Below are 72,089 nucleotides of genomic sequence, written 5' to 3' on the forward strand. Positions count from 1 at the left end.
TACATTCAATATAAAATCATAACTGAGGCTTGTGTGGATGGGATCAGATGATTTGTGGGGACCGAGCTCGCGGAGATGGGGCGGAAATGGGGTTTTAAAATTTTAGTCCTAGTAGTTTACCGGTCCACAAAATAATTCTTTTATTTCTGCTGGTCCACGGGTGTAAAAAGGTTGAAAAACACTAATCTACACCATCCCAGCCACTGAAGCCCTCCCCAGCCCATCCTCCACCAAACAACCATACACAGAAACAGACCGTGCAAGTCTGCCTAGTACTGGCCTTAGTTCTTCAATATTTACTATTATTTTCTGATTCTAGATCCTCTGTGTTCATCCCACGCTTTTTTGAACTCCTTCACCGTCTTCATCTCCACCACCTCTCTCGGGAGCACATTCCAGACATCCACCACCTTCTCCATAAAGAAGAATTTCCTTACATTGCTCTTGAGTCTACCACCCCTCAGCCTCAAATTATGTCCTATGGTTTTACCATTTTCCTTTCTCTGGAAAAGATTATGTTCTATGTTAATACCTTTCAAGTATTTGAATGTCTGAATCATATCTCCCCTGTACCTCCTTTCCTCTAAGGTATACATATTCAGGGCTTCAAGTGTCTCCTCGTACGTCTTTTGTCGCAAACCTCCTATCGTTTTTGTCACCCTCCTCTGGACCGCTTCAAGCCTTTTTGTGTCCTTCGCCAGATACGGTCTCCAAAACTGAACACAATACTCCAAGTGGGGCCTCACCATCGACCTGTTCCTTCTACTGGTTACGCCTCTCTTTATATAGCCCAGCATCCTTCTAGCAGCAGCCACTGCCTTGTCACACAATTTTTTTGCCTTTAGATCTTCGTACACTATCACTCCAAGGCCCCTCTCCCCCTCCGTGCATATCAGCTTCTCCCTTCCCAGCATATACGGCTCCTTCCGATTGTTAATCCCCCGATTAATTACTCTGCATTTCTTTGCATTGAATTTTAGATACCAGATATTAGACCATTCCTTTAACTTTTGTAGATCATTTTTCATGTTTTCCACTTCCTCCCCAGTGTCTACTCTATTACAAATTTTGGTATCATCAGCAAAAAGGCAAACCTTTCCTTCTAACCCTTCAGCAATGTCACTCACAAAGAAATTGAACAGGATAGGCCCCAGCACCGAACCCTGATGGACTCCACTACTCACCTTTCCTTCCTCCGAGCGATTTCCATTAACCACCACCCTCTGGCATCTGTCCGTCAACCAGTTTCTAATTCAGTTCTCCATTTTGCTTCCTAACTTCAGCCCTTCGAGTTTGTTCAAGAGCCTCCTTTGAGGAACTGTGTCAAAAGCTTTGCTGAAATCTAAGTAAATTACATCTAGCATATGTTCTCGATCCAGCTCTCTGGTCACCCAATCAAAAAATTAAATCAGGTTCGTATGACAAGATTTACCTTTAGTAAAGCCATGTTGCCTCGGATCCTGTAACCCATTAGATTCTAGGAAGTTCACTATCCTTTCTTTCAGCAACACTTCCATTATTTTTCCAACAACCGAAGTGAGGCTTACCAGCCTGTAGTTTCCCGCTTCATCCCTGTGACCACTTTTGTGAATAGGGACCACATCCATTCTTTTCCAGTCCCCAGGAACCACTCCCAGCTCCAGAGATTTGTTGAACAAGTCTTTAATAGGACCCGCCAGAACCTCTCTGAGATCCCTCATTAGATCTAAGCATTCTAGTGGGGGCATAAGGAATAATAAGTCAATCAATGAAGGCTGGGGCCTTAAAAAGAAGTGTCTTAAGAGTTAGTAAGCAGATTTTGTAAGTTATTCGATGAGAAATCGGAAGCCAATGGGACATGGTTATCCACTCCTATCCTAGCTAAGATAAATTTCAAGCCCCATTCTGACCTCATGTATAACTTTCTTTAAATTAGTCCCCTTAGATAAGATAGGGTAACAGGAGTAAAAATAAAACAAAAAATATCTATTTTCTCCATCTTTGCTTACACCCTATGCTGTCTGTTAAAGAGTATTATCACGTATTGTGTTGACATTGTAATGTAACATACTATGGGGTTCATTTTCAAAAGAGAAAATGTCCAACTTTCGGTTTCACATCTGCTGTGAATGCCGTGATCCAACTGCACTAAGTATCCTCTAAGGAAGGTGTACCTTATCCTTGTTGGGACCACTGCTTTGAATAAAGACTGATCATTGGTTGAAAAGACACCTCCCTTGCCTTTTTTTGCAAGATTGTTCATACTTTAAGGTGAGGTGTTCTTCTGTCTGCATGAAGCAGCATTTGGACATTTTTTTCTTGCTTAAAACATCCAAATGACTATTTTCAAAACCCTTATTTTAGGCATTTTTCTATGGTGTTCGTCTCCTGTTCATTTAAACTCCAAGGGGCGTGTTGAAGGCATGTTTTGGGTGGATTTAAGGGGGACTTATGACTTGGACATTTTGCAGTAATAATCGAACATTTAACAAAACATCCAAGGCACCATTTAGACATTTTGAGCTAGACTTGTTTTAAAAAATGAATAATGACCAAAAAGGTGCTCAAACTGACCAGGTGACTACTGGAGGGATCAAGGCATCGAGGGCTATATACTTAATCCAGAAATTTTCCACCTTTTTTGCTCCGTATTTTTCTTACACAACAAAAAAAGTGGGAAATCACTGGACTAAGTGGCTCATAATCGAAACTTAATATGTCTAGAAACCTACCCAAGTCGGCACTTGGACGACCTAAAAGACTGGTCATCCAAGTGCTGATAATCAAACTGATTTTTTGATTTATCCAGGGACCTTTTAGGCCTCTGAATGTCAATGTGAGCCCAGAGCTAAAAGGGGCGTATCTGGAGGAGTGGTTAGGGTGGGATGTGGGCGGGATGAGGGCCGACCTAGACTTAGTCGTTCTGCAGGGATAATCAAAGGTTTTATGAGACTTCCTGGATGGAACTCATACGTTGTGATTTAGACGATGTAAAAACAGGTATAAGTGCCCAAAAGGTATCCAAAGTGATCAGATAACCACTGCAGAGATAAAGTAAAGACACCCACACTGACCCCCTCATCCCCCCCCCCCCGCAAAGATCGGAATAAAAACGTACATATCTGTCTCCAGAACATCAGCACCTGCTATAGGAAAGCCTACTATATCTGCACAGAGGTCTCTTAAGTAGCCTGGGGGTTGGGCTAGTGAACCATAGAGAGGAGGACTCAGGCCCATAAGCCACCCTAATCACTACATTAATGGTAGAAAATGTGAGCCCACCAGCCCTACTGTACTTCCATATAGGTGCTACCTGCAGCCATAAGGGCTATTGGGGTTGTAGACAGATGGGTATAGTGGGTTTTGGGGGGGCTCACCATATCCTATAAGGGAGTTCTGGTGAGATGTTTATATGGCACCCTTTTTGTGAAGTTCACCGCAGTGCCGTGAAAGGTGCCCCACTGCTCTGTTGCCATGTCTTGGCGACCAGTCCATCACAATGCTGGCTCCTCCCATGTCCAAATGATCTTGTTCTGGACATTTAGGACTTAGACAAATTTTTGGTCGAAAATGTGGTATAAAGATAGACGTACTGGCAGGCTAGATGATCAATGGCCTGGATGTCCAGATAGATGATTTTCAGGAAAAAAATATTCTAGACGTATTTTTCAAAAATGGACATTTTATCACTACCGACTTTGGGCGTCTAGCATCATACATCCAATTCGGACTTACATGTTTCTTTTGATTATGCCCCTCTAAGGGTATAGCCCTCAATAGAGACTGTTTCAACTTTGTTGGTTGGACTGAGAATTTTTCAGCGGTCCCCCTCATATTCAATGTGCTTTGGGTGAATCTCTTCATGAAAGGGCAGTTAATAAATGGTATTATTCTACAAGTCATTCATGTGCACTTGGCACCCAGCATTAGACGCCCAGTTATGAAATCGCTCTTTTAGCTCATCAGACTTCATAAAGGTTAAAAATGATGCATCCATTTAAGAAGAAAACATTAACTGAAAAAGGAAGAAAAAAAAGACACACAGCAGACAGGGTTCCCCCCCCCCCTCTTAAGACTCTTTCCTTTATATTATCAGCGCTCTAGTGCATCTGTTCAGGTTTAACTTCACTCTGCATAATGGAATCAGGATTTTGGTACATTTGTTTTCCGGTGCATTGATTCTATTGTGCTCTGTCAAGGAAAAGAAGCCAGACCCTTTTTTTTTTTTTTTTTACAACGGGTTGAGTCTGTGTGGTCCTCTCTTCACTTTAGTTAGGATATCAGCCTCTCCTGTGCCCGTTTCATTTTTATTTCACTGTTTTGTTTTGTTTTTTGTCACAAAGCTTGATGGCTTGAATCTTTCCCGCTGGCTGCATTATCCATGCTTACTTTAGGTCATCGGAAAGAGTTTTATTGAGCTCTCAACCATTGTAAAATTACCTCCCACTCATCTCTAAATTTTACCCTGATACTTACAATGTACTGGATAGTAAATAACCCCCACCCACCTCTTTTTTTATTTTTTACAAAACCATAGTACGGATTTTAGCGTCAGCCACGGCAGTAACAGCTCTGATGCTCAGAGCGTCGGAGTTGTTACCGCCACGGCCAGTGCTAAAAACCATGCAACGGTTTTGTAAAAATGATGGGGGGGGGGGTTAAATATTTTCTTTCTCCATTCCTTTCTAACCATGAGGTAACCCCAGTAGAAAGAGTCCTAGTACAGTGAAATGATTTTAATGAATGCACTGTGGACTATTGCTTCCAAGGGAGATTTTATATTCAGACATTGTGCGTTTGCCAACTAATAATTTATTGATATGAGCATGTGCCACCACCTTGGAGGCTGTGTCTTTTAATCCCCAGAGAGGAAGCTTATTTAAGGTGCCACTCAGCAGTGCTGATTGAATATCTCGAGGAAAGCCAGTAGAAAACTGGCTCTCAGAAGCAAAACATTCCCCCGGTGATTTTCTGCAGGTCTTGCAAATGCCAGCATTTGGGATACAAAGCAACATATCTGCTTCCCCATGCATTCGTTTGCACAACTACGAGGAAGCTGGCTTGATTTGTACATTCTCTCTCCCCCCCCCCCCCCCCCCTTCTCAATATAGAATTGTTCCGAGGCTCTGTCAAGGATCACACAGAGTAATATTTCCCATCAATCTCTGCTGTGCAACCATGCACAGATGCAGTGGGGAGGGAGGGAAGGAAAGAAAGGAGGGGAGGGGGTGGGGAGGCCAGAAATCAAATCACTTAATTGCAGCATTTTTCATCTGCATCTTTTGTTTTATGGTGGTAAAGGCCCTGGAGTAGCCCACCATGATTCATGGCTGTCACTGCCGCCGTTAGCAGTTCAATCTTTCATTCCAGGCATTTTGGTACCAAAAGTACCTACGCAATTACTTTGATGAATATGACTTGTTTGTTTTCCGCCCTCCCTCCCAGTTCTAGCAGAGGGAGGTTGTGTTTAATACAGACATTTAAATAAGCTAATACTCAGGCCCACCAGTTTTCTGCTATATCCAAAAAGTAATGTGTGCATTGTCTTGAGCAGATACGTCAATTTTTAGCACTTACTTTAAGATATTATGTCATACTTTTATCTATCTATAGCAATTTTTTTTCCTTATACTTAAGTAATCCAAAGTGCACTAAAGATATACCTCACTTCACCTATTTAACCCCTCCCTCTTTTTACAAAACTGTAGCGTGGTTTTTTTTAGCACCAACCGTGGCAGAACAGCTCCGACGCTCATAGGAAATCTTTGAGTGTTGTAGCAGTTACCATTGTGGCCGGCGCTAAAAAACGCATCATGGTTTTGTAAAAGGAGGGAGGGGTATCCTTAACAATGTGGCAGCCTTTGTTTCTATTGTTTTATTTTAAATTTTATAGTTATGCGATTTTTAATCGACAGTAAAAGGAACAACTTATAATAAAGAAACAGGGATCATAGGAACAATCCAAATTAAACATGAAACATGTTCACATAAGGAAATTGGAATAAAAAAAAAAAATGAAATAAACCCAGGTAGTCCATAATTTTATCCCCTCTTTTACAAAGCCGCGTCAGTGGCTGCTGCTGCGGTAACTGCCCCGAAGCCCATTGGGATTTTAAGGGCTTTGGGGGCTTTTACCGTGCAGCAGCCACTAGTGCGACTTTGTAAAAAAAAACAGACTAGTGGGGGCAGAAATAAAAATAATAATAATAATAATCAGGAGAATGTAGTACCATGGTTAAACGCTAAAGCCTCGGTGCCCTGGGGTTGTGGGTTCAAAACCCACACTGCTCCTTGTGACCCTGGGTAAGTCATATAGGCCCAAATTCTGTAACCGGCGTCTAATGTTAGGCACCTATTTTGGAGGCGCCCAGCTAGATAAGCGCCTGTCTAAATTGAATAACAAGCTCAATTAAGCTTTTTAATCAGCAATAATTGAAACTTAGGCGTCTGTCAAGAAAGAGCGATTCTGCCAAGTATTATATGCAGCTGAATGTAATATTTGGTGGAATGCACTTTGTCTGGTAGCCAACTACGAACGCATTGCTGCGGATAGATCGCATGCTAGGCGCAGATTTGAAAGGATGTGGGCACCATTACTGTCTTATACTCAATCTCCAAAAACTGATTTAGGGATCAGAAGATAACAGCCAAAATATTCTCATGGACATTACAATGCGTTACACATTTCTGCTTGATCATATGCATGTATCTGCTGATCTAGACATCCAAGTGAACCTTTCTTCTCTTTATTTTTCATTCTATTTGGGTATTTTAATTATACTCCTTGATATTGTCTCACTCCTCTTACCCAATGTTTTACCTTGTTCTCTTTTTACTTTTTTTTTTTTTCTGTTCTTCTTAGAGTCACCTGATGCTTTTGTGTTATAATATTCTTTTCACTCACTCATATATAATAACTTAGAGGGGACATGATAGAAACTTACAAGAACATAAAGGGTAGAGAGAAGGTAGAGAGGGGCAGATTCTTCAGACTGGCGGGGGAAACAAAAACAAGAGGGCACTCAAGAAAATTGAAGGGAGACAGATTCAGAACGAATGCTAGGAAGCTCTTCTTCACTCAGAGGGTGGTGGATACCTGGAATGCGCTTCCAGAGGAGGTGGTAGAGCAGAGTACGATTTTGGGTTTCAAAAAGGGGTTGGACAAGTTCCTGAAGGAAAAGAGGATTGAGGGGTATAGTTAGAGGGGTACTATATAGGATAAAATGTCTTAAGTAAAGGATCATTTACAGGTCACTGACCTGTGGTTCTGCCGCGGGAACGGATTGTTGGGCACGATGGACCTATGGTCTGACTCGGCAGAGGCGATGCTTATGCTCTTATGTTCGTATGTTCATTGTATGGCATCTTGTGCTTATGATTCTCTGTACTAAGATGTTTTGCTTTTTGTACAGTTCTGATTATTTTGTTAAAACTTCAAGAAAACCTTATTGAACTTAAAAAAAAAAAAGAAAGCGATTGTGTAACAAGGCGCCTCTAAAAATCTAGGCGGCCTTCGAAAAAATAGGCGCTCTGACTGTTAGGCGCGGGCGTGGCTTTGTGATAGGCGCCTTGTTACAGAATCGCTGCTCTTATGCGTGCTTAAGCGCTCACAATGGGCGCCTATGTTTTAGTTGTGCCTAGAGCTGACCTATTTAATGGGCCGCTCTAAAATAGGTGCCGCTCAGCGTGATTCATTAAACAGCACCCAATTTTACCTGAATCGCGCTGAACGGTGCCTAATTCGGCACCTAACTTTTGGGCGCTTCTTGTAGAATTTGCCCTTTAATCCCCCCCATTGCCCCAGGTACATTAGACGGATTGTGAGCCCACGAAGACAGACAGGGAAAAATGCTGAAGTACCTGAATAAACTCATGTAAACCATTCTGAGCTCTTCTGGGTGAATGGTATAGAAAAATAAATAAATAATAAAATGGATAAAGGGAAAGAAGAAAAGGCATTAACACACTTCTTTTGCTCACGTTCTCAATACAATCAGCTTGAAACTTCTACCCATGGTTCAGGCATATTGATTCTCTTTTTGGATCACAGAAAAACGTTTAAATGTTCAGGGTCAAAATATACATATTTAGTATTATGATAGGTAACAACGCATTTACAAGGATAAGGAAGAAGAAAAGGCGCACTTAGAGAACAAACATCCTGGTGCGTACTCAAAAACAATGTTCTGCGCAACTGAAGTTTGTCTGGTCATATCAGGAAAAATCCAGATCTTATGGCCCCTGAACAAAACTTGTGAATATTGAGGGAACTGCTTCATGATCAAATACACCTCTTGATGGGACACCAGAGTCAGTCAAAGTTGCTCTTTGTGACTCAGCAACATCTGAGTCCTCCGGCAAAGCAGTTACATCCAAATTATCATGTGTTGTCACTTCTGCACCTTCACATTCTCTCCTATCATCTAACAGGCAAATAAAATGCCTTACAAATTGAAGAATGCCCCCTTTCAGGTAGCTAGAAAACCTCATTCATATTTCTTTAATAGTTACCTAGATGGCATACCAAAAACTTGAGGAAAGTTCAAGAAGCACATATTCAAACCTCTACAACTGTTCCAATTGATGATGTACCACAGTCTTATCCTTAAATCAATTCTACATGAATCGTTTATAACTTCTAAACCACTCCATGGTTCTTAACTTTCCTCTGACATCAGTCAATGAATTATCAAAGTTCTGGGTCAGTTGCCCCATAGTAACTTTTACAGAAGCAATCTCTTTTACAGAGGTTTTAAGCAAATCATTAATCCTCACAAGAGCCGACCATATGGCATCCAGAGATTACTGGCGGTGTAGACAAAGCTGGAACAGATACCAATGGAGTTACTAGCTCTCGGGAGTTAACTGAATCCAGCATGCTCACAGCCACTTCCCCTTTAGCACTCCCATGCTGATCCAAAGCACTTAAAACTTCTACAGTGCTTCCCCGAGCTCCATAATGTCTGGTCTCCACACCCTCTGACACATGACTTCTCTCAGTTTTGGCAGTTTGGCTGGCACTACTCCCACTCCTCTCTTACAAGGGCTTTCCAACTACCAGGTCTGAAGCTCTTTGGGGGGGGGGGGATAAGGAAATCCCTTCTCCACAGGAGTCTGAGTCTCCACCCAAAAGACTCTGAGCTGGAGTCTCACCCAAACTCAGCTTAGTGGAAGTTCCCTGTAGGTAAGTAGAATGCTGGTCTAGTCTTTGGTATTGAGCCAGCTGGATTACTGTAATGTATATTTGGTCTCATCTTTGGATTGAAGAAATTCGACTGTGTCCCCTTATTATCGGGAACTTCAAGTTTCAAGTTTATTAGTGTTTTTGATTAATCGCTTAATCATAATTCAAAGCGATGGACATAATAATAAAATTACAGTATTTAGGGAATAATAAAATACTTAACATAAACTTAAGTCCGAACAGGATTATTGACAAACTTAACAAACAAGAAAAGAGGGGAAAAAAGGAAGTGAACTACACAATATTAAAAGTAGAACAATCAAGGAAAAAAACATAAGGTAGAGGATATAAAATTCCATAATCATAATCAACAAGATAAATAAAACAAAGAGAGATAATTAATTATCAAAAGCGTCTTTAAAAAGAAAAGTTTTTAAATTAATCTTAAATTTATCAAGGTTGCGTTCTTCTCTCAAATAGATAGGAAGAGAGTTCCAGACTTGAGGGGCCGTAACAGAAAAAATAAATTATCATCTTGTATTAATGATCTTAAGAGAAGGAATTGTCAATAGATGTTGTTCATTTGATCATAATGTTCTATTAGAGGAATAAGGAATTAATAGTTTGAAAATAAATGCAGGAGTTTTATGAAGTAGGGATTTGAAAGTAAGTAAGCATAATTTATAAGTTATTCTGTGAGATACCGGTAGCCAGTGTGCATTCTTAAGGAGTGGAGTTACCTGTTGATGCCCGTGTTAAATTTAACTTTGGTTGTCTCTGTTATAAGGTTTTGTTTGGTCTATCTCCTAGCTACTTGGTGGATTAATTCTCTATTGCTCATTCAACTCGTATGCGAAAATCTCATGCTCTCTTTAACTTCCCTTCGATGAAGGGTTGTCATTATAAAAAGTTCCATCAACATCTTTCTTTTCAGGCAGCACTTTTGGATAAAGACTTGAAGTCTTTATTATTGAGTTCTGAATCCTACCACCATAAGAACATAAGCCGTGCCTCTGCTGGGTCAGACCTGAGGTCCATCATGCCCAGCAGTCCGCTCACGTGGCGGCCCATCAGGTCCTGGACCTGTATACTAGCCCTCTATCTCCGAATCATACAAAATTCAGCAGTACAACTGATTTTTGGCATAAAAAAATGGGATCACATAACCCCCTACTATCAAAAACTTCATTGGCTGCCTCTAGAAGCAAGAGTGCTATTCAAACTTGCCTGCCTTTGTTTCAAATCTATTCTCGGTATGGCCCCCCTATACCCAGTCTCCCATTTTAAATTGGATAGCTCTACCATGCAGAATTCATATGTTCAGCCACCCTATATTAAAAACCTGCCGATACACAAGATTCCTTGACAGAACACTAGCCTTCCAAGCAAGTCAACAAAACGGCTGGCTAGGCATCATCATCAAGCACTCCTCATCCTATCTTAACTTCAAAAAACAAGTTAAAACCAACCTGTTTAACCAATTCGTAACCAAGAACTCTTAAACCTTCTCCTGAACTCTTATTCACATATACTCGATATCCCCACATTGGGACTTTATGTAGCCAAAGGCACTGTAACTTGTTCGACTTTATGTTGTAACTACTTTGATCACTTTGTATTGTAACCTACTTCGCTGATTGTCCAGGGCCTCTTGTTGTAAACCGCCTCGAACTTTCATGGCTTTGGCGGTATATAAAAATAAAATTATTATTATTATTATTATTATCTATACCCTTCTATCCCCTTTTCCTTCAGAAAATTGTCCAGTCCCTTCTTGAACTCCAATACCGTACCCTGTCCTATCACTCCCATTTTCGAAAACAATTGAAGACATATATGTTTCCTAAATAATGATTACCCTTAATGATTATATGGTTTTTAAATTTTGTACACTGCATAGAACTTACAAGGTTATGCGGTATAGAAGTTATTTGTTATGTTATGTTAAGGAAGAAGCTGTGGAGGAGCTTCAAACAAACACCTTCATCTTATGGGGCATAATTCAAAGTAAAAACTGCAATGAAGAAACAACAATCGAGCCATTCAGATATGTGTCGCCATCTTGTTCCGTCCCCTCCATTTAGTCTGATGGGTTGTTGCTGTTAGAAACAATATTGGTGACTGACAAGCTCACTAGCATACCGGTATTGGAGCATTCATTTGTTTGGAAATCTATATGTATATTTAGAAAAAAAAATATGTCTAAGAATCTTTGCAGGCTGAGGGAATATATCTAGGATGCAGGAACTAAGGGAACCTTTTACTTCAACGTATCGTGCTTTATAGAATAGGTACCAAATATACCTGGTTAATGCACTTTTTGAGGTGCATATTTTAAAGTCAAGTATATTTATGTTTATTAAAATTTTTAACCACACTTTGGTTTGTCAACAGCATGGTGTACAAAATATATAAAAACAAGAAACGAGAAGAACGCCACATATAATAGGAAACCAAAGAAAAAAAACAATAGAGAAAGAACAGAAATAAAATTAATTTAAAAATTAATTAAATCTAAATAATCTAGAAAGAAAATTATTTTGTTTAAACCTTGTTTAAATAGTTGCCAAAAATAAACAGGATCCCAATTTACCAAACTTCTCATAAAAATGCTAATCCAAAAAGATGTGTTTATTTATTTATTAATTAGGATTTATTAAACACTTTTTTGAAATTTGCCCAAGGTAGTGTACAGAAAAACACACACAAAACAACAGCAAAAAAAAAACAACAAATCAGCGGAGTTGATGAGCTGGGACGGACCAAGTATGTACTGATAAAAATATCAGGCAGTAACATTGGTGCAGCTAAAAAGCTGTAAAGCGATAAATGCAATCTTTGTATAAATATAATGAACTGGGTATTTATGTTCAATATTTATTCCGAAGAATGAAAAACTGATACAATTCACAAGTAGCACAGTAAGAATTGCCATACTGGGACAGACCGAAGGTTCTTCAAGCCCAGTATCCTGTTTCTAACAGTGGCCAACCCAGGTCCCTAATACCTACCTCGATCCCATGTAATAAAACAGATTTTATGCTGCTTATCCTAGAAATAAGCAGTGGATTTCTCCAAGCCATCTCAATAATGGCCTATGATCTTCTCTTTTAGGAAATTATCCAGTACTTTTTTAAACCCCGCTAAGCTAACTGATTTCACCACATTCTCCGGCAATGAATTTCAGAGTTTAATTACACATTGTGTGAAGAAATATTTTCTCCAGTTTGTTTTCAATCTACTACTTAGTAGCTTCATCGCTTGCCCCGTAGGCCAAGTATTTTTTGAAAAGAGTGAACAAGCGTTTTACATCTACCCTTTCCAGTATAATATCATTGAACATCAGCAGAACATCCAATAGACAATGATGAAAGGACCCTACAATGTCATGCTTTGGCTAATGGACAAGCCTTCATCAGAAATCCAAAATGATGTACCATACAGCTGTACGGTAGTCAAAAGGATCAAGTAGTAGTATACAAATGCTGCAACAATAAATTGCTATAACGTTGTGTATGCAAAAGCGTCACAAAAAAACTCTTGCTGGAAAACCAGTGCTAAACAGAATGAACAACCTGGGAATAGACAATAGACAATTTCAGCAGAAAAAAAATATTCAAATAATAGTGCATATCATGGCATAGAACAGGGGTGGACTGGAATCCAGTCAGGTTTTCAGGATTTCCCCAATGAATATGCATTGAAAGCAGTGCATGCAAATAGATCTTATGCATATTCATTGGGGAAATCCTGAAAACCCGACTGGATTCTGGCCTTCGGGGACCGGAGATGCCCACCCCTGGCACAGAATGTACATACAATGTCAACACAATACATGAAGGGGCTGATATTCAGATCATAGGAGTTAGCCAAGATGGCTCCTCTGGTTAGTGCTGAGCCTGGATATTCAATGCTGGGTCATCAGAGCCATCTTCGGATGCATTCCCAAGATGCATTGGGAGTGGGAAGCCCCGTCATTGCAGCATGCGGCTCTATAGGCAGGAGGAAGTAAGCTTCCCTCCTGCCATTTGCTCTTCCAAAGGTACGGCGGGGGGAGGGGGGTCCGAGGATGTGGGAAGGGTGTCCAGGAATGTTGGTGGGATGTATGTGTGGGGGGACAGAGATGTCAGGGGGGGGGTACAGGATATCAGGGGGATGTCAACATGTGATGGGGGATGTGAGGGATGTCAGGATGTGAGGGGAGATGTGGGGGATGTCAGGGGGATGGGTGTAGGGCTCTGTAGCTGAGCTGATCCTGGTAGGGGGAATCCCCCAAACCGGCTCAGCTGATGGGAATTCCTTCTGCCGCAATCAGCTGACGGGAAGCGTACGGGGGGGGGGGGTTTCGCTCTTTGGGTGGTGGCAGGGGTCTTCTTGTCAGTTTGGGCACCTTTGTGGAACTTAGGCGCAACTCAAAACAGGTCTAACTGCCGGCATCTAAGTTCCCTTTAGGAAAGTTTTGATTATGGCTGGGTTACATCTAGATTGAAGTCCGCCCGATCTCATCCATAACACACCTCTCAACATGCCCCTTTGCTCTCTGGACACACAGCAGCTTAGAAGTGCTGCTGCACATTCAGAAAGTTGGTTTTGATTATCGATACTTGAATGTCCCTGCTATTAGGATGTCCAAGTGCCTACTTAGGCTGGTTTTTGGACATTTTAGACTTTTGATTATGAGCCCCATAATGTCCCTTTCATTGTGTTCCAAAGTCTTGGGCTCACCACTGATACAGCAGCTCCTTTCCTCAATCAGTCTCAAATTTGATTCCAATCATAAATTTTGATTCGGAGAGTATCTTTTCAAAATTTGAATCAGGTACCATGGTGCCGCACCATAAAGTCTTAATTGTCAACCATTATAGTTTTTTGTTTTGGTTTTTTTTACATTGGGGTGATATGATCATATTTTTGATGTCCCAGTAATCAGCCTGGCAGCTGTATTTTGTATAATCTGCAGGATTTGAATAATGCAAGATCTGAGAACCTGCGATTATTAAACTTTCCAATTACTCATTTGTTTTCCCTGGAAATTCTTTTGAGGAAATACCTCAAAGAAATAATAGGTTTACAAAATTCTGATTCAATGATAATTTCTAATTGTTATTATATTCCTTGAGGTAATAATTTTTTTTTTCCTATAGAACAAGGGGTGGATCAACTGATTACATCAGAATTTGACCTCACAGGTTTTTTAGGAGACTCTCAAGATGTAATTCAGAGTAGATCCACCCTGCTGATGGCATGCTCCACTAAATGTGATAAGGCTTTCATTATGAAAACTTACTTCAAGAATAAAAATGCTCTATTCCGTGAAGCAAAAATTGTCATGTTTTCAGATATGGGGATCCATTACAATTGGAGCAATTTCTTAATTTACATGAAGGAGGAAAAACTTGACTGGTTTTGATTTAGGAGGTTAATTAAGTTAAAGGCACATTATGGCCCTCTTTTACAAAGGTGTGCTAAGCGTTTTAGCGCGTGCGCTAATTACTAACACGTTCATAGGATAACATATACGTATTAGTGTTTAGCGTGTGATTAGCACATGCTAATATTTACCGCGTGCTAAAAAGCATAGCGCACCTTAGTAAAAGAGGGGGAATATTTTTTTTAATTGGAATTTAATTCCAGTGATTTTCCTGAACATATATGAAATACGTAGTATTATCTCTTTAGATGGGCTTGATGGAATATTGAATTATTTAGAGATGTTTTTCTAATTTTTTTTGTAATTATTTATTTTTGCATTTCCATGTCCTTTATTCTTTGTGGAATGTAATTATAAATATGCATATAAAAAAGGGCAGGGGCAAGATTCTACTGGGAAAGACAAGTGCCATGGAAGAACTGAAAGATGCATCTAGAGAGGTATTTGAAAACCAAAAAAGCACAGTTGCCACAGAATGTGGTAAAATCAGTTAGCTTAGCAGGTTTAAAAAAAGGTTTGGATAATTTCCTAAAAGAGAAATCTATAGGTCATTATTGAGATGGCCTGGGGAAATCCATTGCTTATTCCTAGGATAAGTAAGTAGCATAAAATCTGTTTTATGACTTGGGATCTAGCTGGGTACTTGGGACCTGGGTTGACCACTGTTAGAAACAGGATACTGGACTTGATGGCCTTCAGTCTGTCCTAGTTTGGCAATTCTTATGTTCTTATGTAGAGATATCCAGGGAGTGAAAGTGAGAGAAAAGAAGAGAATGGTGGACTATGTCAAAGGCAGATGAAAGATCCAGGGAAACAACAAAACAATTATGTACCATTTTTCTTATACCACCATCAAAAGGACACAGCATAAATTGGACTTTTGCTAATGTAAATTATGCAGCTTCATTGTGTGATTACCAAATGGAGCTGACATGGCTACAGCTACATAACATCATATGACACAATGTGGCATTTGTTGGAGGATGAAACCAAAGTCAAAATTGAATCTGGAAAAAAAGAAGAAGAAAAAAACCCAGACTGTGGTTACAGCATCTCTGAACATTTGAAAGCAGACTGTCAAGATCATGAACGGTGATGACATGCTTTTGCTGCATGCCAAAACAACGAGACCCACAAAAAGGCAAAAAGGTCAAAGGTTCACAAGAGTGGTAGTGAAACAGTGTCCCCAGCAGAGGTTAAATCAATAACCAACACAATAATGTGAATAAAGTAAATAACTATCAGAATTTTACAAGACTTAGGTACCATCAGTGCGAAGGGACAGTGACGGGAGCGTAGCTCCAACGCTTCACGCATCAAGGTGGCGCCGGGAAGGCGTACACCTACACACCATCATAGGGTACCAAAGTGTGTGTTTTTAAATCAAAATGACACTATCACCAACAAAAGCAGTGCAAAATAAACACAGGGCACAATTACCGTAAGGATGTGCTGAGACTGGAGTCGGTCCAGAGAATGGCCACCCGGATGGTCTCGGGACTCAAGGATCTCCCGTACGAGGAATGGCTGGATAAGTTGCAGCTGTACTCACTCGAGGAACGCAGAGAGAAGGGGGTGACATGATCAAGACATTCAAGTATCTCACGGGCCGTATCAAGGTGGAAGAAGATATCTTCTTTTTCAAGGGTCCCACGGCAACAAGGGGGCATCCGTGGAAAATCAGGGGCGGGAAACTGCACGAGGACACCAGGAAATTCTTTTTCACTGAAAGGGTGGTTGATCGCTGGAATAGTCTTCCACTTCAGGTTATTGAGGCCAGCAGCGTGCCTGATTTTAAGGCCAAATGGGATAGACACGTGGGATCTATTCACAGAGAAAGGTAGGGGAGGGTCATTGGAGTGGACAGACTAGATGGGCCGTGGCCCTTATCTGCCGTCTATTTCTATGTTTCTATTACAGCAACCAATCAGGGAACCCCCCAGCCAACTCCCAAAAAATGAAAAAGCAAAACTTAGCTTCAAAAGATTTTCATCCAATGTCCAAGGGAAGTGAGACAGGGCAGATGGAACGCCAGAATACCAGGTTCAACCAGCCTGGTTTCAGGAACAAGTCCCTTCCTCAGGAACCCATAACTGAACAAATCAATCAATGGCAGTCCTCCAGGAGAGCTGGGAAGAAAGGAGGAGCAAACAGGAAGGCACGCAAACGTGCTTAAAAGCCAACAGGAAGGACATAGAGCCAATCAGAGCACAGGAGGAGGAGCCACACTAAACAACAGTGTTCCATTCAATGCTGTCATTTAGTCCATAAGGAGACACACAATGAAGATGAAAGATCCAAAACAAACAACATAAACATTGTGCCCTGCAGAACTTGGTGATGTGGAGGAAGCTCTACTTAAATGATTTGTAGTCTCATACCCACAACATGTTGTTATTAACAGAACATTGCTATTAGAGAAAGCACAAGAGTTCACAAAGTTGCTAAAATATGATTCATTCTAATACGGCAGCAGCTAGATCATAGTTTTTACCACATCATAGTCTTCCATGATGCTAGTGGGGAGGCTACAGCCATCAACAAAGACATTGTTGAAACATGGACTTCAATGCATTTAACTGCCCTGTGTCATCTTATATGCCATGAGGTATCTTCAATGCCTTGGAAATGGGCATTAAACCGCCTACCATGTTAGCCGCTAACGCCTGCATTGAGCAGGCATTAGTTTTTAGCCGACCATGGGGGTTAGCGCGTGATGAAATGTCCGATGCGCTAACCCCGCTAGCGCGGCTTGATAAAAGGACCCCTTAATGTCTTATTAAATAAATGACAACTTTGCATGAGGTAAAACTCGTTATCTATATATATAAAATCGGAGGTATGTATGTGTGTATGTGCCGCGATCACGCAAAAACGGCTTGACCGATTTGAACGAAACTTGGTATGCAGATCCCTCACTACCTGGGATGATATGTTCTGGGGGTCTCGCGGCCCACCTGCACACGTGGGCGGAGCTACAAACAGAAAATCAGATTTCACCCATTCATGTCAATGGAAAAAATGTAAAAAACTGCCAACACAAAAACGGCTTGCCCGATTTGAACGAAAATTGGTATGCAGATCCCTCACTACCGGGGGTGATATGTTCTGGGGGTCTCGCGGCCCACCTGCACACATGGGCGGAGCTACAAACAGAAAATCTGATTTCACCCATTCAAGTCAATGGGAAAAATGTAAAAAGCTGTGGGACCGATTTGAACGAAACTTGATATGCAGATCCCTCACTACCTGGGGTGATATGTTCTGGGGGTCTCGCGGCCCACCTGCACACATGGGCGGAGCTACAAACAGAAAATCAGATTTCACCCATTCATGTCAATGGAAAAAAAGTAAAACGCTGCCATTCTCACAGTAATTCAAAAACGGCTTGACCGATTTGAACGAAACTTGGTATGCAGATCCCTCACTACCTGGGCTGATATGTTCTTGGGGTCTCGCAGCCCATCTGCACACGTGGGCGGAGCTACAAACAGAAAATCAGATTTCACCCATTCATGTCAATGGAAAAAATGTAAAAAGCTGCCATTCTCACAGTAATTCCAACTACCTGGGGTGATATGTCCTGGGGGTCTCGCGGCCCACCTGCACACGTGGGCGGAGCTACAAACAGAACATCAGATTTCACCCATTCATGTCAATGGAAAAAATGTAAACAGCTGCCATTCTCACAGTAAATCTAAAACGGCTTGACCGATTTGAACGAAACTTGGTATGCAGATCCCTCACTAACTGGGGTGATATGTTCTGGGGGTCTCTTCACCCAAGAATTTATATGTTCTTGCTCCTGGAGGTGAAACTAAAAATGTTGTTTATAATCAAGTTTTGTGTTAGTTGTATTGTATTCATTTTGTCAAATATTTCACATTATAATTTGAATATTGTACTTTTTATAAAGCTGTAAAAAATAATTTCATTCACCACTATAAAGTATCTTTATTTGAATCCATTTACAGTGTTATTGCTATAATTAAATACCCGTGCAACGCCGGGGCATCAGCTAGTAGTTTATAAATCTTTCCTTAATTGCTTCTGATAATTTCAGCTCTACACAGCTGAAAGCATGTGCAGGTTGGCCGCGAGACCCCCAGAACATATCATCCCAGGTAATGAGGGATCTGCATACCAAGTTTCGTTCAAATCGGTCAAGCCGTTTTTGCGTGATCGCGGCACATACACACACACACATACACATACACACATACATACCTCCGATTTTATATATATAGATAAAGAGTTTTACCTCATGCAAAATTGTGATTTAGATTCTAAAGTATCAACCGCAAGAGACAAGATTTTGGTGTGGTCCTCCAGGCTTTTTTGTAGAGGGGGAGAATCAATGTCCGACTTGTGCCTTAAGTGTCCGGTGATGGCGTCCTCAACCGCCTACAGCTCTTACCTCTTCCAGCACCGGACACAACCGCCGTCATACATCAAGCAGTCACCGCCAGGAGAGGTACCGGATTTCGCGAGAGTTCACGAGATTACGCACAAGCTACACTGCCTCCAATGGTTACTTTATGTTCCGGAACATTGCCCGCCTCGCTGCTGTAACCTCACGCAAGTGCTTTCCTTTGCGCGCGATTGTTCTCTCCATTCCATCTCACAATCGCCTACAGGTACAGGAAAGTGCTTGTGTGAGGTTACAGCAGTGAGGCGGGCAACGTTCCAGAGCAATGGTAACATACCAAAGGCCTCAAAATAGTACCTGGCGGGCCACGAGTTTGAGACCACTGCTTTAGCCCTAAGTTACTTGTAGACTTCACACAAATACATTAACTGGAGTTACTACTACTATTATATGCTGAGAGGCTGGAGAAGCTGGGGCTCTTTTCCCTGGAAAAGCGGAGACTTAGATGGGATATAATAGAAACTTATAAGATCATGAAGGGTATAGCGAAGGTAGAGAGGGACAGATTCTTCAGACTGGCGGGGGCAACAAGAACTAGAGGGCACTCTAAAAAATTGAAGGGAGATAGGTTCAAAACAAATGCCAGGAAGTTCTTCTTCACTCAGAAGGGTGGTGGACACCTGGAATGCGCTTCCAGAGGAGGTGGTAGAGCAGAGTACGACTTTGGGTTTCAAAAAGGGACTGGACGAGTTCCTGAAGGAAAAGGGGATCCAGGGATACAATTAGAGGGTTACTATACAAGTACAAAATGCTCTAGAGTAATAGATCACTACAGGTCATTGACCTGGGGGGCCCCCGCAGGAGCGGACTGCTGGGCATGATGGACCTATGGTCTGACTCGGCAGAGGCAATGCTTATATACAGGACACTAAATGAATAGGGAATACATGATTTAGGTAAAGGATCACTTACAGGTCATGGGCCTGGGGGGCCACCGCGGGAGCAGACTGCAGGGCACAATGGACCCCTGGTCTGACCCGGCAGAGGCAATGCTTATGTTCTTATGTTCTTATATCATTTCTATAGTGCTGAAGTATACTCAGTGCTGTACATTTAACATTCAATAGACGGTCCCTGCTCAGAAGAACTTACAATCTAATTTCGACAGACAGACAGGACATCTCAGGGTTGGGGAGTTTCTGGCAGAAGGAATGATACAATGAGTATAGGTATCCGAGCGTGAGTGGGAGTTAGATGCTTTGATTTATTTTATCCTGTGCATGTGCACTGTCTTTTCTGCCTTATACTGTATATTGTATGGTGTGGAGTGCTTTATGTTTCATGTTTATTACAATTTGATGCAAACGCTTATAATATTAATTTCAAAGCGAATTACATATATTAAGGGCTCTTTTTACTAAGGTGTGCTAGCGGTTTTAGCGCTACAATGCCACGTGCGCTAGATGCTAATGCCTCCATAGAGCTTGCGTTACTATTCTTAGTTTAGCGCGGGGTTTGCGCGCGATAATCTTCAGCATGCACTAAAACTGCTAGCGAATAAAAAGAGCCCTAAAAGTCAGGGGTAGCAAAAAAAACAAAACAAAAAACCCCCACATCATTATACGTACAAGGACAAATTCTGAGGACAGATGTACAGAGATAAAAGGAAAAAGGGTAGAACTACAATATTTAAGAGAAAAGCGAGATTGACTAGGTCGGGGAAGAAAGAAGAAAGCAGAACGTTTAAAATAAATAAGTGAAAAGGAGGTCTGTAGTAATGTTATCAATGGAAAGGATTTTAATTTTAAAAAGCATCTTTGTAAAGAAAGGTTTTCAATGAACTTTTAAACCTATCTAGTAATAATAATAATTTATTTCTTATATACCGCCAAAGCCAACAGTAGTTCGAGGCGGTTTACAACAAAAAAGGGCTGGACAATCAGCGAATGGTACAATCAAAGGGTATGGTACAATCAGAGCAAAAATAGGAACAATCAGCGAAAGGTACAATCAGAGAAAATAGTAAATCAGAGCAAAAGATAGGTACAACAAAGAGGGGCTAGACAGTCTGTGTATGGTTAGAACCAAGAAGAAAGTAATGTGAAGGGTACAGTTTGAGAATAAAGGTTAGAGGGGAATAATGGGGGGATATGATCGGCAGAAGGAGAAACAATTTAAATGAGTAAGCAGGACAAGGTGAGATAAAAGGGGCGAAGGAAGGGCATAGAGGTCTTAGGGTGTAAATCGGGTGAATAGGTTAGCTTTTTAGTAGTTTCCTGAAGTTTAAGTAGGATGAAGCGCGAGGGATAATGTTGGCTAGTACAGATTCTTCTCTAATATATTCAGGGAGGGAGTTCTGTAACTGCGGTGTGACGACCGAAAAAAATCTCTGCCCGTCTCGTGCCGATAATCTTTAGGGAGAAAGGAAAGGAGATTTTTATCAGATGACCGCAGGAATCTGGAAAGAGTATATCCCTGTTAATTCTCCTTATACATAGAAACATACGAACATAGAAACATGATGGCAGATGAAGGCCGAATGGCCCATCCAGTCTGCCTCTATCTCCTCCTCTCCCTAAGAGACCCCCACATGTCTGTCCCACGCTATCTTGACTTCAGATTCAGTTTTCTTCTCCACCACCTCCATCGGGAGACTGTAACACGCATCTACCACCCTTTCTCTAAAGAAGTACACTTCTCCCTTCCTATTCGCGGGGATTAGGGGCAGAGCCGGCCCATGAATAGGGAAAAATCGCGAATAACTTTTGGCTTGTTCTGACCCGTCCCCGGACCTTACCTGGTGGTCTAGCAGTCACACGGGGCAGGAACAATATTTCTACACTCCTGCCCCGTGCAGAGCCGTGCTGCTGAGATCCTGTGGTCTCACGAGACTACAACAGGAACTCTGCACGGCTCTGCATGGCTGTGCACGGGGCAGGAGTGTAGGAAGAACGCTCCTGCCCCACGTCACCGCTAGACTACCAGGTAAGGTCCATGCTCCGATCGCCCCCCCCCCCCCCCGCCGCCTCTAATCGCTTCCCTCCGCCTCCAATTACTCCCCCCCCCCCCGCCGCAGCCTCTGATCGCCTCCCTGGGGTCGTTTTTGGTTTTTTTTCGATGCCAATGAGCGATTCTCAGGGGAGAGGGGCCTGGGGAATAAACTGCGGACAATTATCAAAACCGCGAACATCGAAACCGCGAATAGGGAGGGGAAAGTGTATTTTCTTACATTACTCATGAGCTTATCATCTCTTAACTTCATCCTATGCCCTCTCCTTCCGGAGTTTTCCATCATTTGGAAAAAAAAAAAAAAAAGACTTACCTCGTTTACCTTAATGCCATGGAGATATTTAAACATCTCTATCATATCCCCTCTCTCCCATCTTTCTTCCAGAGTATACTTATTAAGTTCTCTAAGTCTGTCCCCACACATTTTTCAATAAAGTTATGTTGGAACACCAAATCAGCTTCCCTGTGGCTTTCATGGTTTTAATAGACCTCTAATCCAACAGACTCAAAAGGGCAATCCCATGGTCTATAATAATGAAGATTTACTATACAGTACTTCCCCCCACCCCCTCCCAATTTACGGGGCTTACGTTCATGGAGTGACTGCAAATGTTGAAAAACTGTGAACATCGGAAGAGTGCTGTAATCGGCACTCCCCCTCCCCCTCATCCTCTCATGCTCTGGCCAGAGCTGCGCCGCTTACCTGGTCGCCTTAGTCGGTGGCGTCTCAGCTTCCCCAATGCCGGTTCCTGCACATTCAACCTTCTCCTCCTGCACAACCCCCGTACGGGAAGCGCGCTCCAGGTTTCTGTGAGAAGAGGCTGACGTCGGGAATGATGCGATCCGTAGTTCTGCTTTCCCCCCTCACTGCGTTGTGGAAGGGTGTATGGGAGACGCGTGGCCAGGGAAAACAGAGAGCTTCTCCATTGGTCAGTCATTCGCGTTATTTTCTGACCAGAAGAGGCGGTCAGAAAATACCACGATTGACTGAGTCCGCGGATCGCTGACCGCGAATTTGTGGGGGTGTACTGTATTTCCTATTCTGCCTGTTGCCTCCCACCTGCTTGAACAGCAAGGACATGTAAAAAAATAATATCTTTGACGCTAAGCAAACTTTATATTTTATTGAAATATTATAGTAAATTTTTTTTGCTTTTGGCAAACTGCCGATGCTGATACACTTGATAATTCTGGGACAACTTAATTTAGTAGAACCTGCACGCAGCATAATGCAGAGAACGAAGCCTGACGCCCCTCCCCCACCATTTCTCATTGCAAAGTGCTAGGGAATAATCGGGCTGGCTCCTTTACAGGAGAAAAAAAAAATGCTAGCACAGAAAGGGTGTGTGAGGCAGGGGAAAGAACTGCAAATCTGATGAAGCGAGGGTATTTCAGATTTGGAAATATGTGTTACCTACCAAAATGAGCTATTGACTAATTCCAACAAGAATGTTATATGGGCTTAATGTTCATTTTCATCCACTCTATAATGAGAAGGATTAGCCCGGCTTCCCTATGTGGAATATTTATTTTGGCAATACAGGAAAATGTATTTCCCTAATATTTTTTTGTGTATGCACTAAGCCTTAAATTTTGCAGGTGTGATTAATGCTTTAATTTGCTGTTCCAGTTGGGTACAAGTTTACCATACAATATAAATTACTTAGAAAGAAAATGTGCTTATATGGAGTTTAATTCATGTGCTGTTTAACCACTGTGTGTGTGGCCTAGCTCTGCTTATTCAATCGGTCTAAACAGCTCTACAATTTGAATGAAAATTAAATTTTAAAATTTTAAATTACATTTCATAGACCTTTGGTATCTGTAAGTTTAAGCCAAAACCTTTCAGAAGAAAATATTTCTTTCCAGTGGATCTTTTATAAATGATAGATCAGGAAAAAAAATTAAAACAAAGATTAAGGCCCCCTTTTATCAAGCTGCGGTTGAGCGTTTTAGCGCAGGCCAGTGAGGTAAATGCTCCGACGCTCATGCAATTCCTATGAGAACATTTACCATGCCGGTCCACGCTAAAATGCTCTACTGCAGCTTGATAAAAGGGGGCCTAAATTATTAGTGTTATTTAGTGATGGTGCGGTTAGCGTAGCTGGTTTTAGGAAAGGTTTGGACAAGTTCCTGGAGGAAAAGTCCGATAGTCTGTTATTGAGAAAGACATAGGGGAAGCCACTGCTTGCCCTGGATCGGTGGAGTGACGATGTTCCTAAATGGACTTTATTTGAAAGTATCAAAGTTCCAAAGGTACACTATAATCATCCACATAAAATAATTCCATCCACATAAAAGTAAATAATCCACATAAGAGCCTTAAAGGACCTAGTCCGCTAGGGATGCAGGACCAAACACGGTCCGCGTTTCGACAAAAAGTCTTCTTCAGGGCTCACCACACAATTGTTTCCCATGTATTCACCTTTATAGGACCCCCCCAGGGACCCCTGAAGAAGACTTTTTGTCGAAACGCGGACCGTGTTGGGTCCTGCATCCCTAGCGGACTAGGTCCTTTAAGGCTCTTATGTGGATGATTTAATTTTATGTGGATGGAATTATTTTATGTGGATGATTTCAGTGTAGCTTTGGAACTTTGATACTTTAGTGTACTTTAGAAACATCGTCACTCCACAGAGTTTTTTTTTTTTTTGTTTTCTCTGGGTTTTCTTCTTTGTGGATATTTTAGGGTCAGTTCCTTTTGTTTGTTGTTTGTTTTTTGACCTGGATTGGTAGCATGGAATGTTGCTACTCTTTTGGGTTTTGGCCAGGTACTATGGACCTGGATTGGCCACCGTGACAACGGGCTACTGAGCTTGATGGGCCTTTGGTCTGACCCAGTAAGGCTATTTTTATGTTCTCATGTTCATTTTTCATAAGGCCTCCCCTTCATGACTTGCAAATGAATTTTACATTGTACAAAAGTGGAAAGTCACATTTCCATCATTCATGTGCTAATTTAAAGTATTTAAGTCATAGACCTGAGGAAGGTGATTTTATAACAAGACTTCTATGAAAACAAATCCAAAATTGGTCACAAAATTTTTAAAAAATCTGAGCTCTTAAATTCAGGGGCTTAGTTATCAATGTGGGTCACAATTAAGATGGGTTATTAAACCATTGGCTTGTGCTTGACACTTGAGTTTAACTATTAGGTTCTAATAACTGGGGTTAACAGTAAAATAACATATCTTAACGGTAGCCCATATTAATGAATGAATTGATCAAATTTGTTTTTTATCCCATCCGATGGGATTAATGTAGTGTATAGTCAAATGGGTTACAAATTGACATACATAAAATACAGTTTGTTCTCCTGAATTTCCACACAGGGTGAATTTAGTTCAACGTACATGTGGTGTACATTTGATTGGGAAGTACAGACTGAATGGACATTTAAACTGGAGGAAGTAGATGGTGGATTTGATATCCCATTAGTCTATATAACAAGTTCTAGGAGTCATCATTGACTCTACACTTTTCTTCAACGATCACCTCAACTCCCTAGTAAAAAAAAATGTTTCTTCAGCCTTCACATGCTGAGGAAAGTGAGAACCTGTTTCCATCAAAAACACTTTGCCGTCCTTGTCCAATCCACCATCCTTTCCAGACTGGACTACTGCAACGCTATCTACCTAAGCCTAACAAAGAAAAACCTTCAAAGACTCCAGCAGATTCAGAATGCCGCTGCTAAGCTTATCTTCGCACAAAGCAAATTCGACCACGTCTCACCGCTTTTGTCCAAGCTCCACTGGCTTCCGATAATCTCCAGAGTCCATTTCAAATGTGCCTGCCTCACTTTCAAGATCCTACACGGCATCCTCCTTCCTTTCATTCCTCTTTCTTGGAACTCCTCTAACCCCAATTCCACCATATCTACCCAAAAACTGAAACTTTCCTTTCCCTCTCTAAAAGGCGTTTCCCTTGTAGGAAAACTAGGTTCTTCCCTCCCTTTCAGAATCACTGAGCTCTGGAACAACCTCACCTCCCCTCTTAGGAATTTGAGCTCCCTCCAACTCTCCAACGTAAACATCTGAAAACCTGGTTATTCTCAAAAATGTAACTCTTCCTCCCCCTCTGGTTATTCTAGTCCTCAAAATTTTTCTCTTCGTTTTGCCTCTTCCCTCCACTGGAGTTCCTTTCTACCCTAACTCTTGTTAACCGTGTCGAGCTTTACGAATGTAGAGATGATGCGGTATACAAACCTAAGGTTTAGATTAGATTAGATTAGAAGACAGAAAGTGCTGGGTCTAGATATTTTACCATAAAAATACTATCCCTCCTGTCTGTGCCCTTCTCCTCTGCCAACTCCAGACTCCATCCCTTCTATCTTGCTGCATCATATTCCTGGAACAAATTGCCCATATCCTTACAACTGGCAATGTTCGAGAGTGATTTTATCTCCTAACACCTCTCACCTTGAGTTCTGAATCCCTAAGCCTATATGTCATGTCTGTCTGTCCAAGTTAGATTGTAAGCTCTTCGGAGCCAGTACTGTCTATTGAGGGTCAAAATTTAAAGAGCTGTGTACGCCTTTCAGTGCTTTATAAGTGATAAATAGCAGTAGTAGGCAAGGGGTTTAGGTGAAGAGGTAAAGTTTAAAATGATGAAGCATTGTCTATTCTAGAAAATGTTCTGGATTAAAGAATACACCCACATTTACTTCCGATGGCGTTTATTATGGAAGTAGCAGCGATAGCAATGAAAGAGAGTTTTTTTTTAATGTTTGAAGATACCCTATTTCGTCAAAAGTCAGGGGTAGCTATGGGGATAACTATGGCCCCATTAGTCGTGAATGTATTTATGGCAAATTTGGAACACCTATGGGTATATTGTATACCTCTAGTTATTTTTCTGAGGTAGTATTTTGGGTAAGGTATCCCGTATATGAACACTCAGTTGAGGGCGAGCTGGGGAGGGTTTCGATGGTGAGATGGTTAAGATGGGCTGGAGTGAGTTTTGAAGGAGACTCCAGTAGATGGAACTTAAGCACACTACTGGGCAGGGCTCTGGGTTTCTGGCCCAGAAATATCTAAGAAAAAAGACCATTTAAACTAAATCAATTTATAGAGTATGTATGGAAAGGTGAATAGTGGAGTCCCTCAGGGTTCGGTGCTGGGGCCGATCCTGTTCGATATGTTTGTGAGTGACATCGCTGAAGGGTTAGAAGGAAACGTTTGTCTTTCTTTGCGGATAATACCAAGATTTGTAACGGAGTAGACACCGAAGAGGGAGCGGAAAATATGAGAAAGGATCTGCAAAAGTTAGAGGAATGGCCTAATATTTGGCAACTAAAATTCAATGCAAAGAAATGCATTTGAGGATTAATAATTGGAAGGAACTGTATATGCTGGGAGGTGAGAGGCTGATATGCACGGACGGGGAGAGGGACCATGGGGTGATAGTGTCCAGTGTGACAAGGCGGTGGCTGCTGCCAGGATGCTGGGCAGGTTTTTAGTGCATTTCAGTTTCAATTATGAGCCCCATATTTTTTAGCACTTTTTATAGAATTTGAGGGTATAGACGGAGACAGCCCAGCCTATTGGAACAATCGACTAGTTCAATCCACCTCAAGCAGACATAGGAGAACCCATGCACCATTCACACACCCTCCAACCAAAAATGTCAAAAGAGAAAAACTGTATGACAACCTCCTAGCCACTCAAGCTGCAAAACTCGACCCACAACTCTGCAACCCATTGACCACGACCACAGACTACAAAACCTTCAAAAAATAAATAAAAACCCTTCTATTCATAAAGCACATAAAACCAAACTAACACCTGCTTCACCTGCAACTACAACATATGAACTTCTAATATCATGTCAACTCAGATGTAATCCTTAACAACTCTAAGAAATGTACAAACTACTCCCTAAATACTTCTAGTCTCCGAACAAACCATTTGTAATCCGCCTTGAACCGCAAGGTAATGGCGGAATAGAAATCCCACAGCTTCAGCTATTTTACAAAAAGCTCTGTTTTCACTGAGTCTTTGTAAAATACCTTGGTAATTTTAATTTAATTTGGTGTCTTATATATCGCTAAATCTTTCAGGCGGTTTACAAAACAAATAAATTGCCTTAAGCCAAAAATCGAATCAGATACTTTGAATATCCCTCTCTGTCCCAATGGGCTGTCAATCTAACTATAGTACCTATGAAAGAAATAATTACTTACTTTTACCTATATAAAGGGCTCCTTTTACAAAGGTGCGTTAGGGCCTTAACGCACAGAATAGCGCACGCTAGACCTTAGCGCCAGCATTGAGCTGGCGTTAGTTCTAGAAGAGTAGCGCGGGTGTAGCGCACGCTAAAATCCTGTGTGCACTAAAAACACCAGCGCACCTTAGTAAAAGGAGCCCAAAGAGAAGGAAGAGGGAAAAAAAAAATAATGTAATAAATTGAATACTATAGGTGACAGAAGAGAAAACGTTAATGTCACAGAACCCCAAAGAAAAATCCTAAAAATAAAAGCAGGGAAAATAATAGCAAAATAAAACAAGTCCAACAAAAAGAAAGCAAAAAGAAAATAAACCCCAGTCAATTTTGAATGTCCTGAGTTAGATACCCCTTTTCCTATCTAGATTAACTGCATTATTTGGGCTTCTGGTGCTGATGCAGTGCCAAAACCTGGCTACATTAGCAGTTCTTCAAATATTGGTATCAAGATTATTTGATTATGTCTTTTTGTTAGTAGGTGATGAAGGGAGTCATTGACTAACAAAGTGCCCTTGCATTGTTAACACATGCTATTTATGGTGGGGGCCTTTTAAGAGGCTCACAAGTGCCCTAATATTGCTGCCAGGACACCAGATATAAGACTCCTTATTATCTGAGGAAAGATCACCTTAAGCATTACTTTAGTTCAGAAAGATTTATTGTGACAAGCTCCACATCAGTGTATGCAATAAAGAATATTATTTTTAGTTTAGTTCTAGCAAAACAGCTGACTTTATTAGAAGAGATCAATTTCTTTAAGACAAGATAATAAAAGCTTAAATAACACTACGCCACTCAGACTTGCATTTGGGAATAAATCTCTAACACTAAAGACAAGGATAAAATAAGTGAATCACAGCCCTACAATGTCGTTTGTATGTAGGTTATTCATGGAAGGGAAAAGGGGCCGGTCTTCAGTCCTACTCAGCCCAGCTGGCACCACTCCAAGGTATCAGGCAGGATGACTTACAGGGCCTTAGCCACTCTTCTGTCCGTTCCTGGACGGATAGGTTCAGCCATTCAGGTGGACTTTGAGCCCTGCACTATTGACATAAATTTATACAGGGGTGTGGAAGGAGGGCAGCAATCCAGTCGGGTTTTCAGGATTTCCCCAGTGCTGTTAAGTGAAAATTGAGCGGGTGACCTTTTCTCATCCTATTGTTTCATTACCTATGCCCTTTTTACTTGTTTATGAATTGTATTTAATCCTTTTTAAAAAAAAATTTTTTTGCCTCTTGTGTCTGTTTTCTCAAAAATTGTATTAATTGTCTGGTTTAATCAATGTGTTTTTCTTTTTCTTATCCTGATTTTATTGTTATTTGTAAATCGCATTGGATTATGATTTTGCGATCAAATCCAATTTTTAAATAAACTTGAATATGCATACACTTTTATTAAATAATTCAAATCACAACAACGTTTTACATATTAAACAAAATGAATGAATCCATCTTGCAATTCCAATTGATAAAATCTGTATTATCCACCTGGACAACTTTTAATATGTAAAATGTTGTTGTGATTTGAATTATTTAATAAATACAGTCAAACCTCGGTTTACGAGTACCGCGGTTTACGAGTGTTTTGCAAGACGAGCAAAACATTTGTAAAATTTGTGACTCGTAAACCGAGCTTGACTCGCTATACGAGCATGTCTCAAGGTAAAACATCCTGCGTCCCCCTCTCCATATCTTGCAATGCACGCTTTCTGATGCTCTTTCAATTGCTTTTTAGGGCATCCAACCTGCTGCCCCGTGTGGACCGCTAGAGGGCAATGCGTTTGTTCCGTCTGCCGCCCCTGGATGATTGCCTTCTTGCCGGCTCCCTCCTCCTTGCTGTGTTCGCTCTGGGCTGTGGCGGCAGCTCCTGCATGCCTCCTGCGGCTGGCCCTGAGATGTTCCCTCTGACGTTGCGACGTCAAAGGGAGGGCTTCCGGGTCGGCCGCGGGGGGGGGGGGCACGTGGGAACTGTTGCTCGCCACTTTGAACGAGCACTACGGCAAGAAGGAGAAAGCCGGCATGAAGATAGGCACCGCGTCACAGTGAGGGCTTCCGGGTCGGCTGTGGGGGGAACATGGGAACTGTTGCCCGCAGCTTGGAACGAGCACTGCGGCATGAAGGAGGAGAAATGTAAGCACTAAACGAAAAAAGAAGTTAAATTTGCAAGGCCCCAGTGAGGTGGGTTGGCTGTGGAAAGAGCCCCAGTGCCCCAGTTTTGTTATGTTTATTTGGGTCGCTGGCAGCAGTAGTAACAAATTGTCCGAGCCTCCATTATATCCTATGGGGAACTCTGCTTTGATAATGTAATGTAATGTAATTTATTTCTTATATACCGCTACATCCGTTAGGTTCTGATAAACGAGCGTTTTGGTTTACGAGCATGCTCCTAGAACGGATCATGCTCGTAAACCAAGGTACCACTGTATAGGACTCCTTTTACTAAGGTGTGCTAGCGTTTTTAGCGCACATCAGATTTTAGCACGCACTAAACCCGTGCTACGCTTCTAGAACTAATGCCAGCTCAATGCTGGCGTTAAGGTCTAGCGCGCAGCAATTTAGCGCATTAAAGCCCTAACTCACCTTTGTAAAAGGAGCCCATAGTGTATTTAAGTAGAAAGCCTGTCTAACTATATGTATTAAATACTTTTTGGGATAGGTAGTTTGTTTAATTGCATCCTGATTTGTAGTGTAGCAATGAATTTGCATGAGATCTATTTGCACGCACTGCCTCCATTGTATGCAAATAGATCTCATGCATATTCATTGGGGAAATCCTGAAAGCCCGACTGAGCTTTTCTGATTGAGCATAATTTAACTTATTTCTTCAATTTTCGAGACCTTTTTCAAAGTGGAGTTCAGAACAGTTTACATGAATTTATTCATGTACTCAACCATTTTTCCCTGCCTGTCCCATCAGGCTCACAATCTATCTAATATACCTCGGACAATGGGGGGACCATATGACTTGCCCAGGGTCACAAGGAGCAGTATGGGTTTGAACCCAAAATCTTAAGGTGCTGAGGCTGTAGCTCTAAGCCCCGCACCAAACTCTTGGACATAGTATGGTAGAAGATAGCACGGCAAACATTGTTTGACAGAGATGGCAAAACACTTACCAAAGCCTGGTAAAACATAATATGACAAAACATGGCATGGCAAGACATAGCATGGCAAACATAATATTAAAAGCATGGCTAACATAATGTGACACGACTCGGCAAAATTGGTAAGGCAAGGGTGCATGATGTAACATAGCACGGAAGACATGGAATGGCAAACATCATGTGGCAAACATGGCATGAGAGATCATAGCATGGCAGACATAGTATGATAAAAATGGCGTATAGTATACTAGGACAGAGATGGCAAACAGTATGACTGTGGTAAAACATTGTATGAGAAAACATGGCATGGTCAGACATAGGATGATGCACATAGCATTTGAGACTCAAGACAGTGGAGGGTCAGGGCACTTTGTCAGAAGGTTCAGAGAATTTGGATTGGCGCACTCTCATAGAGGGTCAGGAGAAGAGGTGAGTTTTTATTGCCTTCTGATGATCTTATGTGGGTAGGTAGCTTTTTCCAGAAGCACGGTAGGTAGTGTAAATAAGATCTTTTTCAGACATTCTCAAGGTGGAGGGTGCGTCCTGAAGGCGTGTGTAATCGCTTTTCTTCTTGCGAACGAAGCGATTGATTCGGGGTGTAAGGTGGAAATTTAGAGGCCATATAAGCCGGTATGATGTTGTGGAAGAGTTTGTAGGCCATTACTAGGCCTTTGAATATACATTGTATGTCAATTGGCAACCAGTGAGCAGCGCACAATGCTAGGGCGATTGGGTCTCGTATGTGAAGATTCTTCAGGAGTTGAATGGCAGCATTTTGTACTCATTGCAATCGATGGAGGTTTTTTGTAATGTGCCCATTTAGGAGCGTGTTTCAGTCGTCCATATGGGAGAGGACGAAGGCATATAATAGTTGAGAGAAGTCCGGTTCCGAGAAGTATTGTCTGATTTGCTATAGTTGCTGGAGGTTGAATGAGGCGGATACTACTTGGGAGATATGGTCAGAGAGCGAAAGGTTTCTTTCAAGGGTTACCCCTAGGCTGTGTATTTTGTCTTTGGCCATAAGGGTGGCTGATTTCCAAGAAATTGAAGGGCAGGCAAATTTGAAGTCACCTCTCCGTATCCATAGGAGTTCCATTTTTGCCTTATGTAGTTGCAGCTTTGGTACATCCAGATTTTTATTTGTGAGAGGTAGTTGTGTAGTTTGGAGATTTGGGCTTCTCAGTTTGAGCCTAGTGGTAGGTACAATTGTATGTCGTTGGCAAATGAGAGGATCTTTAAGATGGTGTCTATTACTGGTCTGATATAGAGGTTTTAAAGCAGAGTGGACAAGAGAGTGCATTGCGGTAGTCCATATTTTTTCAAAGGTTTGAGATAGTTTCCCCATCATATGGAGAAAAACAGCCAAAGGGGATACTCTACCCATAGGTCCTCATTCTTCAGAGGGTGACATCATTTCTATATTCTACTCCTCCCAGGGACTTCCACTTCTCCATGCAGTTTGTGTTCCACTGTTTCAGCTTCCCCCCACTGGGGACGGTTGTCTCGGATACACAGGATCAGTTGGGACTCCTCTCCCCCCCAACCACACCCTTGTGGATGTACTGACTTTAAGTTCTCTATCTTGGATCTTTACTCTGAGGGGGTCCCAGAGTTTTGATCCCCTGAACCACACTCCTGCAGAGGGTTCCAGGAGTGGGTCTAGGTTCACTTCAACCTGGGCTAGACTCTCCCCTAGTCTCCAATCCCCTTTCACCAAGGAGTCTGCAAACCCAGCAGGCATTTCCCGCTGGAAAAATTTCTGATGACACACATGGCAACACAACTGAAGAAGCATTTCCGCACTCCGAGCTTCACATCCTCCACAGATGATCCAGCCTATTGGACTGCTGTCCTCTACAGAGATTTCCACCAGCGTGGTCAATCGATGCATCATAATTGGAACACTATTACTCCTGTACCTTCTTCCTCCACATGCAATCTTGATTCTCAGGTATGGTTCTGGTCTAGACTCCTCTCTTTCTCCATGGAACTTCCCCCAAACATTTCACTGATGTCATCACATCACTCCCAAAGACATCTGGATCTTGGGTGGGCAACTCCATCTCCTCTTTCCCTTTCTCTTCCCACTAGCAGGAATGGGCACCAACTTGCCATCAGTATTTCCCTGCCTGAATTTCAATTCATTTTAATTCACAGTCTCCGAAGGGAAACCTCCCCATGGTCTCTCCAGTCCATTTGTCTCTTGGAGGTAGATCACCACCTCATATATCTCCTCTGTTGAAATCTCCTTTTGCCCCTCGTTCCAGGTGCCATTTTTGTAACTTTGGTCCTTCCTCACGGCCAGTCTGCGGGCTCTGGCCAGCTCTTTATGTCAGTGACCTGCAACCAGAGCTCGCAAAAAGAAATTAGAACAGTATGAAAGACTTTTGAGCTGGGTGCATGCTGGGGCCGGACTTACTCTGGTTGGTTGAAGGTTCCTAATCCTGGGGTTCAATCACACTCACTCAGTCCTTCACTTAACTTGCCATGAAATCAAACTGAGACCAGGGTGTAATTGATAACTGGAACTTTTAATCAAACTTGATTGAAGATTCAATGCAGTACTATTTACTAGTGCTGCCTGATTCAGGAAAAAAAATTTCGATTCGATTCAGCCTATTGAATCGATTATTCGATTCAATTCGATTTTCCTGCCCAATTAGGTGTTGTTTTTTAAAACATTCTGGTGGGTTTATTTTATAACCTCTTCATCACTTTTATAGCCTCTTCACCCCCTTTGCCTTCTCCTAACCACACTGGCGCTGTGGTGTAAACAAACAAAAACCTTTTCTTCTCTCTGTTAAATCCTAGCTCACATATGCGGTCTAACACCAGCTCTGGCAGGATACATGTTTCAAATCTGACATAATGTAATCACAAAACAGAAAATAAAATTATTTTTTCTACCTTTTGTTGGTCCCAGGCTCTGGTTGTCTTCTGATAACTTGCTTGCCAGGGTCTCCTTCTTTCTTCTTTTTCCGTGCTAACCATCCATCTGCCATCTCTGTCCTCCCCTTCCGTTTCTCTTCCCTCCGCCAGAGGTCTGACATCTTTCCTTTTTTTTCGTCTCCAGACACAGATTCACCTTTTCTCAACTACCCTTTCGTCCAGCCTCCCTCCTTCCCCACCACCCCAGGGTCCACCATCTCTCCCTTTCTTTTCCCAACTACCCTCCTATGCAGTACCTCTATCCCCCTCACACCATCCCTTGTGTCCAACTTCTCTCCCTTTCTGTTCCTTTCCTCCTTAAATCCCATTGCCCATCATCTCTCTCCCTCTCCTCTATTTTTAGATCCATTATTTCTTCCCCCAAAGTCTGGCATATGCACGTCTCTTTGGACCCCCCCTTCCCTCCCTCCCTCCCTCCCTCCCTCCGTGTACTTCTACATCAGGGCCCATTCCCCTGAAAGTCTGTCCCCTCCTGAATGCCTTCACCCCCCCCGCCGCCCCGAAGGCCTACACCCCACCCCTGAAGGCCTGCCTGTCCCCCCTGAAGGCCTACATCCCACCCCTGAAGGCCTGCCTGTCTTCCCCCGAAGGCCTGCACCCAAGGCCTGCCTGTCCCCCCTGAAGACCTGCCTGTCCCCCCTGAAGGCCTGCACCCAAGGTCTGCCTGTTCCCCCCTGAGGGCCTGCACCCAATAGCCTTCCTGTACCCCCTGAAGGCCTTCCTGTCCCCCTGAAGGCCTGCACCCAAGGCCTGCCTGTCCCCCCCTGACTTCAGAGGAGGGGGGTGGGACCGTGGCAGAGAGAAGACAGTTCAGAAGACCCGACGGCAGCTTGCAAAGATCGCTAACACTAGCGATCTTATGCAGGCTAATTAAATGAAGTAAATCGATGCCGGGAGGCCAGGGGGAAAGCCGGACAGAAGCACTGATACTCCCCACTCGCCCTCTAAAGCAGGAATGGCAGCAGCTGGCCAAAAAGAGGCAGAGCTGCCGATCCTGCATTAGGGGGCGAGGGGGGAGGGTCAGACGCTGAATCGGGAGGCCGATTTTTTTGGCTTTTGAATTGATTCGAATCAATTCACCTGAAATGAGTCGGTGAATCGATTTGAATCATGAATCGGGCAGCACTACTATTTACAACTTCTTCAAGTATCTAAATATTAATCTAATTCCACATAGGTAGATGGTATGGGCCCTTCACACATTCGTATACTCTGCCCTTTCCTGGTAATCACTTCCAAAAGATAAATTCTTTGTCTCCTCTTTTTGATGAAATTTCTAGGCCCCTTCTTTCTCCTCTCTGGTGTCTGCTCTGTTGCAAACGCTTCTTTGGACTTTCTTCCCCCCCCCCCCCCCTTCATCAATCTACAGGAGTCTCCCTCAGTCTTAAGACTGGTGGGAGATCAAGTTAACCCAAACCTTGAATTCATTCCTTTTTCTTCTTTTATGCCTTACCCCCTCCCACTCAGGCAAAGGGGCCTTCAGCTCCACCCACTGCTCCCTACTAGCCACACTCTCACACCCCTCATTAACTCCCTGAAAACCCCCAGACCCTCTCCTCTGTAGCAGAGGCATTATTAAGGGGGGTGGGGGTTGCCACAAATATCTTGATAGAGATAAAATTATTCATGTGTGTGAATTAGGGTGATTTTTCTGTACAACTTCAAAGCTCTAAGGATATTATCAGATTTGCAATATATATTGTCCACAAAATAATTATTTTTACATCTGTCTACGTGTTCTAATCTGATTTGCATATAAAAGATAACCCTATAAAGTGAATAAAAAGCTATTCTTTTCTGTCATGATTATCCATATTCATGGATTATTTTTGAATCAGAACTGTTTTTTTTTCTTCTGATAATGATCCGTTTCCTTTGCAAAGGCTGCTCTGACTATGAGATGCCAACAAATGAACCCTGTCGTACTTTGTGCATCAGCACGTTCCCATGTGCCAAACAGGTGACCTGGAGACCCTATCTTGAGCTCAAATGGCACTCTCCCATTCACCACTTGCCAACACTTTGGTCTCCTTCTGTATCTCAAAAATTTATGTGGTGAAGGCTTCGCTCAGTAGGAGGTGATAGCCCAGGACATAAAAACATAATAGCCCTACTGGGTCAGATCAATGGTCCATCAAGCCCAGTAGCCCGTTCTCACGGTGGTCAATCCAGGTCACTAGTGCCTGGCCAAAAACCAAGAAGTGGTAATATTCCATGCGACCGATACAGGGCAAGCAGTGGCTTCTCCCATGTCTTTCTCAATAACAGAATATGGACTTTTCCTCCAGAAACTTGTCCAAACCTTTCTTAAAACCAGCTACGCTATCCGCTCTTACCATGTCCTCTGGCAATGCGTTCCAGAGTTTAACTCTTTATTAGAACAAAGGAAATATCACCAACATTTAGCAAGTGTTGGAGAGTCAGGACAGGATAGACACTTTTCAAAGGATACAAACAGACCAGTAGAGGTTCAGGTGTTATTGATTGAGAAGCTTGATTTTTAGCTTCTCATATGGTAACTGTTAACCCCATTAAAACCTGTTGGTTTAGAGCAGTGTCCAGCAAACTTTCTTGAGCCGTGGCACACTAAAGGCAGTGACTGTGGCTCGAGGCACCTGGCAGTGCACGGATATCGCCCTGATGACATCACGTGCATGCGTGAGATCATCATGTCGATGTCCTCGTGTATGTGAAGGCCCTCCAGGCGGGTCCTGAGATGCCAGTGGGAGGTGCCAGAAGGGAAGAGGGCCAGAGAGAAGGCTAGGCGATGACGCCCACTGATTGCCTACAGGACGTGCCTCTCTCCACGAAAGGCACGTCCTGTAGGCAGTCAGCTGGCGCCGATACTTCTCCTCCTCCCCAGTGTACCGCGACACACCTGAAATCTCAGGAGGCACGCAGTTTGAGATACACTGGTTTAGAGAGATAGATCAATGTCCTTCTATCAACCTTTTAACTATTGATATCTACGAGTACGATATATTTCATTTTCTCTCTCTCTCTATACCAGGGGTGTCAAAGTCCCTCCTTGAGGGCCGCAACCCAGTCGGGATTTCAGGATTTTCCCAATGAATATGCATGAGATCTATTTGCATGCACTGCTTCCATTGGATGCTAATAGATCTCATGCATATTCATTGGGGAAATCCTGACTGGATTGCGGCCCTCGAGGAGGGACTTTGACACCCCTGCTCTAAACCAACAAGCTTTAAATAGCCAGATCTATATCAACTGTATCTATCTGTCCATCAATATTTCACAATCTCTCTCGCTATATATGATTCTAATTTGATTAACCCAGGCATCAAATCATTTTAATCAAAACACAGAAATCAGACCAAACATTTTGATAAACAAATCACTTCTTGCATATTCAGCAGCATGCTAAGTTATGCATAATTGTGCATAAGTAATGAGGGCAGGTTTCTTCAACGTAAGGATTTTTTTTATACATGTACCTGACCTATTTCTTTCACTGTTGTTGGGTTCTTAAATCATTTATAAGCTTTCTGTGAGGCTTCAACGCGTAGTTCCAGCGAAGAGACCAATCTAATGATTTTCAGAAGCTGGGTTTCCTGACGGGCAAAAACCACAACATATCCGCGTTTTGGGAACTTACACACTGGAATTGAAAGCGATCCCCGGAACGCCACTTCCCCTCGCCATAACATTAATACAGACAATGAAGTATGAGAGTCCTCCGGAACTACTGCTTTGCGTAATTTGAATAATTTACTAGTGGCAGTTCAGTGTGTGCACAGAAGAGGGGCATGCAGAACTTGCCATGAGCAGTTTATAAATAAACTATATTCTGTTGAAGTAGATTGGGAATAAATTAGAACCTTTCCTTTTATTGGCTGTCCTTTGTTCTTCATTGTTATAGTTATTCAAAAGCGAGAAACTCCGGGTTGTGACCTTTAGCTGGAAAATCATAGACGTTGCCTGGCTTTGCACTGCAGATTGTTTATGAGAATGCCTCTGGTTAATGGCTAAACTGCTATAGGATCCAGGTAAAATTACTCCAGCTAGATAAAATAAGGAAAATATATTGAATTTCTGTAAACGAGAGCTGACAAAGAACATTTTAACCCAGAAAAAAAACACAAAACCTTTGGCTTGCGACATCCGTTTTATCCAGATTTTTTTTTTTTTTTTTTTTAATGCTTACCCCTAGCAATGAGCAGTATTATAGTGAGAGGACAAACCGAGGCTGCCAACAGAAAATATATTGTCTCTTTTGTCTGTATTTAGCTATTGCAGCTTATATGCTATGTGCAATTTGGATTTCCACAGCAGTGTGAGAATATGCTGGTAAAATCCCCTGGTTTGGAACTTATCAACATAATAGCAGCTAGCGGGCAATATGAACAGAAGATTTTGCAGACCATCGGTGCATAGAAATGGGATCTACAGTATATTTAAGGGAAAGGAAGGGGTTGTTTTTTTTTTCTGATGATCTGAATTTCAGATTTGAGGAGGCAAAGATGCAATGGGATTTCATGCTTTATTAAGAAGGGCAATTTCCAAGGGTTTGTAGATGGACAAACAGCTGTTTTCCCATACATTAATGACTTTTATTCCGCCTTAACCTCGCAGTTCTAAAACATAGTAATGTGGAGGGGCATAATCGAAAGGAACGTCTAAGTCTGTTTTCGTCCAAGTCACAAGTCATCCAAAGTAAAAAACAGCCTAGGACACATTTTCAAAAAATACGTCCAAATATTTTTTTGTTTCGAAAATTGTCTAAGTATACGTCCTGCCGATCTGATCGTCCAAGTCGCTAAATCGTCCATATTTATACCACATTTTCGTCCAACTTTTTGTCCAAATCAAAAATGCCTAGAACAAGCCCTGTTGGACGTGGGAAGGGTCTGCAAAGTGATGGACTGAACACCCAGACATGGCACCTAAATAGTGGGGTACCTTACAGGGCACTGCTGTGAACTTCACAAAAGGGTGCCATGTCTTCTCCTCACTACAGTTCCCTTAGAGGTCATGGTGAGCCCCCCAAACCACCTCCAGAATCCCCTAGACCCACTTATCTACCACCTTAATAGCCCTTATGGCTGCAGGAGCCACTTATATGCTAGTAAAAAAGGGTTTTGGGGGTTTATAGGGGAGTGCACATGTTGCAATATCAATTCAGTGATTACAGGGGCTTATGGGCATGGGTCCTCCTCTCCATGGGTCCCTAACCCATCCCCAAGACGGATTAAGACACCTTTGTGCAGCACGACAAGGCTTTCCTATGCAAGGCTGCCAGGTAATGATGTTCTGGAGGCACAATTTTCAAGTTGTGATTAATATTTTTATGGGGGTGGGGGCTGTTGGTGATCACTGGGGTAGTGTGTGGGGATCTGTATTATGTGTTTGCAGTGCTTTTCTGGTCACTTTAGGTGGATTTTTGTGACTTAGACCATGTTTTAAATGGTCTAAGTCACAATGTCCAAGTTCCGTCGATCCTGTGCTGTATATACACGCAGTACGACTAAGTCTAAGCCTGCCCACGTTCCACCCAAATCCCGCCCTCAACACTCCTCCTGAAATGCCCCATTTAGCTATGGTCGTTCAGTGGCACTATGAAGGCCTAGGTCATGGAAATATGTTCAAAACCCATTTTTATTATTAGCACTTGGACGTATTTTGACACTTAGGCCGATTTTTGGACGTTTTTCACTTTCAATTATGAGCCCCATAGTAAATGACGGCAGATAAAGACTGGAATGGTCCATCCAGTCTGCCCAACCATATATGCTTCATAAATTAATCACAAATTAACCAATAAATTAGCTACAAAATTCTCCTTCTAACATTCAAAATCTGTTTAAGCAGTCAGCCCGAGTTCATCGATAAATTACTCGTTCCTTATACTCCAGCTAAATCTCTTCGTTCCCTGACCCAACATCTTCGAACTATTCCATCCCTAAAACACATCAATACCATGAGATCAAACATTTTTTTCTGTGATGGCACCCTCCCTTTGGAATTCCATACCGAACTATCTGCGTGAAGAAACCTCCCTAGGTCACTTCAAGGCAAAGCTGAAAAAATAATTTTTATTTCTCGATGCTTACGATTCATAACGGCCCTTGTAAGGGCTAAGTCACACTGTTTATCTGCAGTCTTACCCCATCCTCTTGTACCTCCCATACTTGTTTTCTTTTTTTTTAAAAAAATTAATTTTCCTTAATTAATGATGTCATTTTTTTTTTTAACCTTGTTCTATGTTTGCTGATTGTTGTACATATTTTATTCTTATTGTACACCGCTTTGAAATATGATTAAGCGGTATAAGAAATTCTGAATAAACTTGGAAACTTGGATTTAATTTAAGTGGACCTTTTTCTTAGATATTTCCAGGCCAGAAACCCAGAGCCCTGTGCTTAGGTTCCATCTACTGGAGTCTCCATCAAAGCTCACTCCAGCCCATCTTAACCATCCCAGCCATCAAAACCCTCCCCAGCCTATCCTCAACTGAATGTCCGTATATGGGACACAGGTCGTGCAAGCTTGCCCAGTGCTGGCCTTAGTTCCTTCAATGCATACCCATTATTTTCTGATTCGAGGTCCTCTGGGTTCATCCCACGCTTGTTTGAACTCCGTCACCGTTTTCTTCTCCACCATCTCCCTCGAGATCACATTCCAGGCATCCACCATCCTCTCCTTAAAGAAGAATTACCTAACATTATTCTTGAGTCTACCACCCCTCAACCTCATATTATGCCCTCTGGATTTACCATTTTCCTTTCTCTGGGCAGAAAGAGGTATGCTGGACATTTCCAGGAGCATTAGAGAGGAACACAAAAAAGAATCCAACAGAAACTGCAGTAATCCAAAAGACAAGCAAAAACAAAACAAAAATTGCAGATCATGTACAAGATGCAGGCACTGTTTATTGCAACATAAGTGGTATAACTACTTATTATCAACCAAGGGACCCAACATGGTCCGTGTTTCGGACAACTTGCCTTCCTCAGGGGTCCATGGTAAATAAGTTATTGTAACAAACAGCAATAAATGGAATAAACAAGTGCTGCTCAACCTCCAATATCGAGTATAGAAGTGTGTCGCAATGACAAAAAGACAGGAGGTGTGCCAGTGCCCTGAGAAAGGCTACACCCGGGGCGGACTGCCCCCCCCTCCCTCTTATAGGCCACTGCCCCATATATCTTTATTGGAATCTTCTATGCCGCTACTAATGACTGTGGGGTCTATTCAGAGCGTTGGCAATGGATGTGAAATACAGATTCAGATGGATTCCACTGTGGTGGTTGTCGGCCTCCCAGTTGCTTGGCTAGAGTGCCATGTATGCACGTGCATTATTACACTATTATTACACTTTTATAGATGTATACTATATTTACACAGGAGAGAGTGTGGTGCAGTGGTTAAAGCTACAACCTCAGCACCCTTGTGACCCTGGGCAAGTCACTTAAACCCCCCCCATTGCCCCAGGTACATTAGATAGATTATGAGTCCACCAGGACAGACAGGGAAAAATGCTTGAGTACCTGAATAAATTCATGTAAACTGTTATGAGCTCCCCTGGGATAACAAATAGAAAACTGAATGAAAAAATAGTGTGAAAAGCTTCATAATGCCTCATTCCGCCAATGCCTAAGAGCCAACCTCATCACTGATGTCACAATGGCTTCATTGTCATATAGTTGGCTCACTACTGCTACATTTTGATTTCTAGAGTAGTTAAAGCTAGAGCCTCAGCACCCTGAGGTTGTGAGTTCAAACATACGCTGCTCCCTATGACCCTGGGCAAGTCACTTAATCCCCCCATTGCCCCAATTACATTAGAAAGATTATGAGTCCACCATGACAGACAGAGAAAAATGCTTGAGGACCTGAATAAATTCATGTAAACTGTTCTGAGCTCCCCTGGGAGAACAGTATAGATAAATAAATAAAATTACAGTTTGCCATTTATACTAAGTGTCCATTTACTATATTCCTCATACCTTAAATGTTTCTGGAGACGAAGATCTATTATGTGCAGCATAGCATCGCCTGTCCTCTATAGTGTTCATAGTGGGAGAGGGGGAGCCCGCTATTTTCCTCTGTGCTGCTTCCTCCCTCCTTCTGCTCACAGTTTCATTTGAAGCAGTCTGAGAAAAGGATAGTCTTTAGCCCTTTCTTGAATTTTCCAGTGACTTCGGTCGGGTGTTCTACCACACTGGAGCCATTACCAAGAACATTCTTGCCCTTGTGCTTTTGGATTTGATGTCCTTGAAAGAGGGCATTTGTAGTAGGGACTCTTGACTTGAGCGTAGGGCACGTGGTGGAGTATGGTTATTAGGCTGGCCACAAGATATTGAGTGTCAGCAGTAAAATCTTGCCCTGCTTTTGATTGGGAGCCAGTGGGGTGGCACGTGCCCATTTTGATATTCCCTGCAAAATCCTTGCTGCAGCATTCTGTACTGTTTGCATCTGTCTGATCACGTAGTTCGGTAATCCCAGCAATGTTGCATTGCAGTAGTCGATGATTGAGAGTACCAAGGATATTTTACTACATTGCACACTGCTTGGTGGGAGAGGTAGAGCATCAGTCCTCTAACCCAGTAAAGTTTGCAATAAGCGTTTTTGACAATGCATTGGATTTGTTATCCTGTCTAGGCTCGGGTCCAGCCATTCTCCTAGGTTTCCCATACCATTCTTTGTTGATTCTATGGTATTACCATTTAACGTTAGTTGGTAACTGGGGCTGTTTCCTCCCCATTTGTTTATGAGAAGTATTTCTGTATTTTCTTTGTTTGCTACTAGGCCATTTGCTTGGAGCCATTTTAGAAAACTACATTAAAAAAATACTGACCGTCACCTGCTAAATATCAGGAGGCACGGCTTCACTTGTTAGTTCTTGGAAGGCATCTCTATATGCGAGACTTGGAAGCTTATTTTTAAAGAAAAATAGTACAGAATTTCCTTTTGAAAGTAAGACTGGGTATTAAAACAGGTCTGAAGCTTGAAGCAGGTACCAAGATACCCATTTATTTATTTCTTTTAACCACCATTTTGAAGGAATTCACTCAAGATGGTGTTCAACAAGAATGAGTCAAACATATGCAAGAGACAATTGTTGTTGCTGTTGTTAGGTGCTTTCGACTCATGCTCGAGTCCTAGCAATTTGATGAATTTTGGATCTAAAAAGAAAGTGATTTTTGCTAGTCCGGAAACGTCTTCCATGGTTGTTTTCAACTTGTCCAGCCATCTGATTGCAGGTCACTCTCTTCACCTGGTTCCTTCGATCTTCCCAAACATGATGTCCTTCTCCATTGATATCTCTCTCTTCTGATGGTATGACCAAAATAAGACAGTCGTAATTTCATCATTTGGGCTTCGAGTGACATAGCTGGTTTGGGATCCCTCTTGCCTTGATTGGGGTTTTGTTGGGGGGTGGGGGGTGCCGGCAGGAGGGCTTGGGATCCCTCCTGCCACGATCGGGTTGTTTGGGGGGGGTGTTGGCAGGAGGGCTTGGGATCTCTCCTGCCGTGATGGGGTGGGGGACACTGCCCTTCGGCACCCCTTGCGCGTTCCATGCATCTCCCTCCCTACCCCTTACATTCGTGGCATGTTTTAAGGTTTAAGTAGCTTGTTGAAAGCTGCTGGAGTGTTCGTGCAGTCGCGTGCGTGTGTGGGCGGAAACTTCTCCTCTGACGCAATCGGAAGTTGCGTCAGAGGAGAACTGTATAAGCTCTTCAAAAAGGGGGTGGCTCAGTCAAGTTATGTACTCTTATGTTATTCTTTTTTATGAGGTTTGAAGACATTACTTATAACTTTATTGAATTAAAAAAAAAAAAAGAATTTCATACAGTGTACTTGATTATACAAATTGAATACAGCTTTGAATGGAATGGCATATTTTCTCAAAGTATCGCCAGTTCAGTAGCTCCCTGCATACCTAGTTCTAACTAGTATTTGACCGTCAAATGCAAACATTAATTATCTGGCAATGCAACACAGCTAGGATGGTATAATTGAGGTGTCTGAAGTACTTTAATCTATTGTGCTAGGAAAGCATATGGTGCATTCATGCGTATTCTATTGAGAAACTACCCCCTAAAACATACAGTACTTTGTAAGGCATATTTTTTATGAACATCAGTGCAAGCAGCAGAAGTTCTGTAGGCTTTGGGGTCAAAAGGTCTCCTTTGCCTTTACCAATTAAATGTATGAAGGGATTTTCTGTTTTCTAGAATTGTATGCACCTTCTGTGCAACCACTTGGCCTCATCTACGGTTGTACTTTTCTGTTACCTAATCACCATGGAGCAAGTAGCAACAGTAAGAATATGTGATGCAAGGGTTTACCTAACAAGACCATAGATTACTCTTTTGGAACTTTGGGCTAGCTTTTGAGAATCGCACATGGGCGTCCTATGGGGGGGGGGGGTGGCCTAAGCAATTTAACCAGTCGAAATCAGAGGCCACTTCCAGTGCATCCCAGAATGTACTGAGAAAGAGGCCTAAGATTTAAGGTTGGCCCAGGGGCCTTAAGTGCCTGGGCCAATTAGGGTCTTAGGCGCCTCTCCAGTGCATTCCACAATGCACCGGGAAGGAGAAGACCCGACATTCAGTAGAGGCAGACCTGCTGGCCGAAGGGTGTAAGCATCCCTCAAGCTGGCCAACTAAATAAGGTCAGCTTGGGGGGGGGAGTTGGGGTGCCAAAGGATGTGTCGAGGGGGGGGTCCAGCAGGAGGGACTGGGATTCCCTCCTGTCAGTAGTCTTCATGGGGTATGGGTTCCCTGCTGCGGCTGTTAAACTGATCATGGCAGGGAGATTCCTTTGCTGCGATCAATTCAGCGGCCACGTCTATTTGAAATGTAGGCCAGCATTTTGCTGGCCAACATTTCAGGCGCCTATCATGGCCCTAGGGAGATGCCTAAGGGTTGCGTAAGCTTACCTATAGCCACTTCCGGGTGAAACCATGCCTACGCCTAGCATTGAGTGAACTTAGATGGACCTTCGCACCTCCCTAGGCTTGCGAGGACACCTACAATGTAGGAAGCCTACCTTGGGGTTTTTTTTAACATGCATCTGACTGGCTGTTTAGACAGTGGTAGGATACCTACTGCCACCTACAATCAGGATGCCGTTTATAGAATTTTTCCGAGTGTCTAGAGTCACATGGTTGTTCAAAATTATGGATAATCTGGAAGGAGTAGAAATGTGGTGGGCAAAACTGAAAGGTGCGATTGTAAGGGCAACAAACCTTTTTGTGAGGCAAGTAAGTAAAAGTAAGAGGAAATGAAGGCCGCTTTGGTTCTCAAAAGTAGTAGCTGAGAAGGTAAGGAATAAGAGGTTAGCTTTCATAAACTACAAAAGAAAGAGGAAGACGGGCAAAAATATCTGGAAAAGTTAAGAGAGGCTGGTCGTGTAGTCAGGAAAGCAAAGATGCAAATGGAAGAAAAAATAGCTGACACGGTAAAATAGGGAGCCAACACATTTTTTAGATATAGGAAGATATATAGATAGATAGGAAGAAGTGCAAAAGTGGCATTGTGAGACTCAAAGGTGAAGGGGAGAAATATGTAGAAGCTGATAAAGAAAAGGCCGAATTGCTTAACAAATATTTCTGCTCTGTGTTCACGGCTGAATCCGGGAGCGGGATTGCAAAAGACAAACGTAAATAGGGATGGAGGAGTAATAGACCCTGATCGGTTTTCAGAGGGTTGTGTTCATGAGGAGCAAGCTAAAATAAAAGTAGACAAAGCGATGGGGCCGGTGCCCTCATCTTCACTTTAGCAACTCCCAAGTATAGTGCATTGCAATAATCCACCCTACTCAGGATCAGTGCAAGCACCACTAGTTTCAGTCTTCCATCTTTCCATTGTATCAAAGCATAGGTGACGTTTTTACAATCATAATTAAATTATACTCTTAGCAGTTCAAGTAATGTTTGCAGGCAAGGTTGGGTTTTTCTTCCTTTAATCTGTAATAAATAGCTTGTTAGGTTTGATTTAAAAAAATAGCATAGTTCAATTTCATTAGCATCACGACAATGGTTTTGGAAAATAATGTACCAAATAAAACCACTGTCATGATCCCGACCTTGTGCAACCAATTTAAAGTACCACAAGGTGTCATAAATCTCAGTAGTTCAACTTGGGTTCCCTTCATTTAGCCATGACAAAAAGAAAAGAAAAAAAAAAAAATCAAATGTGTTGTCACCTTCAGTGTGTTCCCAGGAACATTTCTATTGCATAATTAATGCTAATCCATTCTATAATGAAAGGATATGAAACAACACGAAGTTGCCAGCGATGCCAGTGGAAGAACATTACTCTGAATGCAAACAAACTGCTTCAGAATCATTTCAGCTGAAAGGAAAGTGAGCAAAGGAGAGGATAATGGAAGGTGTCAGAGGGAAAATAAATAAGAGGAGGGTGGACAAGGAGAAGTGAAAGGTGTTAACTCTACTGGAATTCTCAATTAGAAAGGAAAAACAAACCATTTAGGTAAATCTCATGGAGTAATCTCTGTCCAATTACCTTCCTGTTTGGCATCCGACACATACTGCATTCTGCTAAAAATATATAGCACATTATATTCCTCATGTACTACTACTACTACTACTACTACTATTTATCATTTCTATAGTGCTGAAAGGCACTATACAATTAACAATCACAATATACAGTACATAGGTCTTGTATTTGGTCATAGGACAGTGGATTACTGTGAGGGAGTCTATAGGACTCTACCAATCCTCTTCTGGATACTCCCTCACAATGCCAGAGCCACGTTAATATAGGTAGCTCCTCCTTAGGAGGAAGTGACATGGGAAGGAGGAGGCAGGGAGGTGGGAACCAGAACGTATAAGAGGCCGCTTTTAAGAAGCGATTTACCCTTCCTCCTTATCCTTCCCACCCCCCTCTTTACCTCCCTTTTATCTATAACTTCGATGTCATTTTGAATCTCTTCCTTTCCCCAGTCCCGTTCGTTTCATTTTTGTCTATGTCTCGTCTAAAATCAATGCTATTGCCCCGTTTTTACTTTTTTTTAACTTATTGCATTTTTTACTTTTTTTTTTTAAACTTATAGCATTGTAAACCGACTAGATATATGATGATGGTCGGTATATCAAATTATAAATAAACTTGGAAACTTAGCTAGGGAGGCCCAGGAGAAAGGAGGAGGAAGAGGTGATTCTCATATGTGCCTGGACCATAACTCTTAGTTACTCTGCTTGGCTGAGGTAAGCCTAATTCCTGTGATTTTGTTCTGAGGTCTGGCTGAGGCCAGACCCTGTTACCTAACTGAGGAATACATGACTTTGGCTGTACTAATTTTGCCTAAGATTACACTGGAAGATGATACAGATCATTTCTTAGTGAACTTTGAAGGACTGCCAGCTTATTGGCATGGCCAGAGATCATGTGGCCTATATATCTGGGAAATCTGTTCACCAGGAGAAGTCAAATCGCTTTCCAGAGTGCTAACTCTAATGGCCTTGCTCCCTACAAAAAGGTGAAGGCAGCCATCTTGGAATGGGCAGGGCATACACTGGACTCCTCTAGGCAGTACCCTCCAGACAAAAGAAACCCTCACAGTTTTTTCTACAGTCTAAAAGAAATTGTAAGGAGGTGGTTGCAACAGTAGGAGAGGTCTGGGGTGGAAGTAGCAAATATGGGTCTTCTGGAGAAGTTCCTGGATATATATTACCCAAGCCTATGAGACAGTGAGTGAGACAACACCCCAAACTAATGCTAAAGATTGCCTTGGAAGTGGGAGAAGTGTTCCACCAAGCTCAGCTAACCTTGGAACCTGGGAAGGAAAGGAAACCAGGAGGGAGTTCTGGAACAAATGAGGAATTGACAAGGGTTGAGCACCCCTAGGAAAGTAAACAGCCATCAAGCCCTGGGCCTTGAAGTTGAGGTCCGATCAATGGTGGTCAGCTTCACCCAGAGCCTACCAACCCAAGTGGGGCTGGGGACAAGATTCAGACACTCATCTTGCTTTAAGTGTGGAGCCAAGGGGTATTTGGCAAGAGACTGCCTTGGGATAAGTGAAGACACTATGGATGTGAATGACTGCAATATTGTAGAGGCCTTTCATCCTGGAGGCAGGAACTTTCTGATGGAAGTAGAACTGAATGGGAACTCTTATCAAGCACTGATAGATTCTGGCAGCATCAAGTAAATTATGAATAGACCATGGTGTTATCATGTGTGCATGCAGATCACAGACAATATACTACAGCCCAGATACCCCTCATGACTCGAGTGGGACAAGTCCAGGTGGAAGCAGTGGTCCTGTTGTGGTATATTACTACAACTGAAGCATGGAATATTGCTACACCATAGGTTTTGGCCAGGTACTAGTGACCTGGTTGGCCACCTTGAGAATGGGCTACTGGGCTTGATGGACCCAGTAAGGCTATTCTTATGTTCTTATGTTCTCTACCCAGTCATAATGGGATGGGACGTCCCAAAGTTTGGAGCTATCTGGTCTAAATTCACTACTGGTCCCCAGAGAAAGGAAGTAGATCCTTTCACCAAGGTCTTCCCTGTGGAGGACCCTGACCTCTTTGTAGAGAACCTGAGATAAAGTGTGGTAGATGCCAGATTGGTATAATACATTTCAAGCTATGAAGGATGACATTTGCTCGGAGCTGGTGCTGGTAGGTCCGGGCTTCAATTGACATTTTGTGGTTCATATGTAAGCCTCAAAGGTGGAACTCGGGGCTATCCTGGCCCAGTAGGTGCATGGAGAAGAACACCCAGTGGTCTACATTAGCTTCAAATTGTTCCCTAGAGAGAAGAATTATGCAATAATTGAGAAGGGTTTATTTATTAGTGCTTATTATCTCTTATGGATATGAAATGTATATCATAATGAGCTTTTTGAAGATTTGATTATTAAATTAAAAATTTATAATAGTTATGGGATAGGGTGGGGGGAGGGATATAGATTGATTTGTTTCTTGAAAGAGTATTAAGTGCTATCTTAAATATAAAATGTATTTAATTTGTATTGCAGTTATTGAAAATATTGAAAATGAATAAAGAATTTAAAAAAAAAAAGAGAAGGAAATCCTAGCTATCAAATGGGCCTTGGAAATATTTCAGTACTATTTGCTAGGTTGCCACTTCATATTGATTAAGGCCCATGCTGCTCTTCAATGGATGGCTTGCCATAAGAACTAAATTGGTCGCATCATGAGGTGGTTCCTCTGCCTTCAAGCCTTTGATTTTAAGGTGCAACACTGGATGGGCTGAGATAGTGCTGCCCGATTCAGAAAAAAGTATTTTGATTTGATTCAATTCAGCCTATTGAATCAATTTTTCGATTCAATTTTCCTGCCCAAATGGGTATTTTTTTCAAACATCCTGGTGGGTTTATTTTATAGTCTCTTCACCCCTTTTATAGCCGCTTCACCCCCTTTGCCCTCTCCTACCCACACTGGCACTGTGGTGTAAACAAAATAAACAAAAAATACTTTTCCTCTCTCTGTTAAATCCTAGCTCACGTTCGCGGTCTAACACCACCTCTGGCAGGATACACATTTCAAATTTGACATATTGTAATCACAAAATAGAAAATAAAATGATTTTTTCTACCTTTTATTGTCTGGTCATTATTCAGATCTTGTTGGTCCCAGGCTCTGGTTGTCTTCTGATAACTCACTTGCCAGGATCTCCTTCTTTCTTCATACTAACCATCCATCTTCTATCTCTGTCCTCATTTCTGTTTCCCTTCCCTCCCCCGGAGGTCTGGCATCTTTCCTTTTTTTCGTCTCCATCCCCAGATCCACCTTTTCTCAACTACCCTTTCATCCAGCATCTCTCCCTCCTTCCCCCCACCGCAGGTTCCACCAGCTCTCCCTTTCTCTTCCCAACTACCCTCCTATCCAGTATCTCTACCCCCTCCCTTTCTGTTCCTTTCCTCCCTAAATCCCATTGTCCACCATCTCACTCCCTCTCCTGTTTTTAAATCCATTATTTCTTCTATCCCTCTCCCTCCCCAAACTCCCCTCTCCCCCAAGTTCATCTCTCCCTCCCCAAGTCCATCCATCTTCCCCCCTCCATCTTTCCCCCATCTCTCCTTCTCCAGTCTACCAACTCTAAGTCCATCTCCCATCTCCCCTCTCCCCCCAACACTGACTCCCAACACAGAAGCCCAGTATTTGGATGATGGAGAGTAACACTCGTGCATTGTGGCACCTACCAAGAGCTTCGGGCGCTTCGCACAGCGGACATACACTTTTCCTGTGAGCTGCAGAAGATGCGGCCTTGCAAAAGCTGAGTGAGAAGCGTCTCCACACTGCAGCACTTCCAATGCGCTCGCACCGCTCCTTGGGAGCCCCCGTGCAGCAGGGCTCTGGCCATCATATGGCCAATTAAAGGCCAGCTGCTGGCAGGATCCGGAAGAGCAGACGCGTGCCACTGAGCAGCAGCAACAAGAGAAGTGCATGCAAGTAGCGGATCAGGGGCGTTTGCCAAGCTCTGGGGGAAGCATGAGCATGCATGCGGGAAGATGAGGCGTGGGCATCAGCTGCCAGCCAATCAATTAAAAATCACCTTGTTGCCGCCGTTCTTCACCCAGAGGTCCACTCGTCTTTCCCTCTGCCACTGGAGTCCTTGCTTCTGGTGTAACTTCTGGTTTCTCAAAACCAGAAGTTACATTAGATGGAAGGATTCCGGTGGCAGAGGGAAAGCCCGAACGGGTCTCTAGCAAGGGGGCAGACGAATTGTTGAGTTTGATTTTTTACAAAATCAAATCAATTTGAATCGATTCACCTGAAGTGAATCAGTGAATCAATTCGAATCGGGCAGCACTAGGCTGAGAGAATGCAAATGTTAACTTTTTGTCTTGGACAACAGACCCTGACATGGCAGGTGCTCAGCCGGACATGGTTGAGTTGAGGGGGAAGATATATGAGGGAATCTATAGGACACTACCATTCCCCCAGCTGCATACTCCCTCATAATGCCAGAGACACCTTAATATAGGTAGCTCCTCCTTAGGGGGAAGTGAAACAGGAAGGAGGAGTTAGGGAGACAGAAAGTATAAGAGGCCGATGTTAGAACTAGACAGGTAGGTCCAGGGGAAAGAAGAAGGAAGAGGTGATTTCCGTATGTGCCTGGACTACAATCCTTAGTTACTGGGCTTGGCTGAGGGAAGCCAATCTACCTTTTGTTGCTGAACACCTGTGATTTTGCTCTGAGGTCTGGCTTCGGCCAGACCCTGTCGCCTGACTGAAGAAAACTGCTGAAAGACAGTTTCAGATATGGCAGTCACAAGCCATGGTGCGTGCTTTGGGTCCTGTCAGCTACAGGCCCCTCTTAGGACTGTTTGAACAAGAGACTGTGCCGTGTATGTGTGGCCTTCTGATGTAACAGTACAGAGCTTTGCGAATGTAGAGATGATGCGGTATACAAACCCAAGATTTAGTTTAGTTTAGTTTAGTTAGAATTCCCCTTTCTGAGTTAATAAAGAAGTTTTTCGTTACCTTCTCTGCTTGTGTCTGGCTGTTTGTGTACTGGTCCATACCCCACCCCGCTCGTGCTGTTACAGTAACACTTTTATTAGTAGGGGAACAAAAAGAGAACATTAGGATGCTGCAAGTTATTATAAAAGGGATGGTTAACAAGATTAAGAATGTCATAATGCCCCTGTATCGCTCCATGTTTCGACCTCATCTGGAGTATTGTATTCAGTTATGGTCTCCTTATCTCAAGAAAGATATAGTGGCGCTAGAAAAAGTAAAGAGGATGGAACTCCTCTCGTATAAGGAAAGACTAAAACAGTTAGGGCTCTTCAACTTGGAGAAAAGATGGCTGAGGGGAGATATGATTGAAGTCTACAAAATCCTGAATGGAGTAGACTCCGTCAAAAATTACAAAGACCAGGGGGACCCTCAATGAAGTTACAGGAAAATACTTTTAAAACCAATAGGAGGAAATTTTTTTTCACTCAGAGAATAGTTAAGCTCTGGAATGCGTTGCCAGAGGATGTGGTAAGAGCGGATAGCGTAGCTGGTTTTAAGAAAGGTTTGGACAAGTTCCTGGAGGAAAAGTCCATAGTCTGTTATTGAGAAAGACATGGGGGAAGCCACTGCTTGCCCTGGATCGGTGGCATGGAATATTGCTACACCTTGGGTTTTGGCCAGGTACTAGTGACCTAGATTGATACCATGAGAATGAACTACTGGGCTTGATGGACCATTGGTCTGACCCAGTAAGGCTATTCTTATGTCCTTAAGTGTGAAGAGGGGATCGGGAAACAATGGAGGAAGAAAACAGGGGGAGAAGGAAATTAGCAGTCTGCCCAGCTTCTCAATCTGAGGTTAGCAATCAGACACTGTAGACTTGGCAGAGCTAAAGTGAGAATAAATTAAACTTGGCTGCTTTGAGTTGAAAGGCTTCCCAGCACTAGGCACAGAGGACTCTTCCTAAGTGCTGCACCATGCTAAACACAGAACCTTGAGTGGATCCTACTCCAAGGGAATAATGATTTGATCCATTCGGTTCTGGTGTACCATAGCAAGAACTGAATTAGCACAGGTAAAAAATGATTCTACTTGAAGTCTGAGCTGGCTCTGTGCTTCTATTTCTGCCAATCTTTTTGTCTCTTAGGAAATTGATAATTTTTTAAAATTTGAATAATGGGGAAAATCCTTCTAAAATAAAAGCTAAAGCAACAGGTTCACATATCAGTGTATTTGCTTTAGTTGAGTAGTAGAGAATGACACGGGGAAAAAAATCTGTCCCTGTCACTGCCCCGTCACCAGACCACTGTCCCCTTCACCGCCCCGTCCCTGCAGCATCCGCCCTTCCCTCTCGCCACCTCACTGCCCTTCAGCGGCCCGAGAATCTCCCTCCCTCCCCCTTACCTTCGCGGCGTAAAGAAACTTAAGGGAGGGAAGGCGCACGGTCCCTCCCCCTTACCTTTGCAGCACTTTAGAAAAGAAACTGATGCCGGAGAAGCCTGCCTGTGCCGCCCTGCAGTCGCGCGTGTGTGGGCGGAAGCTTCTCCTCTGACAATTGTTGCTTATGTTCTTATGTTATGTTCTTAATTGTCATTTTATAAACACAAATAAAACAGAGCAAGGTTCAACAAAACCCATCTCCCCTCCCTTTCACAAATATCCCCTTCACTATTGTGAAAACTGAACAAACCAAATTACTATAGAATGCTACATAGAAAAATCAAGCTAACAGAATACTTCAGTCACACATGGCAGGAATAGTGTTAGGGGAGAGCAACTAGGGCAACTGCCCCCTGGTCAGAGAGAGAGCCCTAAGCCAGCTGGAAGCTAAAGAAGCACAGCCTGGGCTTTGCGGTACCCAGTTATGTCTAATATCAGCTCTAGCAGGATACATATGGCAAATCTGAAATATTCTAATCACAAAATATAAAATAAATGTATTTTTTTTCTTTTTGTTGTCTGGTAATTTATTCTTCAAATCACATTGGAAACAGGCTTTGGTTTTAGGTTCCTTCTGTCTTCATCATGGCATGGCTGGCTCCTGAAGGTAAAATAGGCGCAAGAGGAGCTGGGGAGAAGATGCTGAGTCTGACACGGGTGCAATTTTTTTTTACCACAGGAGTAAGACTTTTCACCGCTCCCACGGGGCGGTAAAAGGTCTTGTCCCCATTCCTGCGGTAAACCAGTTGCAAATGTTTCCATTCCTGTGGATTTACTGCGGTGACCCGCGGTAAACGGTCTCCGTGTCATTCTCTATTGAGTAGTACTGTGATGATTCATTTTATACTGGGGTTTTGAAATATTAACCACCTTTTCCATGAACAGATTCATCCAAAGTGGTTTAGAAATACATTGAATGGTAATCAGGTACGCTGAAGTATTTTCCCTATCTATCCTGGCAGGCTCACAAACTAACTCCGGTGCCTGGGGCAATGGAGGATTAGGTGATTTGCCCAAAATCACAGGGAGCAGGCTGGGATCAAGTTTATAACCTCGAGGTGTTGGAGCAGCAGCTCTAACCATTAGGCTACTCCTCCCTACTCACTGACTCAAATGAATGGCGGGGGAGGGGAAAGGGACTTGTATGCTGCCTTTTTGTAGTTTTACTAGGGCGGCCAGATTTTCCAATCGGAAAATCCCGACCCCCCTAGACCCGCACCCAGGCCTGTCCAGTTCTGCCCATCCCCGCCCTAATCCCACTCCCAGTCCCACCCTAACCCTGCTCCCCGCCGACTGCTCTTGTCGGTCAGGGAGGAAATCCGCACGTGTGCGGACGCCACGCGGATGATGTCATGCTCATGCGCACGTGCGCGTGACATCATCGTGCGGCGCCTGCGCATGCATGGACTTCCTCCCTGCCCGACACGATTTAGAGAGGCTTTTCAAAACCCGGATAAAGTGTCGGGTTTTGAAAAGCCGTCTGGACCCCCGTCACTGTGGCATTTTTAGTCAAGCGGTGTTAGGGTCATTTAATGCAACTTATAACCCTAACACCTCCTTACTGTAGTTAAGAAAACGTTTTTTTATTTCAGAAATAATGTTGGCCGGAGGTGGGGGGGAGGCTGTCTGCACCGGGTACTGTCTTGGTGTGAGCCCCAGCTCCTCTCCTCCTCTCTACCCTCTGCTCTTTTCCACTCCTCCCTCACCATGCGTGCACCTTCACTTCCCTCCAAAGCCTCTAGCTTTTCACCGGTGCGAGCAGCATCTCCAACCCGCTGCTTGCGCCGGCCTCGGCGCTCCCTTCTGACATTATTTCCGGGTCCCGCAACTAGGAAGTAATGTCATGCTGCTCGAGGCAGGGAAGCAAAACAGGTACGGGGAAGGGATGGGACGCACACACAACATGGGGGGGGGGGGGATGGGGGAAGGAGAGAGGGGCAGAGAAGAGGGCGAGTAGGGGTGCCACCACCCTGGATGCCTTTCACCCTCACTACGCCAGTGGTTGTTGATTATTGTCACGGTGTGTAGTCTTGTCTTTAGTAATTATACATTTTATTTTTTGTAAACCATTTTTCCCCATCCCCACCATAGAAACATAGAATATGACGGCAAAAAAGGGCTGTAGCCCATCAAGTCTGCCCACGCTAATGACCCACCCCCAGACTTCACCCGGCTAGAGATCCCACATACATATCCCATTTCTTTTTGAAATCGAGCACGCTGCTGGCGTTAATCACCTGCAATGGAAGTTCATTCCAATGATCGACTACCCTTTCGGTGAAGAAATATTTCCTGGCGTCGCCATGAAATTGCCCACCTTTGATTTTCAGCGGATGACCTCTTGTGGTTGAAGGGCCTTTAAGAAAGAAGATATCATCTTCCACCTCGATGCGGCCCGTGATATATTTAAAAGTCTCAATCATGTCCCCCCTCTCTCTACGTTCCTCGAGCGAGTATAGTTGCAGTTTATTCAGTCTTTCCTCATATGGGAGGTTCTTGAGTCCCGAGACCATCCTGGTGGTCATTCGCTGAACCGACTCGATTCTCCGCACATCTTTTTGATAATGTGGTCTCCAGGATTGAACACAATATTCAAGATGAGGTCTCACCATGGATCTGTACAGGGCCACCGGAACTCATTTTCCCATCCCGTACCCATGAGTTTTGTCCCTGTCCCTGCCCCATTCCTGTAAGCTCTGCCTTAACCACACAAGCCTTGAACACTTATGATTTTAAAGCGTTTGAGGCTTGTGCAGATGAGGACGGAGCTTGCAGGGACAGGATGGGAAAATGAGTTCCTACAGGGATGGGGAAAAATTTGTCCCTGTGTCATTCTCTAATTCTTGCTGCCTCCTTTGGTGAGAAGTCTTTCTCCTTGGTACATCATTACAGTCTCTCTGCCAGACTGAATGTCACCTTCCAACTTTCCCTCTTTCTTTTTCATCCTCTTGGTTACTCACTCACTCTCACATACACGTTGGCTAATATCCAGGAAATCCCATTATATAGGATTTATCTCCATACCTGTCTCATTGGCTTGTAACTTTGGGGTAATCTTTGACTCATCTCCCTCCTCTTCACATATCCAATAGACTGCCAAAACCTGTTGTTTCTTTATCACTTAAATCAAACCCTTCTTTTCTGAGCATACTGCCAAGACCCTCATCCATACCCTCATCACCTCTTGCCTAGACTACTGCAACCTGCTTGTCACTGGCTAAATCATCTCTCTCCCCTTCAATCTGTTCAGAACTCTGCTGCACGCCTCATATTCCGCCAATGTCACTATGCCTGCATTACCCCTCTCCTCAAGTCACTTCATTGGCTCCTTAACTGTTTTCGCATACAGTTCAAACTCCTCTTACTGACCTACAAGGGGGAGTGGAGGAGAGACAGGCTTAAGTTTAGATGGCAGCAAGCCATCCAGGTAGTGATGTCAGTGAAGCAGGTTGAAACCCAGGATTGAATGTCTGCCGAGATTTCTGCTGTAGAGAGAGAGATCTGCAAGTCGTTGGCATAGAAGTGATACTGAACGCTATAGGAGGAGATTAGAGCAACAAGGGAAGACATGTAGATGGAAAAAAAAGAAATGGTCCCAGGACAGAGCCCTGATGCACACTGACTGACAGTGGGATATCAGTGGAAGAGGATCCACCACAGCATATGCTAAGGTGCGATGGGAAAGATATGAAGAAAGCCAAGTGATTACAGAGTCCTAAAATCCAAGCGAGGACATCATATCAATGGTGGTGAGGATCAAGTCATTGGAATTGGTCCTATCATGCAAAGGCCTAGTCAGCTTAAGCATTCACAACCCATTCTCTGATAGGCCTATAAAATAGGTCTATAAAATAATGAGTGGAGTGGAAAGGGTAGATGTGAATTGCTTGTTCACTCTTTCCAAAAATACTAGGACTAGGGGGCATGCAATGAAGCTTCTAAGCAGTAGATTTAAAACAAACTGGAGAAAATATTTCTTCACACAACGTGTAATTAAACTCTGGAATTCATTGCCAGAGAATGTGTTGAAATCAGTTAGCTTAGCAGGGTTTTAAAAAGGTTTGGAAAATTTCCTAAAAGAGAAGTCCATAGGCCATTATTGAGATGGACTTGGGGAAATCCACTACTTATTTCTAGGATAAGCAGCATAGAATCTGTTTTAGTACTTGGGATCTAGCTAGGTACTTGGGGCCTGGTTTGGCCACTGTTGGAAACAGGATACTGGGTTTGATGGACCTTCGGTCTGTCCCAGTATAGCAATTCTTATATTCTTATTCTCAGCAGGCCTGTCCTCTGACCACCTTCAAGGGTGGGCATAATTGGGCTAGATCAATATGACCTAAATGACCTTGCATCACAGTTCTTCTGATCCTTAATCTCATCTAGAATAAACATTCCAGCTCCATGTTGCAATGTTCTTTGGTAGCTTAATTCTATTAAAAATACAGTTCAGGCCTGGTCTGGGCTACTATGCAGCAAAGCCATATTTGACCTACATTCTCTATAGCCTACAGGCCCAAAACCACATTATTATCTAACCAGTCAGATGCATTTGAAAAACAGCTAATGCTGAGGCAATTCTATAAAACAGACACTAATAGTTTTATATGTGTGTTAATGTTTAAACTGCTAGCATATACACTTCTCCCTCCATATCCACGGTGGTTAGGGGCAGAGCCGGCCCGCGAATATTAAAAAAAACACAAATAATATTCAGGCCAGTTCTACCCCTAACCCCCGCTTCCCCCTGGCTATTTTAAACCCTGTAAGCCCCTCCCCCCTTTAAGCCTTACCTGGTGGTCTAGCGGGTTATTGGGTAGGAGCGATCTTCCCATGCTCCTGCCCCGTGCAGATCGCTCACAGGAAATGGCTACCTTGAGCTCCCGTCATCTCTCGAGACTACGACGGGAGTTCAAGGTAGCCATTTCCTGTGAGCAATCTGCACGGGGCAGGAGCATGGGAAGATCGCTCCTGCCCCGAAAACCCGCTAGACCACCAGGTAAGGCTTAAAGGGGGGGGGGCTTACAGGGCTTAAATAGCCCCAAAAAAGAAAAAGGAATTTTTGGTTTAAAATCGCAAATAAGTGAATCCATAGATACGTAAACCGCGAATACGGAATGGAGAAGTGTACATGAATATGTGTATACATAGAAAAAAGCTTAGGGCCAATGTTGAAATGGTGACACATGCTCACATCTGAAGCATTATAAAGACTATTCAGTTTATTGAGTAGCTCTGGAGGATACACTGTCCTTTCTCACTCATAGCTTCCTGTTCTACCGACAGCCTGCAATGAAAACAGCCAAAAGTTGATAAAATAATCCTTTACTAAATACTAATTAGCAACCCATCAAAATCTGCAAAAGAAGTCAAAGGGATTAGTATTTTAAACAGACTTTTCGTGAGGCTTTCAATAACTAAGGATAAAACAATCCATTTTTGACAATGATTAAAAAATTTTTTAGCCTAATATCATGTTAGGGGCTTGTCAAGTTTGTCAAGTGTCCCCCCCCCCCCCTCATTCTGTGAGTATAGGAAAAAAAAAAGATTAATTTAGATTGTACTGTTTACTCATATTTATTTTATTTTATTTTATTGTTTTATGTAAAGCGAATATTTGGCTTTTTAGACTGTAAGCCGCCCAGAAGGCTATGACCCTTGGTACGGGATAGAAAGTTTTAATAAACTTGGAAGTTGTTATTAGGGTTCCAGATCCATGCCTCTTACCCCAGTACAGAATAGGATGGTTGCGTTCGCTGTTCCAGGGTAAGAGATGTATTGCTGATCAACCAGACTGTCCGCATACTTTCCCCAAGTCCCACAAAGCCAGCTCCAGGGCTGTTTGAACAGAGATCCTGCAGAGGACTTGAGCATCAATGGCTGCTGGGTGAAACCAAGATGTATGTTTGACTCTGGCCTTTCCACGTTTTCTCATGGAGATATGGAAAATTGAACCGGAGTTCACAACCAGCATCCTCATTGCAGTGTCTTCTTAGGCACGCTCTAAATCTGAACACCTGGCACCTTTTATTTTAGGTTTGCATAGGTTTGTCCATTATAAAATTTCTTGTAACATAGAAAGATTTATGTAGATTTTCAGTCATAGTAAATGATGAAATTTATTTATTTAAAATCTTATATCCCGCTTCAACCTAAGTGGACTGGCATTGTCTATTTAGTCTTCATACAAGGTGGCCAGAGCTACACTGTCCACTCTGGGCAGATTACTTTCCTTCATAATTAAACAGTCTGTGAGACAGAGGTATTATAATATTCATGGTCTTATTTACCATACCTATCTTAATAATTCCTTGCTTTTTTTTAGCCATCACCACACACTGGGCAGAAAATTTCAGCATAATGTCTACAATGACATCCGGATCTTTCTCTTGGATGCTGACTCCTGAGATGGACCTTAGCATAACGTAACAATGATTTGGATTATTCTTCCTGACGTACATCACTTTGCATTTGTCCACATTAAATTTCATCTACCATTTGGATGACCCATCTTCCTTCAATATTTCACAGTCCTCGTGTGTTTTGACAACTTTGAATAGTTTTGTGTCATCTGTAGGTTTAATCACCTCACACGTCCTTCCGATCTCCAGATCATTTACAAATATGTTACACTGCAATGGTCTCAGTATAGATCCCGGCAGAACTCTACTTCCTCCATTGAGGAAAATGGTCATGTGACCCTACCCTCTGCTTTCTGTCCAATGACCAGTTCCTAATCCTAATTCATGACTCTTTAATGTTCTCAGAAGTCTCTCATGAGGAACTGTGACAAAAGCGCTCTGCAAATCTAGATGTAGTACGTCAATCAGCTCACCTTTATCCACGTTTGTTCATGCCTTTAAATAAATTAAGCAAACTGGTGAGGCAAGACTTCCTTTGGCTGAAGCCATGCTTTTTTTTTTTTTTTTAATATTGTCTTTATTAGCAATTGCAAAGGGAACATACAACCAGGTTCAGTACAAACAGAACAAACAGATCTGGCATAGAAAAACAGCATTAGAAACCCATGACAGCAAATGAATCACAAAATTTTGTTGGGACATCCGGCCCTTGGGTTCCTGTTTTGTGAAGCCATGCTGACTTTGTCGAAGTGTTCTGTAATTTTATTCTTAATAGTTTCAAATATTTTGCCTGATACTGAAGTCAGGCTTACTGGTCTGTAATTCCCGGGATCATTCTGGAGCACTTTTTAAAAATTGGCATTACCTTGGCCATCCAACAATCTTCGCGCACTCTGGATGATTGTAGCGACAAGTTACAGATCGCCAACAGCAGATCAGCAATTTTCTCAATAAAACTTACCGGTAAATAAAAAATGAAAGATATATTATACCATGTTTTGTGCTGATTTTACAGTGACGGGACAAAAGCGCGTGAGACTTCAGCGGGCCGACATTGCGGTGCCGACAATTCGGCACAAGACACCAGCGCGCCGCCTAAAAAGTGACTTTTAAAGAGCTCCAATAGGGGGTGTGGGGGGGAACCCCCCCACACTTTACTTCAGACTGTTTGCGCTGCCGATGGGGGGGGGTGCAACCCCCCTATTATAGAGAAAACTTAACTTTTTCCTAACACTGAAGTCTCGCGCGCAAATGACTATGAACTGATTTTACTGATTTTATTCTTCCTTGAACATTATATGCAAAGGCATATTATAAATATATGAAATCTAAATAGCACACATGACTAGATAAATATTTAACCACAAAATATTTAACTCAATTAACGAGGTCAGTGCAATATCCCTATAACCACTTTTTTAAGACTTTTTATCTCTTTTACTTTATTTTATTTTGATTCAGGAAAGGCCTCAGAAAAGGAGCCTACGCACAGTCTTATCATAGACCGGGATGTTCTGCGTAGTTTTAAGATGCTCCAAGCTCCAGTCATAGGTCCCGAAAACCTGAACCTATTTTTAATCTATAAATATAAAATCGGATGTATGTATGTATGTGCCGCGATCACGCAAAAACGGCTTGACCGATTTGAATGAAAATTGGTATGCAGATCCCTCACTACCTGGGGTGATATGTTCTGGGTGTCTCTCGGCCCACAAGTCTATGTTGCTTGCTCAAGGGTGGGTTCACCCAACAATTTATATGTTCTTGCTCCTGGAGGTGAAACTAAAAATGTTGTTTATAATCACGTTTTGCGTTAGTTGTATTGTATTCATTTTGTCAAATATTTCACATTATAATTTGAATATTGTACTTTTTATTAAGCTGTAAAACAATAATTTCATTCACCACTATAAAGTATCTTTATTTGAATCCATTTACAGTGTTATTGCTATAATTAAATACCCGTGCAACGCCGGGTCATCAGCTAGTTTTATATACAATACTTTCATGAGTGTGGCTCTAATACTTTTATTTTTTTTTTCTTATTTAACATCCATCTTAACTTATATTTAAAATGCTAGCCACATTATTAGATTTACTTTCATTATTTTTTGCAAAAGTTACTCTTCAGCAACATTTAAACAAAGTTTGAAATGCACTTCTCTCTATCTTTGAGAAAACTGATAGCTTTACTGATCTTAGAATTCATTTCTTAAGTAGCTGTTACTTCTCAGTGATAATCTCTCTGCCGTAGATAAATATTTAGTCATGGTAAGTAGCATGGTGTGTTGGTTGCCTGGAATGAAAAGATGACTGAGTGCAACAAGGCTGGAAATCTTGCTCTCCGAATTATGAGTTGATTCATAGATACACTCTCTTGGCTGCCTGCTCTAGTGCCCATCTGCTTATATGGTAAGTGTGCCTAATATTAAGTCAATTGGACCTTTCCCAGTGTGTGAGTGCCAAGTAAATATCTATTTAGAAGGGTATCCTAGGTAAACGTTCCCTTGAGTTCAATATAGCACGACAATTTCATGCCTTCCATACACTTGTTACTGCTTACTTACTAACAATAGAAGCATACGAGGGGCCGTTGAAAAATTCTCAGCCCAGCCAAGAGGAGAATGTTGTGGAGCCATGAACTTACAAGTTATTCCACACTTTTTGCTTCATTTCTGGTTGGGCTGAGAACTTTTCAATGACCCCCCCCCCCCTCATAGCGATAGATAGAAAGAAAAGATTAAGGGGTCCTTTTATCAAGCTGCGGTAGGGGTTCAATGCGTGTAACACCGCGCGTTAAACCGCCTGCCGCGCTAGCCGCTAACGCCTGCATTGAACAGGCGTTAGTTTTTTAGCCGGCCGCAGGGGGTTAGCGCGCGATGAAATGTCCGATGCACTAACCCCGCTAGCGTGGCTTGATAAAAGGACCCCTAAGTTTACTTTTTTAGTGGAATTTATTAAATGCCTTTTTGTGAAGAAGGTCACCCAAAGTGGTCTACAACAGTGTTTTTCAACCTTTTTACACCTATGGACCGGCAGAAATAAAAGAATTATTCTGTGGACCGGCATCGGTCCGTGGACCGGCGGTTGAAGAACACTGGGCTAAGTCGTGGGCCAGACCCCGCCCATCTCTACCCGATCTCCACTCCAGACCCCGCCCCATAATAGTACTAATTGCACCTTGCACGTCCCGTGCCTCATCTGGACGCCTTCCCTCTGACGTTACAACGTCAGAGACAAGGCTTCCAGTTCAGGCGCAGGACGCCCGTAGGAGCCACTGCCCATGGCTTTGTGCACTGAATCAGTTAGGAAGAGGGAGCTGGCTCAAAGATAACGCCGCATCGATCGCACCGTGGACCGGCGGTTGAAGAACACTGCTTTGGGCCTGATGCACGTGCTGGCTCTGTGGACCGGCAGGAAATTTCTGTGGAAGAACACTGGTCTACAATGTATTGAAAGTAATCAGATTCTCTTGGGTATTTTTCCCTATCTGTGCTGGTAGGCTCACAATTTAACTGTTGTACCTGGGCAATGGAGGGTTGGGGCATGGAGCAGGAGGGAATTCCACTAGGCCACTCCTTCCTTCAAAAGCGTGTGAATATTAATCACATATTTGCATGTTAGTAAATAGTTTTATTAACATTGTGTGTTGATGATATAATACAAAATCACTCCTTGATGAGGATCTAGAATCAGAAAATAATATTAAATATTGAACTAAGGCCAGTACTGGCCAGACTTGCATAGAATAAATATTAAGTTTTTCCCTTTTGTTCATACAAGTCCAGGGGTGCGTGGGAATATTTTATGATTTATTTTGCTTATGAATAATTGTTGGGTATAAGGGAGGGGGGATATTTGATGCGAGTTAGAATTTGATGATATATTAAGTGATGTTAAAGTATAAAATGATTGTATTATTTGTTACACTTATTGTGAGTTCTAAAAATGAATAAAGATTAATTAAAAAAAAAAAAAGATTATATGTAATGATTGTTTATAATGTTTGTGATTTTTGACTTGAAGACTCCTGACGTAGGCCATTGGGCTGAAACATGTTTGTGTCCAGTTTTCTATTTGAAGAATGAAAGCATCCCAGCAACTTTGCTCACCTTCACTGTGTTGTTGTTGTTGTCTTTTTGGGTTTACTTCCTCTCTGACTCCAACCGAGGACTGCCTCAGCTTTAACTAAATGGTGCAAGGCCGTTAGAGCTGATATTCAGCAGGACTGCCTGGTTAAATGCCATTGAACCATATAGGAGCTCACACAGCTTGCTCAGCTATTCACCATATCGTTATTTCCAGTTGTTATCCATAAGGCTTCCCTTACACTTTTGGACCCCTGAGGAAAGACTGTTTCTTCGAAACACGGACCGTGTCGGGTCCAGTTTCATCAACCTTTCTGGATACAAACTGTTTTATGATCACGTTTATGATTATATTTATGTTTGTTCATTAAAGACTTGGCATCTTGTACACCATCCCTGCAGCTTCTTCTTTTGTTATTAAAGAAATGACAGTTTTAGCATGAGGTAAAACTCTTTATAGGTTATAAATCTTTCCTTTTAGCTAAGTCTTAATAATAATAGTGTAATTTATAGCTAAAGAGACATATGATCAAGAAACTGTTTTATTCTACTTTTGTGATTATGACAAACATACCGAGGGCCACAACATAGTGCCTGGCGGGCCACATGTGGCCCCTGAGGCTGTGAGTTTGAGACCACTGGTTTAGAGGGAACAATGCCCAGAGATGTGGTCTTACATGAAAAACTGAGACAACGTAGGCCCATTCAGTTGCAATTCTTTATACAATATAAGTAACAATTACGTATTTTCACTCATATAACGCGCGCGTTATACACGATTTTACAAACCGTGCATAACCATGCGCGTTATATGCGTGAGCGTGTTGTACAAATTTTTTTTTACATAATTTCCCCCCCGACGTCTGATTCATCCCCCTGCCCCACCCCGAAGGACCGCTCGCACCCCCTGACGTCCGATTCATCCCCCAGTGCCCCCTCCCGCATGAAGAAGCTGCCTACCGTTGGTTCCCGATGCCAGTGAGCCCTGCTGCTTCCTCTGCCGGCGGTCCCGCCCCTTCTCTGAGCCCTGTGCTGCTTCCTCTGCCGCAGTCCCGCCCCTTCTCTGATGTCAGAGAAAGGGCGGGACCGCCGGCAGAGGAAGCAGCGCAGGGCTCAGAGAAGGGGCGGGACCGCCGGCAGAGGAAGCAGCAGGGCTCACTGGCATCGGGAACCAACGGTAGGCAGCTTCTCCGTGCGTGGGGGGGCGCTGGGGGATGAACCGGATGTCGGGGGGAGTGCGAACGGTCCTTCGGTGTGGGGGTGCGAGCGGTCCTTCGGGGTGGGGGGGCCAGTGGTTCTTCAGGGTGGGGGGCCAGCTGTCCTTCGGGGTGGGGCATCAGGCTTTCAGGGTGGGGACAGGACTTCAAGGGGGGCAGGCAAACCTTCAAGGGGGGACAGGACTTCAAGGGGGGACAAGACTTCAAGGGGTGGGGGGGGGGCCAGTGTGGTTAGAAAACTGAGCGTCAAGCATGCTCAGACCATCTTCTTTGTCTGTAGATGGTCTGCGCATGCTTACAGAGCTGGGAGCAGGTCAGGGCGGCGAAAGGAGAGTTGGGACGAGAGGAGACTCGGGGCAGGGCGGCGAAAGGAGAGTCGGGACGAGAGGAGACTCGGGGCAGAGGGCAGGGCGGTGAGAGGAGGGTCGGGATGGCAGAAGGAGATTTAAATTCATGGAGCAGCATGCGCGGTATATAATAATTTCTTTACATAAATTTAGGTTTCCCGCGCGCTATACCCGTGTGCGCATTTTACACGGGTGCGCGGTATATGCATGAAAATACGGTATATAAGTCAATAGCAATGGGCAGCATTGGTTATAATCCGTCATGCTACCCACATCCACACCTACCCTTTATCAGAAATAAAAAGATTACAAGTGCAGTGTTCTCTTTTGTGAAAGCAAAAGAGGCCATTGGGCAACTTTTAAAACACCATCCACTTTTGGCGATTCAGAAGCTTATAAACTGTCAGTGATGAATTCTCGTAGAGTAAAGTTTCCATAATCCATTATTATTAGACTTTGGTTTGGAAAATTTACGCATGTACAAAAACATGCATAATCAACTTTTCACATAGAACATCCTGAATTAATGGATATAAAAGTGATTTATTCACGTAAAGCATGCCTTATGTTCATTAATCACATTTTACATGCATGAGTTTCTGAAACAAAATGGAAAAAAAAAAAATGAGTAAAAATCCAACCTAAAAAGTCCTGAAAAAAATCAAAAGTCTTTTTCGTGCACGCTGGTAGGATCTCTAATCTAAAGTTTGTTAACGCAGATTGCGTCACCTTTCTAGTAAGAATTGTCCTTTAAATGCACATGTACTTGAAAAATATTCATTTTCTGAAAAAGGATCATAAAGGGTAAAAAAAAAATAATAATAATAATGCAACGTTGAAAAAACAGCTTTATTTGACAGTGAAATTCAACTATTTATTTCCATTGAGAACCCTGTCTCAACAATTCCCATTCTCTGTAGCCATATGCCAACTGAAGAGCGCGGGTACGTACAAACATCAGGTGGGCATTTCCATATAGCAGACCACCCCGTGGCAGCGGGGAACATTAGACAAGCATCGGATATGCAAAGCTTTTCATTTTGGCAAACGGTGGGGTTTATTATTTCACAAAGCCGCAGTCGTCGTCCCTTGCAGCTCAGAAAAGAAAGACCGCTTTGCATCCTGCTTCCTAGGAAGCGGACCCTCATTTAGTTCAACCTGTGCCTTAAACAGCAGGTGGTAGAATGAACCAAGTGCTTCAGTTCCTGCCTTCGCACATGAGTTCCATGGGTTGCTAAGATTAGCAGAGAAGCCTGATTGCATCCCCTTAGACACCATTGTTGGCATGTTGATTAAGCTATTTCTTTCTTTTTTCTTTTCCTTTCCTTGTATAGTTTTTTTTCTCTCTCTCTCGTTGTAAGATGGGAAAACCTAAGAGCTATTTGGCATAAGGCAAAAGCACTGTATGTAGAGATCAGGGAGATAGTGTGTATCATTACCCCGTACCTTATCTCCACATATACAGCTCCCTGGTGGATCCCGAAGATAAACATTATTGGTACAATTAGCCGCTGCTGACATAGAATCCAGACACAATGAAAATGTCCAGCAGCCCAGAGCCAAAAATCATTCAGCCAGGAGTCATAAAAAAAAAAGCAGCACCAAGCCACTCGCCATTCAGCTGCTGTCATAAAACCCGTCCTGTGCTGTGTTTGCAGAGCTGGCTTCGACGATACAGCACCGGAAGACAAAGGGAGAGAGCAGCAGCTCTTGTCTTTGTTTAGTACTTGAAATTACTAGTCATTGAATTAGTATGTCACTTTTACTGTGCTGTCATGCAGTGGACAAGAGGAAGGATCGCGGTAATAGATGGAGGAGTTTGATGGCTAAAAGGCAGGCTCACAGATGGCTGCTGATATAAAACTGATGGGTCTTATTTTAAAGAAGAAAGCTACACGGAAAATTTCTCTACTGGTGACTCGTGATGTTGAGTTAAGCCAGTTCTTGAATATTTCGACAGACTGGACTTCAAGCATGCCTGAAAACCTAGCCAAAAATTTTCTATAATGAAAAAAACCCCAAAATCTAGCTACTGGAGGGGTCAACACAAGGCCTTCAGGAGGCTAGTACATTTGTTGGCTTAGATATGTTATGATTCTAATTCATCTTGGATTGTGCAGGATATAAATAAACAAAAACTATAAATATACAGAATATACTGCATTTTACAATAGACCATCATAGCAACATTTTCACATAAGCTTCTGCATCTTCGCAAATGGCTAGTGGAGTCTTAGAGGGTCTGGGACAAGTGACCAAGGCCAACTGACTGTGGCCAACTAACCACAGGACAAGTGAACATGGCCAACTCATCACGGGACAACTGAACGTGGAGAACAGGAAGACATAAAAAATATTTTATTAACACATTTGTTTTTATTTCGAGAATGGTCACATTGATGTTCTAGTCCGAAAAAGATTCTTCACATATTGGAAACTATGAATAATTAGATCAACACTACTTCATTCAGGTTATTGGTGCAATCTTTAGTGTTGAATACTTTGGACTATTGTAATATAGTATATCTGGCAGGTTATCATAAAACATTTCCAAAGATTATGTATTGTACAAAATATTGTCGTGTGTTTAATTTTTAATTTAAAGAAAACAGATCATGTTATACCTTATTATAAAGAACTTCATTGGTTACCAGTAGAGGCTAGGGTGTTTTTTTAAGTTTGGAACCATGTTATAAGGCCTTGCATGGTTACACACCCAATTATTTAGTTGATCAATTTACATTCATCAATCCCAATCGTTCATTGTTTGTTTTCTCTTCTGCTCGTAATTGTTCATAGAAGAGATTTTTACAAAGATTGCTATCTTACCAAGCAGTTGGGATACAGAGTTTCACAGACAATTATCTCTTTCTTCATCTTATATGCATTTTAGAAAATTGTTAAAATCTAGTTTATTTGCAAAAATTCCTGGAAAATTGACTTGTTAATCACTGAGATTGTTCACTCTCCTTAGTTTGTTAATCCGCATAGAACTGCAAGGTTTTGTGGTATACAATGTGAATTTATGTTATGTTATTCCTTTTAATTGTGAGCTATGACACAATCTGAATGCTAATAAATTTATCAACAATTTTTAATATGTTGTGAACAGACTAAACAATGCAAAGCAGAATTCACACCAGGAACGGAAAGGTGATCAAGAAGATCAATGGACGTTCCCACTTTCCTTCGACAGTGGATGTTGAAATGGCAAGATTTGTGACAAGGATAAAGTGGTGAGCTGAAGAAACGGCATTGGAAGGTACAACCAAAGTTACACATTCATGCGGGTTCAACCTCAGTACTTCATGCTGCAATTCCACGAACTACAGCTTTACAGAAACAATCCGGAAAAGGCAAAATCAATTAGGGGCAGCACTTTTGGACCCAATCAGTTTGGATGACCTTGTATTACCCGACGAATATGAGACTTATGCACCAACGCTAGGCGTGCAGGAGTTATTCTTGCTTGGTGAGATTGGAGAGGGATCCAGAAGGATTCGTATATGTGGCAGAACAAGTTGGCTGCAAATTCTGTCAACATCCAAGTCCTAGCACATGGATGGCACATTTGCAAAAAAAAAAAATCCTAGACTCTTTCCCAGGTCTATGTGGTCATGGCAAAGAAATTTGGAGGCATGCATCTGGTGTTGTATGCCCTTCTGCCAGGCAAACAGCATAGAAACATAGAAACATAGAAGATGACGGCAGAAAAGGGCTACAGCCCATCAAGTCTGCCCACTCTGCTTATCCACACCCTGTCTATGCCCTAATGACCCAATTTTCTTATTTTGACCCTCGTAGGGATCCCACATGGGTATCCCATTTATTCTTAAAGTCTGGCACGCTGTCTGCCTCGATCACCTGCACTGGAAGCTTGTCACTCTCTATGTGAAGAAATACTTTCTGGTGTCGCCATGAAATTTTCCGCCCCTGAGTTTGAGCGGGTGCCCTCTTGTGGCCGAGGGTCCCTTGAGAAAGAAAATATCATCTTCCACTTTGACACGTCCCGTGAGGTACTTAAATGTTTCGATCATGTCTCCCCTCTCCCTACATTCCTCGAGAGTGTAGAGCTGCAATTTGTTCAGTCTCTCTTCGTACGAGAGACCCTTGAGCCCCGAAATCATCCTGGTGGCCGTCCGCTGAACCGATTCAATTCTGCGCACATCTTTACTGTAATGTGGCCTCCAGAATTGCACACAGTACTCCAGATGAGGTCTCACCATGGCCCTGTACAATGGCATTATGACTTCAGGCTTTCGGCACTCTACATATGAGCGGTTTTTTGATTTTATTAAAATACTGGTAGGTAACACACAGTCGCAATCCATTCACTGCGACTACAAAACAGCTATGATGAATGCCATAAAGAAACGTTTCCCAGAAGCTACTCTGAAAGGCTATTTCTACCACCTGGCTCAGAATATGAGGATTACAAATGCGAATTACAAAAAAACCTGCTCCCGTATCTCAAAATGTGCACACAGGACCCTGGGCTCACTTTAAAAAAAAAAAAAAAAATTATGAAAATAATTGTTCGTTGTTCATGTACAGGTGACTAATTAGTCTGTGGGAACCTCCTTTGATAATTGGCAGATTCACCAGGGGTTATCCACAATACATGTGCACCCTACCCACAAACATCATTTAAGGCCTACCCAAGTGTTTTTTTAATATACTGTATATTATATATATGTAACTGATATTTTAACTCCAAAAGTGCTGTGTGCAAATATAAAAGAATAAGATATCAAAAATTACTTTCAAACATAATAATCACTAAACCCATGTATCATAGTGAAAGAGAAATTTCCAACTGTGAATAATCAATAATTTTGAAGAGGAACTTATCTCAAAATGTCCACAAATTCTAACGTATCCTTCAGGGAGTGCCTTGGCTGATTGTTGGTCAGATTATGGGGAAATATTTGGTGTTTTGATTGGTGCTGCTGGAGAGTTTGACAGGAACATGGAGTTCACCCTTAAGACCAAAAAAGGTTGTGGCCTTAGCATTTGTGCCTGTCTCAGACTTGGAAGAATATGTTACCACTGTGGAGGAATGTCTGCCTGAAGTGACGCAGCCTCTGCTGAACTGGTTCGAGGACAGCTGTATCGGTCACCCAGATAGGAGAGAAAATGGTAGTTGTGTTCCTCTGTTTCCTCCGTCCATATGGAATGTTTTCAATAGAACATGCTGCTGCTGCTGCTGCACAGGGAAGTGTGTGTGGGGGGGGGGAAATGCTGCTGCTGCACAGGGAAGGGTGGGAGGGAAATGCTGCTGCACAGGGAAGTGGAGGGGGACGCAGAGGGAAAGAGGGCCTGGGAGCAATCTTGGTTTGCTTTGGGGGAGGGGAGACAGAAGGGGGCCATGGAGAGACAGAAAGACAGGCAAACAGGCAGCGCATTAGAACGAAGCTCTAATGGAGCTCCAAAGATTGTACTAACAACCGTTCTGAAGCAGCTCATCATTACCTCTTAGCTGAACTGGGAACGTGCCACCTGATGTAAGAATAGCCATGTTTCAAGTTTTTATTAAAATTTGATAATACCGCTTATCCAAATTCTAAGCATAATACAGAATAAAATATGGGGAAGACAGATAAAAGTACAAAAACGCCCCCCCCCCCAAAAAAAAAAATTAAAATGCATTAAAAAAAACAACAATAATTCAAATGGTGTTACTAAACAAGAACAACTAATACAAGACTTACACGAAACACAGACGGAAGTGGGGAAGAAATACAATTGAAATAGGATAGGAGACAGGTAAGGGGAGAACAGGAGGAGGGGGAATCTGGGCCTTGTTTCTTAAATGAAAGACTGCTAGGAGTTCAGAGAAGCTTAAATGCTGTAAGCATCCTTAAATAAGTGGCTCTTAAGTAAACATTTGAAGTGGTTCAGATTATTTTCTTCTCTTACTGTGGCTGGAAGGGTATTCCACAGCTGGGGGGCAACTACCGAGAAAATGTCTTGTCTTTCAATGCCTATTATTCGCAGAGAGGGTACCGTGAGTAATTTGCGATCAGACGATCTAAGAGAACGGGATGGCTCATAGGGAATTAAATACTTATCAATGATCCATCTAGCCCAGTACCCTGTTTCCACAGTGGTCAATCCAGGTCACAAGTACACTCATCATTGTTGCCTGGTTTTGACTGGTGGTCTCTTCAACGAAGTAATAGACTGAATGGTAATTAACCTCTTAGATGTATTGTGTTCAGAATCTACCAAAATCAACATTCTGGGGCATGAGATGATAAAACCTGTGAAAAGTTCCTTTTTATTTGTGTTGGATTATTCTATAAACTGCTTTGATCATATTTGTAGTCTAAGTGGTATTATAAAGAGTTTTAATAAACATATTACTTTTGCTATGCTGTTGAACATATCCATATTCATATATTAATACTTGTCCAAATTAATTGAAAACCGCATATCTATCAGTAGCTGTAATCTGATACATATGGGATTGTTCATTGTGAATAATTGTCTGCATATGTATGTAAATTAACAGAGAAGGAGTCATATGATATGGGGAAATATTGTGAATGATGGATGGCAATAATTTCATATGAGAAAGAAAGTTAGATGGGTTTTGGGTAGCACCTGAACTAATATTTGTTAACTGTTTCTTCTAGAGCAGTGGTTCTCAACCCTGTCCTAGGGGACCCCCAGCCAGACGGGGGTTCATCCCTGAATCACTAGCTTGGAAGGCTCTGAAACAATTGAATATGCATAAGACATATTTGCACGCGCTTCCTGGAGAGGTGATAAGACAGAGTACAATTCTGGGGTTCAAAAAGGGACTGGATGACTTCCTGGAAGCGAAGGGGATAACAGGGTACAGATAGAGGTTTACCTTACAGGGCATTGAGCGAATAGGGTATGGATATTTTAGGTTAGGTAGGGAACACTTTCAGGTCATGGACCTGGGGGGCCGCCACGGGAG

The sequence above is a fragment of the Geotrypetes seraphini genome, chromosome 3 (genome assembly GCF_902459505.1).
Source record: "Geotrypetes seraphini chromosome 3, aGeoSer1.1, whole genome shotgun sequence".
Classification (NCBI taxonomy): domain Eukaryota; kingdom Metazoa; phylum Chordata; class Amphibia; order Gymnophiona; family Dermophiidae; genus Geotrypetes; species Geotrypetes seraphini.